The sequence below is a fragment of the Salmo salar genome, chromosome ssa21 (assembly GCF_905237065.1).
Source record: "Salmo salar chromosome ssa21, Ssal_v3.1, whole genome shotgun sequence".
Lineage (NCBI taxonomy): Eukaryota > Metazoa > Chordata > Actinopteri > Salmoniformes > Salmonidae > Salmo > Salmo salar.
Window position 1 is genome coordinate 52,393,522 of NC_059462.1, and position 72,089 is coordinate 52,465,610.

Sequence of the window (72,089 nt, forward strand, 5' to 3'; positions counted from 1 at the left end):
CCAACTTTGCGGCAACAGTTCCTCTGGAGTGTTCAAACTGAGCAAAAAAAGGGAGGCAAACCGCACAGAGTTCACAAAAACTGACTGAAAGACACAAAGTGTGAAAACACCCTAAATTCTCAAATGACCCAGTGGGATCCATTAGGTCTGGTCATAGATCATGAGATGGAAGAGTTGTGTTGAAGGTTGATCAGCTGTAACACAGTGGGCATCATGTGGTGTTAGTGATAGTCCTGGTTATACATTGGTCAGTTGTAGCTTGGATAATAACAAAACAACAAGAGACCAAGATGTCCACGGAACTCCTCCTCTCTCTACCAGACCACACCCCCTCTCTCTACCAGACCACACCCCCTCTCCCTACCAGACCACACCCCCTCTCTCTACCAGACCACACCCCCTCTCCCTACCAGACCAAATCCCCTCTCCCTACCAGACCAAATCCCCTTTCTCTACCAGACCACACCCCCTTTCTCTACCAGACCACACCCCCTTTCTCTACCAGACCACACACCCTTTCTCTACCAGACCACACCCCCTCTCTCTACCAGACCACACCCCCTCTCTCTACCAGACCACACCCACTCTCTCTACCAGACCACACCCCCTCTCCCTACCAGACCACACCCCCTTTCTCTACCTGACCACACACCCTTTCTCTACCAGACCACACCCCCTCTCTCTACCAGACCACACCCCCTTTCTCTACCAGACCACACCCCCTTTCTCTACCAGACCACACCCCCTCTCTTTACCAGACCACACCCCCTCTCTCTACCAGACCACACCCACTCTCTCTACCAGACCACACCCACTCTCTCTACCAGACCACACCCCCTCTCTCTACCAGACCACACCCCCTCTCTCTACCAGACCAATGAGAAGGAGTGGTGAGAGTAAGGGGTGTTTTGATAGTCAATCTCCTTCTTTATTAATTGGACAACTATCGGACGTATTTATAATATTCATCCCAATGGCGACCCAGGCTCTGTCTTTACAGAACAGAAGAACCAAAACAGATCTAGATGAAAGATAAAGGGTGGATGAGGCAGGAAGAGGCAGGAAGAAGCAGGAAGAGGCAGGACCATCACAGAGCCTACAGACTCCAAAGCTAAAGTCTACAACTCTTAGACAAAAGGGTTCCAAAAGGGTTCTTCAGCTGTCCCCCATAGGAGAATCCTTTTTGGTTCCAGGTAGAACCCTTTTTGGTTCCAGGTAGAACCCTTTTTGGTTCCAGGTAGAACCCTTTTGGGCTCCATTTAGAACTCTTTGTGGAAAGGGTTCTACATGGAACCCAAAAGGGTTCTTCAAAGGATTCTCCTATGGGGACAGCCGAAGAACCCCACACATTCTCCAATATCACTGTACTAGTGTACATCATTGGGACCCTTTGTTTAGCGCAATCACGTGACATTACATTTTAACCTTTATTTAAAGCTTTTTCATCAAACTGTCCAATTGCTTTTAAATGTTTGGTGTAATTCTCATTTCATAACAACTTGATAATACAGTATTTTGTATAATTTAATCAGAGTAGGTACGACAGTACCTCGTAGTACCACATGCAGGCGACAAAGACAACCATTTGCTAAATGAACGCGGATGATGACGCAGTGGGGAGCCTGCAAGCCTGTTGCTGCTGGATCAGGAGAATGTTCTGCAGCGGTCCGCGTCTCTTCTCCTCTCTTCTGTTCCCTCTCCTCTGTTCCCTCTCTTCTTTTAACGTCGAAGAAGGGTGTTTAGAGCCGCACTTCAACAAAGGTTTCTGAACAATTGAGAAATAATGCAAAGTAAATATGTCGTTATCCTCTGAGATGGAGAAGAATTCAACAGAAGATGACTGCGTGGATTCAGGAGCAGAGACTGGAGGGTGAGTTTTTGGGGTTTAGTTGGTTGAGGAACTTACTTGTCCACGTCTTGAAAAGCACTTACATCTTTCTCTTAGTTAGCCTACTGTATCAACATGTTATTCCAATGTTTAGTAAGACTTTAATTATGTCACAGACCTGTAGACGAGAGTCAAGTCACTTGATCCAATCGTCAAGTCTCACAAAGCTCATTCATTTGGTTTGACAGATTACAGCAGGAGGAGGAGGAAAGGCAGCAGAATGTTTTGATTGTATGGGGGGCCGGGAAAACTTAATTGAGTTTGGAAAAGTTCCTCAGCTCGTTGTTCACCCATCCATATGCTGCTTGGCGCTAAGCACTAGGACATCTGCCACGGGAGATTTAAAACCCTAATGCTTATGTGGAAAGTAGCTGGCAATGTGGAACTAATGACTATCTTTAATTAAGAACAGATTGTAATGTGTTCCTTTGACACAGATCTGAGAGTTTGATGAATTGTAGCCTAATGATGCTTTCAATGCTATATTAATCCAAACATCAAATATAAATGTGTTGTTCATTGTTTGTTTTCAGCTATTAAGCAAAGATGCTCCCTGGTTTGGTATGTTGCTGATGACTTTGGTGTGTAGGCTAGTGTGTGTGTGTGTGTGTGTGTGTGTGTAGCCTAGTGTCCTTCTTCTTTCCCCAACCTGGGCTTGAACCACAACGATAAAAAAACAGTCCCCCTCGAAGCATCGTTACCTGTCGCTCCACTAAAGCCACGGCTCTTGCAGAGGAAAGGAAACGAGCGTCTCAGAGCGAGTGACGTCACTGTTTTCTTTTTATAACGCTACTGTCGCGCACCGCCAACTAGCTAGCCATTTCACAACGGTTACTAATGTAGGTTAGTGTGTATTAGTGAAGTGTGTGTTTAGCTTAGTGTGTATTAGTGAAGTGTGTGTTTAGGTTAGTGTGTATTAGTGAAGTGTGTGTTTAGGTTAGTGTGTATTAGTGAAGTGTGTGTTTAGGTTAGTGTGTATTAGTGAAGTGTGTGTTTAGGTTAGTGTGTATTAGTGAAGTGTGTGTTTAGGTTAGTGTGTATTAGTGAAGTGTGTGTTTAGGTTAGTGTGTATTAGTGAAGTGTGTGTGTGTGTGTTTAGGTTAGTGTGTATTAGTGAAGTGTGTGTTTAGGTTAGTGTGTATTAGTGAAGTGTGTGTGTGTGTGTGTTTAGGTTAGTGTGTATTAGTGAAGTGTGTGTGTTTAGGTTAGTGTGTATTAGTGCAGTGTGTGTGTGTGTTTAGGTTAGTGTGTATTAGTGAAGTGTGTGTTTAGGTTAGTGTGTATCAGTGAAGTGTGTGTGTTTAGGTTAGTGTGTATTAGTGAAGTGTGTGTGTTTAGGTTAGTGTGTATTAGTGAAGTGTGTGTTTAGGTTAGTGTGTATTAGTGAAGTGTGTGTTTAGGTTAGTGTGTATTAGTGAAGTGTGTGTGTGTGTTTAGGTTAGTGTGTATTAGTGAAGTGTGTGTTTAGGTTAGTGTGTATTAGTGAAGTGTGTGTTTAGGTTAGTGTGTATTAGTGAAGTGTGTGTGTGTGTGTTTAGGTTAGTGTGTATTAGTGAAGTGTGTGTTTAGGTTAGTGTGTATTAGTGAAGTGTGTGTGTGTGTTTAGGTTAGTGTGTATTAGTGAAGGGTGTGTGTTTAGGTTAGTGTGTATTAGTGCAGTGTGTGTGTGTGTGTTTAGGTTAGTGTGTATTAGTGAAGTGTGTGTTTAGGTTAGTGTGTATCAGTGAAGTGTGTGTGTTTAGGTTAGTGTGTATTAGTGAAGTGTGTGTGTTTAGGTTAGTGTGTATTAGTGAAGTGTGTGTTTAGGTTAGTGTGTATTAGTGAAGTGTGTGTTTAGGTTAGTGTGTATTAGTGAAGTGTGTGTGTGTGTTTAGGTTAGTGTGTATTAGTGAAGTGTGTGTTTAGGTTAGTGTGTATTAGTGAAGTGTGTGTTTAGGTTAGTGTGTATCAGTGAAGTGTGTGTGTGTGTGTTTAGGTTAGTGTGTATTAGTGAAGTGTGTGTTTAGGTTAGTGTGTATTAGTGAAGTGTGTGTTTAGGTTAGTGTGTATCAGTGAAGTGTGTGTGTGTGTTTAGGTTAGTGTGTATCAGTGAAGTGTGTGTGTGTGTTTAGGTTAGTGTGTATTAGTGAAGTGTGTGTTTAGGTTAGTGTGTATTAGTGAAGTGTGTGTTTAGGTTAGTGTGTATTAGTGAAGTGTGTGTGTGTGTTTAGGTTAGTGTGTATTAGTGAAGTGTGTGTTTAGGTTAGTGTGTATTAGTGAAGTGTGTGTGTGTGTGTGTGTTTAGGTTAGTGTGTATTAGTGAAGTGTGTGTTTAGGTTAGTGTGTATTAGTGAAGTGTGTGTGTGTGTGTTTAGGTTAGTGTGTATTAGTGAAGTGTGTGTGTTTAGGTTAGTGTGTATTAGTGCAGTGTGTGTGTGTGTTTAGGTTAGTGTGTATTAGTGAAGTGTGTGTTTAGGTTAGTGTGTATCAGTGAAGTGTGTGTGTTTAGGTTAGTGTGTATTAGTGAAGTGTGTGTGTTTAGGTTAGTGTGTATTAGTGAAGTGTGTGTTTAGGTTAGTGTGTATTAGTGAAGTGTGTGTTTAGGTTAGTGTGTATCAGTGAAGTGTGTGTTTAGGTTAGTGTGTATCAGTGAAGTGTGTGTGTTTAGGTTAGTGTGTATTAGTGAAGTGTGTGTTTAGGTTAGTGTGTATTAGTGAAATGTGTGTTTAGGTTAGTGTGTATTAGTGAAGTGTGTGTGTGTGTTTAGGTTAGTGTGTATTAGTGAAGTGTGTGTTTAGGTTAGTGTGTATTAGTGAAGTGTGTGTTTAGGTTAGTGTGTATTAGTGAAGTGTGTGTGTGTGTGTTTAGGTTAGTGTGTATTAGTGAAGTGTGTGTTTAGGTTAGTGTGTATTAGTGAAGTGTGTGTGTGTGTGTTTAGGTTAGTGTGTATTAGTGAAGGGTGTGTGTTTAGGTTAGTGTGTATTAGTGCAGTGTGTGTGTGTGTGTTTAGGTTAGTGTGTATTAGTGAAGTGTGTGTTTAGGTTAGTGTGTATCAGTGAAGTGTGTGTGTTTTAGGTTAGTGTGTATTAGTGAAGTGTGTGTGTTTAGGTTAGTGTGTATTAGTGAAGTGTGTGTTTAGGTTAGTGTGTATTAGTGAAGTGTGTGTTTAGGTTAGTGTGTATTAGTGAAGTGTGTGTGTGTGTTTAGGTTAGTGTGTATTAGTGAAGTGTGTGTTTAGGTTAGTGTGTATTAGTGAAGTGTGTGTTTAGGTTAGTGTGTATCAGTGAAGTGTGTGTGTGTGTTTAGGTTAGTGTGTATTAGTGAAGTGTGTGTTTAGGTTAGTGTGTATTAGTGAAGTGTGTGTTTAGGTTAGTGTGTATCAGTGAAGTGTGTGTGTGTGTTTAGGTTAGTGTGTATCAGTGAAGTGTGTGTGTGTGTTTAGGTTAGTGTGTATTAGTGAAGTGTGTGTTTAGGTTAGTGTGTATTAGTGAAGTGTGTGTTTAGGTTAGTGTGTATTAGTGAAGTGTGTGTGTGTGTTTAGGTTAGTGTGTATTAGTGAAGTGTGTGTTTAGGTTAGTGTGTATTAGTGAAGTGTGTGTTTAGGTTAGTGTGTATCAGTGAAGTGTGTGTTTAGGTTAGTGTGTATTAGTGAAGTGTGTGTTTAGGTTAGTGTGTATTAGTGAAGTGTGTGTGTTTAGGTTAGTGTGTATTAGTGAAGTGTGTGTGTGTGTTTAGGTTAGTGTGTATTAGTGAAGTGTGTGTGTGTGTTTAGGTTAGTGTGTATTAGTGAAGTGTGTGTTTAGGTTAGTGTGTATTAGTGAAGTGTGTGTTTAGGTTAGTGTGTATTAATGAAGTGTGTGTTTAGGTTAGTGTGTATTAGTGAAGTGTGTGTGTGTGTTTAGGTTAGTGTGTATTAGTGAAGTGTGTGTGTGTTTTTAGGTTAGTGTGTATTAGTGAAGTGTGTGTGTTTAGGTTAGTGTGTATCAGTGAAGTGTGTGTATGTGTTTAGGTTAGTGTGTATTAATGAAGTGTGTGTGTGTTTGTGTGTGTGTGTGTGTGTGTATCAGTGAAGTGTGTGTATGTGTTTAGGTTAGTGTGTATCAGTGAAGTGTGTGTGTGTGTGTTTAGGTTAGTGTGTATCAGTGAAGTGTGTGTATGTGTTTAGGTTAGTGTGTATCAGTGAAGTGTGTGTGTGTGTGTGTGTGTTTAGGTTAGTGTGTATCAGTGAAGTGTGTGTGTGTGTGTGTGTGTGGGGGGGTGGGGGATTCAAGCCAGCTACAAGGGGTAGGGGTTGTGTGTGATGCTCTGTCATTGACTTTCACTTCCATCAATGTGAAAGGGGGAAATGCTAAATTATCGACAACATTGTGGCAATTCAGCTGATTCCACCTTGCAGTTGAATTAAACCTTCCTCTGTAGGTTAGTTTGATGTGATCTGGTCCCCCCCCTCCAAACCCAAACCCCACCTCATCAACCCTTCTTTCCAACCTCAGAATCTAGTCCACAAAAACTACAGTCAAAACTGCTGTGAAGTTACTGGATGTCCTTTGGCTGCATTTCATCCCAGAAAGAGCTGTTCTCTCCCATTTTAACCTCCCTAACAATTGAAGACGGTGTCAGGAAAAATGTATTTGAATTGAAATTAAATCTCGACACCTGATCTAAGGTCCGTTTGGCTTCTAAGCTCCCGGTGGTAAAGGTTAGAAACAGGACCGGTGAAGCTGATGTTAAATCAGTGTTCAGCCTGGGATTCACCTGAGGCCTTTGACAGCTAACTTCTCAGATTTTACACTATGAGAACATCTATCTGTCATCATTCAATCTCTATAAATCATCTTGTTTGCGTGTGATAGCCAGTGAGGGTTCGGAAACGGACAAAGGACTGGAAAACGCTGATGTGAACGGAAAAGCACATATTCTCTTATGATAACTTGACACTCGCTCCGGTCTGACTGGGTCATATCCTCTCAGGAATGTTTACTCTGGTCCATATTTCTCCTCTTAACTCATCTTCCCCCTCACCTCTCTCTCTCTCTCTCTCTCTCTCTCTCTGTCTCTCTCTCTCTCTCTCTCTCTCTCTCTCTCTCTCTCTCTGTCTCTCTCTGTCTCTCTGTCTCTCTCTCTCTCTGTCTCTCTCTCTCTGTCTCTCTCTCTGTCTCTCTCTCTCTGTCTATCTCTCTCTGTCTCTCTCTCTCTATTTCTGTCTCTTTCTTTCTCTCAGTCTCTCTCAGAACCCTGTACACTTATTAATCTAACCACAGAGCTATGTCATGCACATAATACCATTATAGATAGGCTATAAACTAAGTGGTCGTTCTCAGGGGAAACTTAGTTGCATACAAAATGGCACCCTATTCCCTAAATAGTAGTGCACTAAATAGGTAATAGTGTTCAATTTGGGGACGTAGGCTTAATATGCATGACTGGCCTTTGTTTATGTAAGGCAGAGTTGTGTTTATTTAGTTTGGCGGTAGATGAAGTGAGATGGTGTGGCCGTCGTGCTCTTTAGCTCTCTAGCCAGACTGGGGAAGAGAGAGTGAGGCCCGCTAACTGGGTCTGAGGCTGCCCTGCCAAAAACCCCAGAGAGCACTCAGTACAAACCCTACTATTCTATACTGTAGGCCTATAAAGCTTCAGCATTACCACTCTGCTCCCCACCCTTCTCTTGTTCCTCCTCCTCTTCCTGTTTTCCTACGTGAATCCCTCTGTCTTCCTTTGTTTTTCTTGGAGGGAGCCTCTGTCTTTTTAATTTTTTTTATATATATACACTGCTCAAAAAAATAAAGGGAACACTTAAACAACACAATGTAACTCCAAGTCAATCACACTTCTGTGAAATCAAACTGTCCACTTAGGAAGCAACACTGATTGACAAAAAATTTCACATGCTGTTGTGCAAATGGAATAGACAACAGGTGGAAATTATAGGCAATTAGCAAGACACCCCCAATAAAGGAGTGGTTCTGCAGGTGGAGACCACAGACCACTTCTCAGTTCCTATGCTTCCTGGCTGATGTTTTGGTCACTTTTGAATGCTGGCGGTGCTTTCACTCTAGTGGTAGCATGAGACGGAGTCTACAACCCACACAATTGGCTCAGGTAGTGCAGCTCATCCAGGATGGCACATCAATGCGAGCTGTGGCAAGAAGGTTTGCTGTGTCTGTCAGCGTAGTGTCCAGAGCATGGAGGCGCTACCAGGAGACAGGCCAGTACATCAGGAGACGTGGAGAAGGCCGTAGGAGGGCAACAACCCAGCAGCAGGACCGCTACCTCCGCCTTTGTGCAAGGAGGAGCAGGAGAAGCACTGCCAGAGCCCTGCAAAATGACCTCCAGCAGGCCACAAATGTGCATGTGTCTGCTCAAACGGTCAGAAACAGACTCCATGAGGGTAGTATGAGGGCCCGACGTCCACAGGTGGGGCTTGTGCTTACAGCCCAACACCGTGCAGGACATTTGGCATTTGCCAGAGAACACCAAGATTGGCAAATTCGCCACTGGCGCCCTGTGCTCTTCACAGATGAAAGCAGGTTCACACTGAGCACGTGACAGACGTGACAGAGTCTGGAGACGCCGTGGAGAACGTTCTGCTGCCTGCATCCTCATGTCTCGCGCCATCCACCAACGCCACATTGCACCACAGACTGTCCAGGAGTGGCGGATGCTTTAGTCCAGGTCTGGGAGGAGATCCCTCAGGAGACCATCCGCCACCTCATCAGGAGCATGCCCAGGCGTTGTAGGGAGGTCATACAGGCATGTGGAGGCCACACACACTACTGAGCCTCATTTTGACTTGTTTTAAGGACATTACATCAAAGTTGGATCAGCCTGTAGTGTGGTTTTCCACTTTAATTTTGAGTGTGACTCCAAATCCAGACCTCCATGGTTTGATAAATTGGATTTCCATTGATTATTTTTGTGTGATTTTGTTGTCAGCACATTCAACTATGTAAAGAAAAAAGTATTTAATAAGATTATTTATTTCATTCAGATCTAGGATGTGTTGTTTAAGTGTTCCCTTTATTTTTTTGAGCAGTGTATATATATATATATATTTAAATTGAACCTTTATTTAACTAGGCAAGTCAGTTAAGAACAAATTCTTATTTACAATGACGGCCTACCCTGGGCCAATTGTACACCGCCCTATGGGACTCGATTCGAACCAGGGACTGTAGTGACACCTCTTGCACTGAGATACAGTGCCTTAGACCGCTGCGCCACTTGGGAGCCCGTTGTCTCTCTCTCTCTCTCTCTCTCTCTCTCTCTCTCTCTCTCTCTCTCTCTCTCTCTCTCTCTCTCTCTCTCTCTCTCTCTCTCTCTCTCTCTCTCTCTCTCTCTCTCTCTCTCTCTCTCTCTCTCTCTCTCTCTCTCTCTCTCTCTCTCTCTCTCTCTCTCTCTCTCTCTCTCTCTCTCTCTCTCTCTCTCTCTCTCTCTCTCTCTCTCTCTCTCTCTCTCTCTCTCTCTCTCTCTCTCTCTGTCTGTCTGTCTGTGTCTCTGTACATTACCAGTGTTCATTAGTGTGATTACCGGTTTGATCTACTTTAGGAAACAGAACCGTCAGTAAACAACTCTTCTGTTGACTTCAGTTCCGATTAAATTAGAGAGCGACAGGGAAGGTCTTTCAGATGTTCTTTACACTCTAATACAGGGCTGCCCAACCCTCTTCCTGGAGATCTGTTGTCCTGTAGGGTTTCAGTCCACACCTGATTCTACTTATTAGCTGCTCAACAAGACCTTAACTAGCTGAATCAGATACGCTAAATTAGAGTTGGACTGATAACCTACAGGACAGTAGATCTCCAGGAAGAGGGTTGGACTGATAACCTACAGGACAGTAGATCTCCAGGAAGAGGGTTGGACTGAAAACCTACAGGACAGTAGATCTCCAGAAAGAGGGTTGGACTGATAACCTACATGACAGTAGATCTCCAGGAAGAGGGTTGGACTGATAACCTACAGGACGGTAGATCTCCAGGAAGAGGGTTGGACTGATAACCTACAGGACGGTAGATCTCCAGGAAGAGGGTTGGACTGATAACCTACAGGACGGTAGATCTCCAGGAAGAGGGTTGGACTGATAACCTACAGGACGGTAGATCTCCAGGAAGAGGGTTGGACTGATAACCTACAGGACGGTAGATCTCCAGGAAGAGGGTTGGACTGATAACCTACAGGACGGTAGATCTCCAGGAAGAGGGTTGGACTGATAACCTACAGGACGGTAGATCTCCAGGAAGAGGGTTGGAGTGATAACCTACAGGACAGTAGATCTCCAGGAAGAGGGTTGGACTGATAACCTACAGGACAGTAGATCTCCAGGAAGAGGGTTGGACTGATAACCTACAGGACAGTAGATCTCCAGGAAGAGGGTTGGACTGAAAACCTACAGGACAGTAGATCTCCAGGAAGAGGGTTGGACTGATAACCTACAGGACGGTAGATCTCCAGGAAGAGGGTTGGACTGATAACCTACAGGACGGTAGATCTCCAGGAAGAGGGTTGGACTGATAACCTACAGGACAGTAGATCTCCAGGAAGAGGGTTGGACTGCTCTGCTCTAATATATACGAGTGTCGTCCGTTAACTCAAAAGACCCAGTGAGGTCATACTTAAAGAGTAGAAGTATGATAAACATCATGCTGATCTTGAGATGTATTAGTGTTAGTCTGGTACATTAGCCTTACAGTAGACATTTGTGGAGTCCCAAATGGCACCCTATTCCCTATGTAGTGCACTACTTTTGACCAGGGACTATATAAGGAACAAGGTGCTATTTGGGATGGTGTTCTAGTCTCTTTCGCCAGACTCAGGGTGCTCCGCACGCTCAGCCACTATGAGAGGAGACTACAATAGACCATACAGAACAGCACAGTGCATTGTGGTTAATACGATGTAGTCCTTGCGTAGCTCCGTCTATGAATTTGAGAGTGGATACATTTCCAGACGCTTTGTTATTGTTTCATCTGACTCTGGAGCAGATTTTCGCTTCACCCTCTCTTAAAGATGGAGAAATTATTCACTTGGTCAATTACATTTTACGTAATCACTTAAGTCAACATTTTCTAAGAACATCTGAAGATAATTTAGGGCTCCTGAGTGCCGCAGCAGTCTAAGGCACTGCATCTCACGGCACAGAGGCGTCACTGCAGTCCCTGGTTCGAATCCAGGCTGCATCACAACCGGCTGTTATTGGGAGTCTCATAGGGTGGCGCACAATTGGCCCAGCGGTTTGGCCGGGGTAGGCCGTCATTGCAAATAAGAATTTGTTCTTAACTGACTTACCTAGTTAAATAAAGGTTCAATAAAGAGATAGTTGTTATACCTATGTTATAGGAAACAGTTAGTTGACTACACACTAACCTCTCCAACAGTAGTATTTGTCCAGATGTACTCCCCAACTTTGAAATATGAGTAACAAACCCTTAAATGACTAAAAGTGCTGGAGAACTGGAACTAATGTCTCTCTCTGTTTTACTGCAGGTCTGATTACAGTCCCATGTCTTCAGCGGGCAGTAAGTAAACCAACGTCAACTTAAAACATCTCAACTTGCACCAGCAGCTATCCAACACACTGAACACACTGCAACATGTTCTACCTCTCCATCACACTGCAACATGTTCTACCTCTCCATCACACAGCAACATGTTCTACCTCTCAACACACCGCAACATGTTCTACCTCTCAACACACTGCAACATGTTCTACCTCTCAACACACTGCAACATGTTCTACCTCTCCACACACTGCAACATGTTCTACCTCTCCATCACACTGCAACATGTTCTACCTCTCATCACACTGCAACATGTTCTACCTCTCATCACACTGCAACATGTTCTACCTCTCAACACACTGTAACATGTTCTACCTCTCAACACACTGCAACATGTTCTACCTCTCCATCACACTGCAACATGTTCTACCTCTCAACACACTGCAACATGTTCTACCTCTCAACACACTGCAACATGTTCTACCTCTCATCACACTGCAACATGTTCTACCTCTCAACACACTGCAACATGTTCTACCTCTCATCACACTGCAACATGTTCTACCTCTCAACACACTGCAACATGTTCTACCTCTCAACACACTGCAACATGTTCTACCTCTCAACACACTGTAACATGTTCTACCTCTCAACACACTGCAACATGTTCTACCTCTCAACACACTGCAACATGTTCTACCTCTCAACACACTGCAACATGTTCTACCTCTCAACACACTGCAACATGTTCTACCTCTCAACACACTGCAACATGTTCTACCTCTCAACACACTGCAACATGTTCTACCTCTCAATACACTGCAACATGTTCTACCTCTCAACACACTGCAACATGTTCTACCTCTCAACACACTGCAACATGTTCTACCTCTCATCACACTGCAACATGTTCTACCTCTCAACACACTGCAACATGTTCTACCTCTCATCACACTGTAACATGTTCTACCTCTCAACACACTGTAACATGTTCTACCTCTCATCACACTGCAACATGTTCTACCTCTCATCACACTGCAACATGTTCTACCTCTCAACACACTGCAACATGTTCTACCTCTCAACACACTGCAACATGTTCTACCTCTCCACACACTGCAACATGTTCTACCTCTCAACACACTGCAACATGTTCTACCTCTCAACACACTGCAACATGTTCTACCTCTCAACACACTGCAACATGTTCTACCTCTCATCACACTGCAACATGTTCTACCTCTCAACACACTGCAACATGTTCTACCTCTCCATCACACTGCAACATATTCTACCTCTCCATCACACAGCAACATGTTCCACCTCTCCATCACACAGCAACATGTTCTACCTCTCCATCACACTGCAACATGTTCCACCTCTCCATCACACTGCAACATGTTCTACCTCTCCATCACACTGCAGCATGTTCTACCTCTTCATCACACTGCAACATGTTCTACCTCTCAACACACTGCAACATGTTCTACCTCTCCATCACACTGCAACATGTTCTACCTCTCAACACACTCCAACATGTTCTACCTCTCCATCACACTGCAACATGTTCTACCTCTCAGCACACTGCAACATGTTCTACCTCTCAACACACTGCAGCATGTTCTACCTCTCAGCACACTGCAACATGTTCTACCTCTCATCACACTGCAACATGTTCTACCTCTCAACACACTGCAACATGTTCTACCTCTCCATCACACTGCAACATGTTCTACCTCTCATCACACTGCAACATGTTCTACCTCTCATCACACTGCAACATGTTCTACCTCTCAACACACTGCAACATGTTCTACCTCTCCATCACACTGCAACATGTTCTACCTCTCATCACACTGCAACATGTTCTACCTCTCATCACACTGCAACATGTTCTACCTCTCAACACACTGCAACATGTTCTACCTCTCAACACACTGCAACATGTTCTACCTCTCAATACACTGCAACATGTTATACCTCTCAACACACTGCAACATGTTCTACCTCTCCATCACACTGCAACATGTTCTACCTCTCAACACACTGCAACATGTTCTACCTCTCAACACACTGCAACATGTTCTACCTCTCATCACACTGCAACATGTTCTACCTCTCAACACACTGCAACATGTTCTACCTCTCATCACACTGCAACATGTTCTACGTCTCCATCACACTGCAACATGTTCTACCTCTCAACACACTGCAACATGTTCTACCTCTCAACACACTGCAACATGTTCTACCTCTCAACACACTGCAACATGTTCTACCTCTCAACACACTGCAACATGTTCTACCTCTCATCACACTGCAACATGTTGTACCTCTCAACACACTGCAACATGTTCTACCTCTCAACACACTGCAACATGTTCTACCTCTCAACACACTGCAACATGTTGTACCTCTCATCACACTGCAACATGTTCAACCTCTCCATCACACTGCAACATGTTCTACCTCTCATCACACTGCAACATGTTCTACCTCTCAACACACTGCAACATGTTCTACCTCTCAACACACTGCAACATGTTCTACCTCTCATCACACTGTAACATGTTCTACCTCTCAACACACTGCAACATGTTCTACCTCTCCATCACACTGCAACATGTTCTACCTCTCATCACACTGCAACATGTTATACCTCTCCATCACACTGCAACATGTTCTACCTCTCATCACACTGCAACATGTTCTACCTCTCAACACACTGCAACATGTTCTACCTCTCAACACACTCCAACATGTTCTACCTCTCATCACACTGCAACATGTTCTACCTCTCATCACACTGCAACATGTTATACCTCTCCATCACACAGCAACATGTTCTACCTCTCAACACACTGCAACATGTTCTACCTCTCAACACACTGCAACATGTTCTACCTCTCAACACACTGTAACATGTTCTACCTCTCATCACACTGTTTGGTGCTAGTAGCAATGAGGCCCAGTGTTGGGTTGAGGACTCCCCAGGGTGATGTTTTAGTACAGGGGTAGATAGTGGAGCTGCTACTCTGCACGGAGGACCTTAGGGTAGACAGGCATCTCAGTGTGTGTTGGGTAAAATACCTTTCACAATGGCAGGATTATGTCCAATATTAGACCATTAATCTGGCCTCAGGAAGCAGCGTTATCACACAGCCTGCCACAGGAAGTGAAGGGCCACACACACACACACACCCACACATACACACACACTGGCTTTCCCCCTGTCTTTCCTGTGTCACCTCTAGCTGCCTCTGCCTACCATTGTCTCTGTCTCTGCAGGGGAACAGGGTGGGAACACAGACAGAGACAGACAGGAGACTTACACACACACACACACACACACACACACACACACACACACACACACACACACACACACACACACACACACATGCACACTCTCTCTGTGTCTCTCTCTTTGTGTCTCTCTGTCTTTGTGTCTCTCTCTCTGTGTGTGTGTCTCTCTCTCTGTGTCTCTCTCTCTCTCTGTGTCTCTCTCTCTCTGTGTCTCTCTCTCTCTCTCTCTCTCTCTCTCTCTCTCTCTCTCTCTCTCTCTCTCTCTCTCTCTCTCTCTCTGTGTCTGAAGGCAGATGTCCTGAACAGACAAAGACAGGAGAGAAAGGGAATGATGAAAGAGAGAGAGTGAAAGCGATTGAGAGGGTTGGAGTGAAAGCAATGTGACTTCCTATTGTTCCAGACACGAGCAGCCTTGTAAAAATCATCAGTTTGCTTGATTGAGTCCTTTCAATGTATATGAAGCTCACCTCTCTCATCACACTGCAACATGTTATGTGTGTTTAGTGAAGTGAGCCGCAGTCAGTGAAAGGAATTCAACTAGCAGAAACAGAATGTAGCTGCCTGAGAAGGAGACAGATTTGAAGGATGTGTTAAACATTTTATACTCATATTTGAGATAAACCAGCCTCACATGCGCTGAATACAGCGGGTGTAGACGAAACTATGAAATGCTTTCTTACGAGCCCTTCCCAACGATGCAGTTAAAAATAGTAACACAAGAGGAATACAATACACAAGAATGGAGATATATACAGGAAGTACCAGATCAATATGGAGCTATATACAGGAAGTACCAGATCAATATGGAGCTATATACAGGAAGTACCAGATCAATATGGAGCTATATACAGGAAGTACCAGTACCAGGTCAATATGGAGCTATATACAGGAAGTACCAGATCAATATGGAGCTATATACAGGAAGTACCAGTACCAGGTCAATATGGAGCTATATACAGGAAGTACCAGATCAATATGGAGCTATATACAGGAAGTACCAGATCAATGTGGAGCTATATACAGGGAGTACCAGTACCAGGTCAATATGGAGCTATATACAGGAAGTACCAGATCAATGTGGAGCAATATACAGGGAGTACCAGTACCAGGTCATTGTGGAGCTATATACAGGGAGTACCAGTACCAGATCAATGTGGAGCTATAGACAGGGAGTACCAGTACCAGGTCATTGTGGAGCTATATACAGGGAGCACCAGTACCAGATCAATATGCAGGGGGTACCAGTACCAGGTCAATGAGGAGCTGTATACAGGGAGCACCAGTACCAGATCAATATGCAGGGGGTACCAGTACCAGGTCAATGTGGAGCTGTATACAGGGAGTACCAGTACCAGATCAATATGCAGGGGGTACGAGGTATTTGAGGTAGATACACTCTATGTATAAAAGTATGAGGACACCCTTTCAAATGAGTGGATTCAGCTATTTCAGCCACATCCGTTGCTGACAGGTGTGTAAAATCGAGCACACAGCCATGCAATCTCCTTAGACAAACATTAGCAAAAGAATAGCCTTACTGAAGAGCTCAGTGACTTTCAATCGTAGATTGCCACCTTTCCAAAACGTCAGTTCGTCAAATTTCTGCCCTGCTAGAGCTGCCCCAGTCAACTGTAAGGGCTGTTGTTGTGAAGTGGAAACGTCTAGGAGCAACACGGGCTCAGCCGCGAAGTATCAGGCCACACAAGCTCACAGAATGGGACTGCCGAGTGCTGAAGCGCGTTTGTCATCGAATGCAACACTCACTGGCGAGTTACAAACTGCCTTTGGAAGCAAAGTCAGCACAACAACTGTTCGTCGGGAGCTTAATGAAATCGGTTTCCATGGCAGAGGAACCCCACAAAAGCCTAAGATCACCATGCGCATTGCCAAGCGTCGGCTGGAGTGGTGTAAAGCTCGCCGCCATTGGACTCTGGAGCAGTGGAAACATTCTCTGGAGTGATGAATCACGCTTCACCATCTGGCAGTCCAACGGATGAATCTGGGTTTGACGGATGCCAGGAGTACACTACCTTTCCTGTTTCAGCATGACATCTTTTATTTTTTTTTATTTTTTATTTCACCTTTATTTAACCAGGTAGGCAAGTTGAGAACAAGTTCTCATTTACAATTGCGACCTGGCCAAGATAAAGCAAAGCAGTTTGACACATACAACAACACAGAGTTACACATGGAGTAAAACAAACATACCGTCAATAATATAGTAGAAAAATAAGTCTATATATGTCACGTCCTGACCAGGTAAAGAGTTCATTTGCCATAGTAGAATGGTCAGGGCGTGGCAGGGGGTTGTTTTGTGTGGGTTTTGGGGTTTTCTGTTTACATGTGGGAGTGTTCTAGTTTTCTATTTCTATGTGTTGTTTTTCCATGTTCGGCCGGGTATGGTTTCCAATCAGAGGCAGGTGTCTTTAGTTGTCTCTGATTGGAAGCCATACTTAGGCAGCCTATTTTCCTTTGGGGTTTGTGGGTAGTTGTTTCCCGTTTTAGTCTAAGTGTACCTGACCGGACTGTTGTTGGTCGTTTTGTTGTTTTTTGTTAAAGTGTCTTCATTAAAGAATCAAGAATGAGCACTATCCACGCTGCGTCTTGGTCTCCATTCCACGACCCCTGTGACAATATACAAAGTGAGCAAATGAGATGAGATAAGGGAGGTAAAGGCAAAAGAGGCCATGCTGGCAAAGTAAATACAATATAGCAAGTAAAACACTGGAATGGTAGATTTGTAGTGGAAGAAAGTACAAAGTAGAAATAGAAATAATGGGGTGCAAAGGAGCAAAATAAATAAATAAATACAGTAGGGGAAGAGGTAGTTGTTTGGGATAAATTATAGATGGGCTATGTACAGGTGCAGGAAACTCTGAACTGCTCTGACAGCTGGTGCTTAAAGCTAGTGAGGGAGATAAGTGTTTCCAGTTTTAGAGATTTTTGTAGTTACCTAGCAGGGTCTTGTAGATGACCTGGAGCCAGTGGGTTTGGCGACGAGTATGAAGCGAGGGCCAGCCAACGAGAGCGTACAGGTCGCAGTGGTGGGTAGTATATGGGGCTTTGGTGGCAAAACGGATGGCACTGTGATAGACTGCATCCAGTTTATTGAGTAGGGTATTGGAGGCTATTTTGTATTTTTGACAATGCCCCCGTGCACAAAGTGAGTTCCATATAGAAATTGTTTGTCGAGATTGATGTGAAAAAACTTGACTGGCCTGCACAGATCCCTGACCTCAACCCCATCAAACACCTTTGGGATGCATTGGAACGCTGACTGCGAGCCAGGCCTAATCACCCAACATCAGTGCCTGACCTCACTAATACTCTTACTGCTGAATGGAAGCAAATCCCCACAGCAATGTTCCAACATCTAGTAGAAAGCCTTCCCAGAGGACTGGGGGCTGTTATAGCAGCAAATGAGGGGACCAACTCCATATTAATACCCATGATTTTGGAGTGAGATGTTCGACGAGCAGGTGTCCACATACTGTTGGTCATGTAGTGTACAGTGGCAAGATAAAGTATGTGAAACCTTTGGAATGACCTGGATTTCTGCATAAATTGGTCATCAAATGTGATCTGATCTTCATCTAAGTCACAACAATAGACAAACAAACAGAAATCCAGGTAATTCTAAAGGGTTAACATACTTTTTCTTCCCACTGTATCTACGTGAAGGTAAAGTATTCAGGCATAATAATAATAATAGTAATAATAAGAGTAGATTGAAGTACAGAGTGGCAGCAGCATATGGTGTGTGTGTGTGTGTGTGTGTGTGTGTGTGTGTGTGTGTGTGTGTGTGTGTGTGTGTGTGTGTGTGTGTGTGTGTGTGTGTGTGTGTGTGTGTGTGTGTGTGTGTGTGTGTGTGTGTGTGTGTGTAACCCGTCATTATCTCTCTCCCTGTCTCTTTATGTCTCTTTCTGTGTATACAAGGCTGACAGAGACTTTTGTTTTCACAGTTGGTTTCAACCCTCAGCCCCTCTATCATAACCTCTGCCCTCTGTCCAAACCAGCCCTAAGCACTGGACACACACACACACACACACACACACACACACACACACACGCGCACACACACACACACACACACACGCATGCACACACGCACACACACACACGCGCACACACGCACACACGCACACACACACACACACACCGGAGAGTCAGAGCGGTAGACATGCCTCTGGAGAGAGGATACACAGGGCTCTCCGTCTCTAATATTACCATTTTTCTAATGATTAAATAATTCTGCTATTTTTTGTGCTTAGTTATGATATTATAGTCACCTTCTCATGAATAAAAATACTCTTATGGCGAAAAAAAATGAGGCCTAGTTAATGAATTTAGACTTTATATTGATACAGCCTAGCTGATAAAACTGTACGATATCGTCTTGCACATCGTCAATGTCATATGGTCGATACTCCATATTAGCATATATCGTCCTAACTCTACCCTACTCTGTAACACACTGACTGTCCTCTACTCTGTAACACACTGACTGTCCTCTACTCTGTAACACACTGACTGTCCTCTACTCTGTAACACACTGACTGTCCTCTACTCTGTAACACACTGACCGTCCTCTACTCTGTAACACACTGACCGTCCTCTACTCTGTAACACACTGCCTGTCCTCTACTCTGTAACACACTGACTGTCCTCTACTCTGTAACACACTGCCTGTCCTCTACTCTGTAACACACTGCCTGTCCTCTACTCTGTAACACACTGCCTGTCCTCTACTCTGTAACACACTGCCTGTCCTCTACTCTGTAACACACTGACTGTCCTCTACTCTGTAACACACTGACTGTCCTCTACTCTGTAACACACTGACTGTCCTCTACTCTGTAACACACTGACTGTCCTCTACTCTGTAACACACTGACTGTCCATGTCCTCTACTCTGTAACACACTGACTGTCCTCTATGCCCTGTAACACACTGACTGTCCTCTACTCTGTAACACACTGACTGTCCTCTACTCTGTAACACACTGACTGTCCTCTACTCTGTAACACACTGACTGTCCTCTACTCTGTAACACACTGACTGTCCTCTACTCTGTAACACACTGCCTGTCCTCTACTCTTTAACACACTGACTGTCCTCTACTCTGTAACACACTGACTGTCCTCTACTCTGTAACACACTGACTGTCCTCTACTCTGTAACACACTGACTGTCCTCTACTCTGTAACACACTGACTGTCCTCTACTCTGTAACACACTGACTGTCCCACATAGAGGTGAACATAAACACACATAAACACACATAAACACACACAACATACTGGCTAACATGCTGACTACACCGGCAACGTGAGTGTTGATTTTGTCCATCCACACCAGACGATTATGACACACAGGTTAAAATATCCCAACCAACTATATTGATTTTGTCCATCCACACCAGACGATCATGACACACAGGTTAAAAATCCCAACCAACTATATTGATTTTGTCCATCCACACCAGACGATCATGACACACAGGTTAAAATATCCCAACCAACTATATTGATTTTGGGGCAGGTTGAAACACACATGAAAGGTTCATGGACATTTAGCCAGCTAGCTGTTGCTAGCTAGTTTGTCCTAGGAGATGAACATTGGGTTGTTAGTATACCTGACATGCATATCGTCCTCTTTTCAGCTGGTTCCATGTAAAATTTTGAGTCATACAAAATCTCTACTCTGATGAATTATCCACAGATAAACGGGAAACCTAGTTAGTTTTTAATTCGTTATCTTTAATGAATCTCTCCTCGTTTGTCTTTCTAGCATCCACGTGGGTTCCTATCTTCCTGGTATCTTCCTGATATCTTCCTGATATCTTCCTGGTACCTTCCTGATATCTTCCTGATATCTTCCTGGTATCTTCCTGATATCTTCCTGGTACCTTCCTGATATCTTCCTGATATCTTCCTGGTATCTTCCTGATATCTTCCTGGTACCTTCCTGATATCTTCCTGATATCTTCCTGGTACCTTCCTGATATCTTCCTGGTATCTTCCTGATATCTTCCTGATATCTTCCTGGTACCTTCCTGATATCTTCCTGGTACCTTCCTGATATCTTCCTGGTACCTTCCTGATATCTTCCTGGTACCTTCCTGATATCTTCCTGGTACCTTCCTGATATCTTCCTGGTACCTTCCTGATATCTTCCTGGTATCTTCCTGATATCTTCCTGGTACCTTCCTGATATCTTCCTGGTACCTTCCTGATATCTTCCTGGTATCTTCCTGGTACCTTCCTGATATCTTCCTGATACCTTCCTGATATCTTCCTGGTACCTTCCTGATATCTTCCTGGTACCTTCCTGATATCTTCCTGGTACCTTCCTGATATCTTCCTGGTACCTTCCTGATATCTTCCTGGTACCTTCCTGATATCTTCCTGGTACCTTCCTGATATCTTCCTGGTACCTTCCTGATATCTTCCTGGTACCTTCCTGATATCTTCCTGGTATCTTCCTGGTACCTTCCTGATATCTTCCTGGTATCTTCCTGGTATCTTCCTGGTACCTTCCTGATATCTTCCTGGTATCTTCCTGGTACCTTCATGGTATCTTCCTGATATTTTCCCATTTTTTTCCTGATATCTTCCTGGTACCTTCCTGATATCAAATCAAAATGTATTTGTTACATGCGCTGAATACAACCAGTGTAGACCTTACTGTGAAATGCTTACTTACAAGCCCTTAACCAACAATATCATTTTAAGAAAATAGAGTTAAGAAAATATTTACTAATTAAACTAAAGTAAAAAAAAAAAAGTTAAATAAAATAAAGTTACACAATAAAAGAACAATAGCGAGGCTATATACAGGGGGTACCGATACCGAGTCAATGTGCGGGGGAACATGTTAGTTGAGGTAATTTGTACATGTAGGTAGGGGTGAAGTGACTATGCATAGATAATAAACAGGGAGCAGCAGCAGTGTACAAAACAAATGGAGGAGGTGGGGGGGTCAATGTAATAGTCCGGTGGCCATTTGATTAGTTGTTCAGCAGTCTTATGGCTTGGGGGGGTAGAAGCTGTTCAGGAGCCTTTTGGACCTAGACTTGGCGCTCCGGTACCGCTTGCCGTGCGGTAGCTGAGAGAACAGTCTGTGACAAGGGTGACTGGATACTTTGAAGATTCTTTGGGTCTTCCTCTTCTATTTTAGCGCTTGGCTATACAGCTATACAGCTATACAGACGCTCGGTCCAGCGGTGTGGGTGATGGTATAACATCTACTGTATGTGTACATTCATTTTGCTCGCGCACACAACGTAGCCGATGAGGTTTGCATGTAATGGCCGTGTGGAACCAGCTGCTCCAGACGCTCAATCACATGACCTTTCTCCAATGCCATTGGTCACGGCAGCTGCATCGCCACTGAGCCTAGCCGACCTTTGACCCTGTCCCCAGTGCGTGTGACCGGAGGCCTGTCAGCGTAATAGATGTCCTCTGACCAAAGAGGGGGGGGCTCAGTGATAAACAGCACAGAGGTCAGAGGTCCATTTGAAACAATACAGACGCCCACCACAGACTTTCCCGCAGACACACACAGACACACACACACAAACTCGCAGACACACACACACACACACACACACACACACACACACACACACACACACACACACACACACACACACACACACACACACACACACACACACACACACACACACACACACACACACACACACACACACACACACACACACACACACACACACACACACACACACACACACACACACACACATAGTAACCATACACAGGCCTATAATTTCCACAGACACAACATAACGTGTAAATGAATGTCATCATGAAGACAAACTGAAATCGCAAACCTTTTCTTCCAGAATGAGGCCTCTTAAAGCGTTGGAATAGATGTTTCATTCAAACCAGGGAGATTGATTGATTGCCATCTAACAGGAGGAATAGGAGTCAGAGAGAGGGTCTTCTTACAACGACAACGGCCAGCCTGTCACTAACAGATGGTGTCTGTCTATGGCTGCGTTTACACAGACAGCCCAGTTCTGATCTTTTGCCACTAATAGGTATTTCGATCAATCAAGATCAGATCGTTTGCCAATTCGGGCAAAATATCAGAATTGGGTTGCCTGTGTAAACGCAAAGAATCTACTGCAGGGGTGCAAACCCCCATTTCTAGAAGGCTGGCAGCATCCTTCCTGGTTTTCATTGCTCCCTGACACATAATTGTGTTGCTCAGTCTGTTTCTTCAACCAGGATAGTGCAGCCCTCAGGGACTGGACTGGTGCAGATGTAGAACCAGGATACTGCAGCCCTCAGGGACTGGTGCAGATTTAGAACCAGGATAGTGCAGCCCACAGGGACTGGACTGGTGCAGATGTAGAACCAGGATACTGCAGCCCTCAGGGACTGGTGCAGATTTAGAACCAGGATAGTGCAGCCCACAGGGACTGGTGCAGATGTAGATCCAGGATACTGCAGCCCTCAGGGACTGGTGCAGATTTAGAACCAGGATAGTGCAGCCCACAGGGACTGGTGCAGATTTAGAACCAGGATACTGCAGCCCTCAAGGACTGGTGAAGATTTAGATCCAGGATAGTGCAACCCACAGGGACTGGACTGATGCAGATGTAGAACCAGGATACTGCAGCCCTCAAGGACTGGTGCAGATGTAGAACCAGGATAGTGCAGCCCACAGGGACTGGTGCAGATGTAGATCCAGGATACTGCAGCCCTCAGGGACTGGTGCAGATTTAGAACCAGGATAGTGCAGCCCACAGGGACTGGTGCAGATTTAGAACCAGGATACTGCAGCCCTCAAGGACTGGTGAAGATTTAGATCCAGGATAGTGCAACCCACAGGGACTGGACTGATGCAGATGTAGAACCAGGATACTGCAGCCCTCAAGGACTGGTGCAGATGTAGAACCAGGATAGTGCAGCCCACAGGGACTGGACTGATGCAGATGTAGATCCAAGATACTGCAGCCCTCAGGGACTGGTGCAGATTTAGAACCAGGATAGTGCAGCCCTCAAGGACTGGTGCAGATTTAGATCCAGGATAGTGCAGCCCTCAGGGACTGGTGCAGATGTGGAACCAGGATTGAGAAAGCACTCATGTTTTCCACTACAGGTATATCATCCGAAGTCACTGGTTTCTCTGTCTTGACATCAGACATATTAGTGGTTCTTGCATTGTGTTGTTATAAGTGGAGATTTATAGGTTGAGTGTTAGATTTACAACTCCCGAGTCACCACACACACACACACACACACACACACACACACACACACACACACACACACACACACACACACACATGCTCACACACACGCACATACACACACACGCACTCACACACACGCACACACACACACACACGTAGGCAGACTTGTTATGGGGAAAGATAGACTGTGAAAGAGTGAGCTGGAGCTCTTTTGGAATTAACGTGAATTGAAATAGTATTTTCAAAGCAGCTGTAATAAGGGCAGGTCTACAGCTGGAATAAGGGCAGGTCTACAGCTGTAATAAGGGCAGGTCTACAGCTGTAATAAGGGCAGGTCTACAGCTGGAATAAGGGCAGGTCTACAGCTGTAATAAGGACAGGTCTACAGCTGTAATAAGGACAGGTCTACAGCTGTAATAAGGGCAGGTCTACAGCTGTAATAAGGGCAGGTCTACAGCTGTAATAAGGACAGGTCTACAGCTGTAATAAGGGCAGGTCTACAGCTGTAATAAGGGCAGGTCTACAGCTGTAATAAGGACAGGTCTACAGCTGTAATACGTGCAGGTCTACAGCTGTAATAAGGACAGGTCTACAGCTGTAATAAGGACATGTCTACAGCTGTAATAAGGGCAGGTCTACAGCTGTAATAAGGACAGGTCTACAGCTGTAATAAGGGCAGGTCTACAGCTGTAATAAGGGCAGGTCTACAGCTGTAATAAGGGCAGGTCTACAGCTGTAATAAGGACAGGTCTACAGCTGTAATAAGGACAGGTCTACAGCTGTAATAAGGGCAGGTCTACAGCTGTAATAAGGACAGGTCTACAGCTGTATACAACTCAGTAACTGAATTACTTGTGAAGTATCATAGCATAATATAGCATGTCAATAGTTAACCTACCACTAATGCTGCTCACCCACCTGTATACTGCCTCTCTTGTCCCAAATTCAATTATATGTTAGAAGTGCATGGGGTCCAAATAGGAAATGCAATGTTCCACTAATAGGGGAGTTAAGGGGAGCATTGATTTCCTTCACTCCTTTGATGAAAGATACTCCCCCTGACCTTGGACCAGAGAGAGACGGAGAGAGAGAGCAAGGGATAGAGAGAGAGACGGAGAGAGAGCAAGGCCTAGAGAGAGAGAGAGAGAGAGAGCAAGGGATAGAGAGTGTTACCAATAGGGACACCATGTTACTTCTCTCATCTCTCAGCCTTCACCTGTTTATCCCTCATAATCCTGGTGTCCTCGTCCAAGTTGAACTGTAGAAGAACAGCTCTAGTAGCCTGGTGCATTCACCCTGCATGTGTTTAGTGGGTACCTGTTCTACCCATTATAGCAGGTTCGCTCACCATGCAGTTATTCCTTAAGGTCGAGAACAGTCATTCTGATTTCCATGTAAAATAGCCTTTTGAGCAACTAAAACATCACCCATAATATGTTTTCCTGATAAAAATGCTCAACATTTGCAATAAATGTATTTTTCTCTCATTTCAAATTGGGCGGGGAGTTAGTATGCTGAGTGGGCAGGGAGCTAGTATGCTGAGTGGGCGGGGAGCTAGTGTACTGAGTGGGCAGGGAGCTAGTGGACTGAGTGGGCGGGGAGCTAGTATGCTGAGTGGGCGGGGAGCTAGTGGACCGAGTGGGCGGGGAGCTAGTATGCTGAGTGGGCGGGGAGCTAGTGGACCGAGTGGGCGGGGAGCTAGTGGACCGAGTGGGCGGGGAGCTAGTGGACCGAGTGGGCGGGGAGCTGGTGGAATGAGTGTGCGGGGAGCTGGTGGAATGAGTGGGCGGGGAGCTAGTATGCTGAGTGGGCGGGGAGCTAGTGGAATGAGTGGGCGGGGAGCTAGTATGGTGAGTGGGCGGGGAGCTAGTGTGCTGAGTGGGCGGGGAGCTAGTGGACTGAGTGGGCGGGGAGCTGGTGGAATGAGTTGGCGGGGAGCTGGTATGCTGAGTGGGCGGGGAGCTAGTGGACTGAGTGGGCGGGGAGCTAGTATGCTGAGTGGGCGGGGAGCTAGTATGCTGAGTGGGCGGGGAGCTATTGGACTGAGTGGGCGGGGAGCTGGTGGAATGAGTTGGCGGGGAGCTAGTATGCTGAGTGGGCGGGGAGCTGGTATGCAAATAAAGTTAGTATACATTTTCCATTTGTCATGTCTCTTGATGTCTTGACAACTGCGTCAGAGTTTTGGGCAACCCCCCCCCCCGGCTGAAGACATGATCATCCCCAGCTTCCTATTGGCTCATTCATCCCCCCCATTCCTTTCCCCTGTAACTGTTCCCCAGGTCGTCGCTGTAAATGAGAATGTGTTCTCAGTCAACTTACCTGGTCAAATAAGGGGTAAATAGATCCATATAAACCTAGCTAGCTAACACCAGACAGATTAAAAGCAGAAACCTGTAACTGTCTTTGTCTTAGATGAATAGGGGAAACCTCAAATGATATTTTTTGACACGCTGCAGTTAGATGTTGACACCAGTGTAGGTTAGCTATCTAGCGATGTCAACCACGCCCGCTCTGCAAAACACACCTTCTGCCACGTTGGTTACAAGGTGGTACTTATTTAAATGAGTTAAGAGAATAAGACGGTACCATTGGTGTAGTAAAAATGTGTCTTTGTTTGTGATGTCACAAAAATTGCACTTCCTGAATCCAAAGTGTTTGACCGGGGTGGGGGGGGGACAGAGGGGGGGAAACTAGTATCTTTATGATCAAACCTTAGTCAATGTAGAAGCAACAGTCATTTCTTTTTCATACGTTGGTACTTCTACTTTGATCTGGTTTCATCTAAATATCATTGAAAACATGATTTTGACTGTTCAGGACCTATTCAACCAGACCGTTAAGATGTAATTTACAGGGCATCAGTTATAGTGACGTATCAATGTTGGAACTCGGGCGTAAAAACAACAAAACATGCTAGAAGGGGGGGCCCCCCCCATCTTGACTTTCCTCTCTCAGTTGTTTTTCCTTCCATCCATTCAGGGCAGCCAGCCGGACAGATCTCCCCTGATGCACCACACACACACACACACACACACACACACACACACACACACACACACACACACACACACACACACACAGGCCCTAGTTTAATTGTGTAAAGCCAAATGTTAACATTATTGTTTTGTCCCACATTATCATCTGTTTGTGTGGAGGCTCTGCAACGCTAATGTCTGCTCACATGTGTTGCTGGTTAAATGTAGAGAAGACGAGACTGTGTGTGTATAGGGGACGGGAGGGGAGGGGGGCCAAGTGTGTAGGCTAAGAGAAAGTGTCTGTGTTTGTGTACATGTGTTTGTGTGTGTTAGTCTCTGTTCAGATACGTTAGCTCTAGTCAGAACGTGAGCACATTTACATTTACATTTAAGTCATTTAGCAGACGCTCTTATCCAGAGCGACTTACAAATTGGTGCATTCACCTTATGATATCCAGTGGAACAACCACTTTACAATAGTGCATCTAAATCTTTTAAGGGGGGGTTAGAAGGATTACTTTAGCACAGTGACAGAGTTACATCTGGTCGGCAGGTAGCCTGACGGTTGATTGTTGGGTCAGTAACCGAAAGGTCACTGGTTCAAATCCCCGAGCCGATTAGGTGAAAAATCCATAGATGTGCCCTTCAGCAAGGCACCCTAATTCCTCCTTTATTTAACTAAGTAAGTCAGTCAAGAACAAATTCTTATTTTCAATGACAGCTTAGGAACAGTGGGTTAACTGCCTTGTTCAGGGGCAGAATGACAGATTTTTACCAAGTCAGCTCAGGGATTCAATCTTGCAACTTTTCAGTTACTAGTCCAACACTCTAACCACTAGGCTCTACCTGCCGCCCCTACACTCTAACCACTAGGCTACACTCTAACCACTAGGCTACCTGCCGCCCCTACACTCTAACCACTAGTCTACCTGCCACCCCTACACTCTAACCACTAGGCTACCTGCCGCCCCCACACTCTAACCACTAGGCTACCTGCCGCCCCTACACTCTAACCACTAGGCTACCTGCCGCCCCTACACTCTAACCACTAGGCTACCTGCCGCCCCTACACTCTAACCACTAGGCTACCTGCCTCCCCTACACTCTAACCACTAGGCTACCTGCCACCCCTACACTCTAACCACTAGGCTACCTGCCGCCCCAATGTATGTGACTCTGGATAAGAGCCTCTGCTAAATGTAATAGTGTTGTGAGCTGTGAGAGCAGATTAAGGGTTTAGTGTCACGCTAGTGACTAGAGAGCTTTATAACACCCTGCTCTTGTCTCCCAACAGGACAGGAGCAGCTCTCCCTCCCTTGGCTTAGTTAAACTGGAATTAATTAGTCTCAAAGCTAAAGAGAGAGGGGGTCAGAGGTTAAAACTCTGAGGCTAATAAGAGCAGCTGAGAGAGAGACAGAGAGAGAGAGAGAGAGAGAGAGAGAGACTAAAACACTGAAGAGATAGAGACTAAAACACTGAAGACCCAAACTTAAGGAAAGCTTTGACTATGTACAGACTCAGTGAGCATAGCCTTGCTATTGAGAAAGGCCGCCAAAGGAAGACCTGGCTCTCAAGAGAAGACAGGCTATGTGCACACTGCCCACAAAATGAGGTGGAACCTGATCTGCACTTCCTAACCTCCTGCTAAATGTATGACCATATTAGAGACACATATTTCCCTCAGATTACACAGATCCACAAAGAATTCGGGAAAAAAAACTGATTTTGATAAACCCCCATGTCTACTGGGTGAAGTACCACAGTGTGCCATCACACCAGCAAGATTTGTGACCTGTTGCCACAAGAAAAGGTCAACCAGTGAAGAACAAACACCATTGTAAATACAACCCATATTTCTGCTTTTTTATTTTCCCTTTTGTACTTGAACTATTTGCACATCGTTACAACACTGTGTATATAGACATAATATGACATTTGTAATGTCTTTATTCCTTTGGAACTTCTGTGAGTGTAATGTTTACTGTTCATTTTTGTGGTTTATTTCACTTTTGTATATTATCTACCTCACTTGCTTTGGCAATGTTAACATATGTTTCCCATGTCTATAAAGCCCTCTGAATTGAGAGGGAGAGAGAGACTGAGGGAGAGAGAAAGGCTAATACGAGCAGTTTGGTGTCAGAGAGAGAGAACGAGAGAGAGAGAGGTTACAGATTGAGGCTAATCAGAGCAGGCAACTGATGGACTGTGTGTTCTTCCCTATATGTGTCTCTGTGCTCTATCCAGCCTGGTGTCTCTGGGCTCTATCCAGCCTGGTGTCTCTGGGTTCTATCCAGCCTGGTGTCTCTGTGCTCTATCCAGCCTGGTGTCTCTGTGCTCTATCCAGCCTGGTGTCTCTAGGCTCTATCCAGCCTGGTGTCTCTGTGCTCTATCCAGCCTGGTGTCTCTGGGCTCTATCCAGCCTGGTGTCTCTGTGCTCTATCCAGCCTGGTGTCTCTGTGCTCTATCCAGCCTGGTGTCTCTGTGCTCTATCCAGCCTGGTGTCTCTGGGCTCTATCCAGCCTGGTGTCTCTGGGCTCTATCCAGCCTGGTGTCTCTGTGCTCTATCCAGCCTGGTGTCTCTGTGCTCTATCCAGCCTGGTGTCTCTGGGCTCTATCCAGCCTGGTGTCTCTGGGCTCTATCCAGCCTCGTGTCTCTGGGTTCTATCCAGCCTGGTGTCTCTGTGCTCTATCCAGCCTGGTGTCTCTGGGCTCTATCCAGCCTGGTGTATCTGGGCTCTATCCAGCCTCGTGTCTCTGGGCTCTATCCAGCCTGGTGTCTCTGTGCTCTATCCAGCCTGGTGTCTCTGTGCTCTATCCAGCCTGGTGTCTCTGGGCTCTATCCAGCCTGGTGTCTCTGGGCTCTATCCAGCCTGGTGTCTCTGGGCTCTATCCAGCCTGGTGTCTCTGTGCTCTATCCAGCCTGGTGTCTCTGGGCTCTATCCAGCCTGGTGTCTCTGGGCTCTATCCAGCCTCGTGTCTCTGGGTTCTATCCAGCCTGGTGTCTATGTGCTCTATCCAGCCTGGTGTCTCTGGGCTCTATCCAGCCTGGTGTATCTGGGCTCTATCCAGCCTCGTGTCTCTAGGCTCTATCCAGCCTGGTGTCTCTGTGCTCTATCCAGCCTGGTGTCTCTGTGCTCTATCCAGCCTGGTGTCTCTGGGCTCTATCCAGCCTGGTGTATCTGGGCTCTATCCAGCCTCGTGTCTCTAGGCTCTATCCAGCCTGGTGTCTCTGTGCTCTATCCAGCCTGGTGTCTCTGGGCTCTATCCAGCCTGGTGTCTCTGGGCTCTATCCAGCCTGGTGTCTCAGGGCTCTATCCAGCCTGGTGTCTCTGGGCTCTATCCAGCCTGGTGTCTCTGGGCTCTATCCAGCCTGGTGTCTCTGGGCTCTATCCAGCCTGGTGTCTCTGGGCTCTATCCAGCCTGGTGTCTCTGGGCTCTATCCAGGCTGGTGTCTCTGGGCTCTATCCAGCCTGGTGTCTCTGGGCTCTATCCAGCCTGGTGTATCTGGGCTCTATCCAGCCTCGTGTCTCTAGGCTCTATCCAGCCTGGTGTCTCTGTGCTCTATCCAGCCTGGTGTCTCTGGGCTCTATCCAGCCTGGTGTCTCTGGGCTCTATCCAGCCTGGTGTCTCAGGGCTCTATCCAGCCTGGTGTCTCTGGGCTCTATCCAGCCTGGTGTCTCTGGGCTCTATCCAGCCTGGTGTCTCTGGGCTCTATCCAGCCTGGTGTATCTGGGCTCTATCCAGCCTCGTGTCTCTGGGCTCTATCCAGCCTGGTGTCTCTGGGCTCTATCCAGCCTGGTGTCTCTGGGCTCTATCCAGCCTGGTGTCTCTGGGCTCTATCCAGCCTGGTGTATCTGGGCTCTATCCAGCCTCGTGTCTCTAGGCTCTATCCAGCCTGGTGTCTCTGTGCTCTATCCAGCCTGGTGTCTCTGGGCTCTATCCAGCCTGGTGTCTCTGGGCTCTATCCAGCCTGGTGTCTCAGGGCTCTATCCAGCCTGGTGTCTCTGGGCTCTATCCAGCCTGGTGTCTCTGGGCTCTATCCAGCCTGGTGTCTCTGGGCTCTATCCAGCCTGGTGTCTCTGGGCTCTATCCAGCCTGGTGTCTCTGGGCTCTATCCAGCCTGGTGTCTCTGGGCTCTATCCAGCCTGGTGTCTCTGTGCTCTATCCAGCCTGGTGACTCAGGGCTCTATCCAGCCTGGTGTCTCTGTGCTCTATCCAGCCTGGTGTCTCTGGGCTCTATCCAGCCTGGTGTCTCTGGGCTCTATCCAGCCTGGTGTCTCTGTGCTCTATCCAGCCTGGTGTCTCTGTGCTCTATCCAGCCTGGTGTCTCTGGGCCCTATCCAGCCTGGTGTCTCTGTGCTCTATCCAGCCTGGTGTCTCTGGGCTCTATCCAGCCTGGTGTCTCTGGGCTCTATCCAGCCTGGTGTCTCTGGGCTCTATCCAGCCTGGTGTCTCTGTGCTCTATCCAGCCTCGTGTCTCTAGGCTCTACCCAGCCTGGTGTCTCTGTGCTCTATCCAGCCTGGTGTCTCTGTGCTCTATCCAGCCTGTTGTCTCTGTGCTCTATCCAGCCTGTTGTCTCTGTGCTCTATCCAGCCTGTTGTCTCTGTGCTTTATCCAGCCTGTTGTCTCTGTGCTCTATCCAGCCTGGTGTCTCTGGGCTCTATCCAGCCTGGTGTCTCTGTGCTCTATCCAGCCTGTTGTCTCTGTGCTCTATCCAGCCTGTTGTCTCTGTGCTCTATCCAGCCTCGTGTCTCTAGGCTCTATCCAGCCTGTTGTCTCTGTGCTTTATCCAGCCTGTTGTCTCTGTGCTCTATCCAGCCTGGTGTCTCTGGGCTCTATCCAGCCTGGTGTCTCTGTGCTCTATCCAGCCTGTTGTCTCTGTGCTTTATCCAGCCTGTTGTCTCTGTGCTCTATCCAGCCTGTTGTCTCTGTGCTCTATCCAGCCTGTTGTCTCTGGGCTCTATCCAGCCTGTTTTCTCTGGGCTCTATCCAGCCTGTTGTCTCTGTGCTCTATCCAGCCTGTTGTCTCTGGGCTCTATCCAGCCTGTTGTCTCTGTGCTCTATCCAGCCTGTTGTCTCTGTGCTCTATCCAGCCTGTTGTCTCTGTGCTCTATCCAGCCTGTTGTCTCTGTGCTCTATCCAGCCTGGTGTGTCTGTCTGTCCTGTCACTTTTATCCCCCTTGATTTGGACTTGACTCCTGTCTTCTACTCAACTTAATGAGACTAATGAAGACACTTTGCTGCTGTCTCTCTGAGATCTGTTAGTGATCTAGGTCATCTATGAACATTTGAACATCTTGGCCATGTTCTGTTATAATCTCCACCCGGCACAGCCAGAAGAGGACTGGCCCCCCCTCATAGCCTGGTTCCTCTCTAGGTTTCTTCCTAGGTTCTGGCCTTTCTAGGGAGTTTTTCCTATCCACCGTGCTTCTACACCTGTATTGCTTGCTGTTTGGTGGTTTTAGGCTGGGTTTCTGTACAGCACTTTGAGATATCAGCTGATGTAAGAAGGGCTTTATAAATACATTTGATTAATAGTGGACACTGTCATTGAGAGAAGCCATCTTGCAGTATTATTGTCTGTGAAAGGCCATGGATCAGCAGTACTTTGTAATGTAATCTGAATGTTGCTGGATGCTTTGTTAGTCATCCGATCAGGAAGTGTACTTTCTGAGAGGGTCTCCTGTCTAGCACTTGCAATGCCCAAACACCTGCATGTGCCAACTTACACACACACACACACACACACACTTTCTTTTTTCCGACATCCGTACACACTCACGCACACAGGCATACACACACACACACACACACACACACACACACACACACACACACACACACACACACACACACACACACACACACACACACACACACACACACAGTCTTCTTGATGTGATAAGGGTAGGGAAAATGCTGTGAGCCGGTTCCCTCGGCCTAATGTGCCCTCAACCTTACCGGACAAATAAACTGGGACGAGCCCCCAGAGGCAGAGAGAGAGATGGAGAGAGAGAGAGAGGAAAAGAGAGAGAGAAGAGAGAGGGAGAGAGAGGAGCTAAACATGACCTCTTTCTTTATAACATTCATTGTCTGAGCATTGAGGGAACCTTTTAAAACATTGAACAGAAACGTTAAACAAAACATTGAACAGGAACGTTAAACAAAACAGTTTTATTTATTTTATTTTTTTATTTCACCTTTATTTAACCAGGTAGGCTAGTTGAGAACAAGTTCTCATTTACAATTGCGACCTGGCCAAGATAAAGCGATGCAGTTTGACACATACAACAACACAGAGTTACACATGGAGTAAAACAAACATACAGTCAATAATACAGTAGAAAAATAAGTCTATATACAATGTGAGCAAATGAGGTGAGATAAAGGAGGTAAAGGCAATAAATAGGCCATGGTGGCAAAGTAAATACAATATAGCAAGTAAAACACTGGAATGGTAGATTTGTAGTGGAAGAAAGTGCAAAGTAGAAATAGAAATAATGGGGTGCAAAGGAGCAAAATAAATAAATAAATAAATACAGTAGGGGAAGAGGTAGTTGTTTGGGCTAAATTATAGATGGGCTATGTACAGGTGCAGTAATGTGTGAGCTGCTCTGACAGCTGGTGCTTAAAGCTAGTGAGGGAGATAAGTGTTTCCAGTTTCAGAGATTTTAGTATTTCGTTCCAGTCATTGGCAGCAGGGAAGGAGGGAGAGGCGGAGAGGCGGCCGAAGGAGGAATTGGCTTTGGGGGTGACCAGAGAGATATACCTGCTGGAGCGTGTGCTACAGGTGGGTGCTGCTATGGTGACCAGCGAGCTGAGATAAGGGGGAACTTTACCTAGCAGGGTCTTGTAGATGACCTGGAGCCAGTGGGTTTGGCGACAAGCATGAAGCAAGGGCCAGCCAACAAGAGTGTACAGGTCACAGTGGTGGGTAGTATATGGGGCTTTGGTGACAAAACGGATGGCACTGTGATAGACTGCATCCAGTTTATTGAGTAGGGTATCGGAGGCTATTTTGTAAATGACATCGCCGAAGTCGAGGATCGGTAGGATGGTCAGTTTTACGAGGGTATGTTTGGCAGCATGAGTGAAGGATGCTTTGTTGCGAAATAGGAAGCCAATTCTAGATTGAACTTTGGATTGGAGATGGTTTATGTGAGTCTGGAAGGAGAGTTTACAGTCTAACCAGACACCTAGGTATTTGTAGTTGTCCACATATTCTAAGTCAGAACCGTCCAGAGTAGTGATGCTAGACGGGCGGGCAGGTGCGGGCAGCGAACGGTTAAAGAGCATGCATTTAGTTGTACTTGTATTTGTATTTAAGAGCAGTTGGAGGCCATGGAAGGAGAGTTGTATGGCATTGAAGCTCGTCTGGAGGGTTGTTAACACAGTGTCCAAAGAGGGGCCAGAAGTATACAGAATGGTGTCGTCTGCGTAGAGGTGGATCAGAGACTCACCAGCAGCAAGAGCGACATCATTGATGTATACAGAGAAGAGAGTTGGCCCAAGAATTGAACCCTGTGGCACCCCCATAGAGACTGCCAGAGGCCCGGACAACAGGCCCTCCGATTTGACACACTGAACTCTATCAAAGAAGTAGTTGGTGAACCAGGCGAGGCAATCATTTGAGAAACCAAGACTGTTGAGTCTGCCGATGAGGATGTGGTGATTGATAGAGTCGAAAGCCTTGGCCAGGTCAATGAATACGGCTGCACAGTATTGTTTCTTATCGATGGCGGTTAAGATATCGTTTGGGACCTTGAGCGTGGCTGAGGTGCACCCATGACCAGCTCTGAAACCAGATTGCATAGCGGAGAAGGTGCGGTGGGATTCGAAATTGTCGGTAATCTGTTTGTTGACTTGGCTTTCGAAGACCTTAGAAAAGGCAGGGTAGGATAGATATAGGTCTGTAGCAGTTTGGGTCAAGAGTGTCCCCCCTTTGAAGAGGGGGATGACCGCAGCTGCTTTCCAATCTTTGGGGATCTCAGACTACATGAAAGAGAGGTTGAACAGGCTAGTAATAGGGGTTGCAACAATTTCAGCAGGTAATTGACATTGAGACATTGAGCGCGAACGTTAAACAATACATTGAACAACATTGAACAGCAACGTTAAACAAAACATTGAACAGCAACGTTAAACAAAACATTGAACAGGAACGTTAAACAAAACATTGAACGTTAAACAAAACATTGAACAGGAACGTTAAACAAAACATTGAACAGGAACGTTAAACAAAACATTGAACGTTAAACAAAACATTGAACAGGAACGTTAAACAAAACATTGAACAGGAACGTTAAACAAAACATTTGTAACGGCTGTCTTCGTGAAGAGAGGACCAAGGCGCAGCGGGTTGCGTGCTCAACATTATAATTTATTAAATGTGAACACCAAAAACAATAAACAAAGAACAGGAAACAGTTTTGCAGGCTACACCAACGCAATGCAAAAACAACTACCCACAATTAACAAACAAAACACATCCCTATATATAGGACTCTCAATCAAAGGCAACTACAAACACCTGCCTCCAATTGAGAGTCCAACACCCAATTACCTAACATAGAAAATACTAAACTAGAAAGAACATAGAAATACAAAAACATAGAACATAACCCAAAACCCGGAAATAATAAATCAAACACCCTTCTAAACAAAACCACCACCCCGAACCACATAAAACAAATACCCTCTGCCACGTCCTGACCAAACTACAATAACAAATAACCCCTATACTGGTCAGGACGCGACAACATTGAACAGAAACGTTAAACCAAACATTGAACAGAAACATTAAACAAGACATTGAACAGAAACGTTAAACAAAACATTGAACAGGAACATTAAACAAGACATTGAACAGAAACGTTAAACAAAACAGACCAGGATATGTCTCTGACCTGTTCACTGGATGTGCTACCTTGTCCCAGCCCTGCTGTTTTTTACCCTCTCTCTCTCTGGCTCTCTCTCACTCTCTACAACACCTGCTGTTTTTTACCCTCTCTCTCTCTCTGGCTCTCTCTCACTCTCTACAACTCCTGCTGTTTTTTACCCACTCTCTCTCTCTGGCTCTCTCTCACTCTCTACAACACCTGCTGTCTCAACCTCTGAATGATCGGCTATGAAAGTCCAACTGACATTTACCCCTGAAGTGCTGACCTGTTGCACCCTCTACAACCACTGTGATTATTACTCTTTGACCCTGCTGGTCATCTATGATGAACATCTTGAAGAACGATCTGGCCTTTATACAATACACATTTCTCTAGTTAAAAGACATCAGATATCACAGGCTACGTACACAGCCTCAGTTCTTCGGGGGCCATGGACTCTACAATGTGTCGAAAAGTGTTCCACAGTGTTCCATGTTTACTCCAATGCTTCCCACTGTTCTGTCAAGTTGGCTGGATGTTCTTTGGGTGGTGAACCATTCTTGATACACACACGGGAAACTGTTGAGAGTGAAAAAACCCAAAGGTCCATTCACCCTCTGAATGGCAGTCAAACACAATCTATGTCTCTATTGTCTGAATGCTTAATAATCCTCCTGTAACCTGTCTTCTGTTCTTCATCTACACTGATTGATGTGGATTTAACAAGTGACATCAGTAAGGGATCATCGCTTTCACCTGGATTCACCTGGTCAGTCTGTGTCATGGAAAGAGCAGGTGTTCTTAATGTTTTGTTCACTCAGTGTACAGTAAGACAGAGGGGACGGTGTTTCACTCGTTAGGTTGCTATCTAGGAAAGTTGGTGTGTGCGCACGGCACTAATCGGATGCTGGAATTATTTTGGATAAACGTGAGAAAGCAACCTACTTTTTATGGGATTTATTTGACAATCAGATGAAAACATCATGACTGGTTGTGTTCATGGCACATTTAAAAGATAATACGTTTTTACAGTTAAATTACGTCTCTATAAAACCCATTTAAACTTACATGGGTGTTCAGACTGGCCTCTGCCTGAGGCCTCCAAATCACTCAGTCCGCCCGTGCCTGTGGGGGTTTGAGTTCTGACTCAGTTGGTCAGGGGGTCAGGATGGGGGCACACCAGGTTTGAGTTTCCTGCCGGTCTCTGGAGCATTCCTCTGTGTGTGTGTGTGTGTGTGTGTGTGTGTGTGTGTGTGTGTGTGTGTGTGTGTGTGTGTGTGTGTGTGTGTGTGTGTGTGTGTGTGTGTGTGTGTGTGTGTGTTTTTCTGGGCCTCACTAACGAGCTGCTAATGAGACAACAGAACCCTGCTCTGCATGGGCCTATTAGGGAGGGAGGGAGGGAGGGAGGGAGGGAGGGAGGGAGGGAGGGAGGGAGGGAGGGAGGGAGGGAGGAGGGAGGAGACGAGGGTGAGAGAGAAAGAGGGGAGGGAGAGAAGTTTTTTGGTAAATAAATGTTTTCAGATTCACAATATAATTTCTAATGGCTTCTTCTTCTTCTGTTTCTTGTTCTCTCTTCCTCCTCCTCTTCCTCATCCTCCTCATCCTCTTGTCTCTCTGTCTGTGTTGGAGGTGAGTTATCCATGGTGGAGCTGCAGGATCCCTTCCTGGTCAGTGTTCACCTCATTACGGACCCGGGCAAGGCCAAGTCCCTGCAGCATGCTGCCGACACTGTCCTGGCCTGGGTCCACCCTGAACTGCAGCTCTTCCGCGTCTCCGAGAGAGCCGCCTGGCAACAGAAGCCCAAGCGCCAATCATGTCAGGCTGCGGCATCTTTTTCAGCCAATCACGGCCCTCCGCAGTGCCAGCCGGCGCTGGCCGTCATCCTCTTCCTGCAGGAGCAGTACGGGGGCGAGGAGCAGATCGTGACCTTACACCGTGCTCTCCAGCGACCCCCCTGGCACTTCCACCACACCGAGAGGGTCAACAACGGCCGTAGGATGCTCCCGCTGACTCCCTGCAGCCAAGACTTCTTCACCCTGGCCCCGGGGACTCCTCTGTGGGCGGTTCGCCAGGTTCACTACGGTAAAGAGATTGTACGCTTCACAGTCTACTGCCGTTACGAGAGCTTCCGGGACATGGTGCGCATGTACCGGATGATCCTCCAGAGGAAGCTGGCCCAGAAGAAAGAAGACTTTTGTTTTTTTGTGGTGTACTCCAACCCGGATACCGAGATCCAACTGTCATTCAAGCGGTTGCCGAGGGGCCAGAGCCCCGCTCCTACGGAGTCGGCGGTGATAGAGATGAGGGTGAGGGACGTTGGGGCGTTGGTGCCCCTCCTGCCGTACCCTTGTACCCCCATCAGTGAGGTACGCTGGCAGACTGAAGACTACGACGGGAATAAGATACTGCTGCAGGTGAGATACTGCTGTGTGTGTCTGTCTCTGTCTCTGTGTGTCTGTGTGTCTGTGTCTCTGTCTCTCTGTCTCTGTGTCTGTGTGTCTCTGTGTGTGTGTGTGTGTGTGTGTGTGTGTGTGTGTGTGTGTGTGTGTGTGTGTGTGTGTGTGTGTGTGTGTGTGTGTGTGTGTGTGTGTGTGTGTGTTGTACACGTTTGTGTTGCCAAGGCCGTAGATGAACAACATGCACAGTATATTTCCCAGCAGCAGTCAGACTATGAACTAAGAACAACCCTTAAATGATGACGACAGGCAGACCAGACCACAGACATGAGCTCTGGCACTCACTGGAGGTAGAGTGTGTTGTTGCTAAGCAACAGTAGAAGTGAAATGTGTGTGTGTGTGTGTGTGTGTGTGTGTGTGTGTGTGTGTGTGTGTGTGTGTGTGTGTGTGTGTGTGTGTGTGTGTGTGTGTGTGTGTGTGTGTGATGTTCCAGGTGGGCTTCATACAGTCTTCCTTCAGACGTGTAGTTAGGGTGACACCACATCCACACTCTCTCTTACTGGAGATTAGGTTCACACTGTGTGTAGTCATCAGGGAAACAGAGAGAGAGAGAGGGAGGGAGGGACAGAGGGGGGGACAGAGAGAGAGAGGGGAGGGAGAGAGGGAGGGGGGGACAGAGAGGAGAGAGAGGGGAGGACAGAGAGGAAGAGGGGGGGACAGAGAGGAGAGAGAGGGAGGGAGGGAGAGAGGGGGGGACAGAGAGGAGAGAGAGGGAGGGAGGGAGAGAGGGGGGGCAGAGAGAGAGAGGGGAGGGAGAGAGGGAGGGGGGGAGGGACAGAGAGGGGGGACAGAGAGAGAGAGGGAGGGGGGACAGAGAGGAGAGAGAGGGGAGGACAGAGAGGGAGAGGGGGGGACAGAGAGGAGAGAGAGGGAGGGAGGGAGAGAGGGGGGGACAGAGAGGGAGAGAGAGGGGGGGACAGAGAGGGAGAGAGAGAGGCAGTCAGGGAGAGAGGGGGGGACAGAGAGGGGAGAGGGGGAGAGAGAGAGGGGGAGAGAGAGAGGGGAGAGAGAGAGAGGGGGAGAGAGAGGGAGAGAGAGCAGGGGGAAAGAGAGGGGAGAGGAGAGAGAGAGGGGAGAGAGAGAGAGAGAGAGGAAGAGAGAGAGAGAGAGAGAGAGAGAGAGAGAGAGAGAGACAGAGAGAGACAGAGAGAGAGAGAGACAGAGAGAGAGAGAGACAGAGAGAGAGAGACAGAGAGAGAGAGAGAGGGAGAGAGAGAGAGACGGGGAGAGAGGGAGAGGGAGAGAGAGAGAGGGACAGAGAGAGAGAGAGGGAGAGAGAGAGAGACAGAGAGAGAGAGACAGAGAGACGGACAGAAAGAGAGAGAGAGAGAGACAGAGAGAGAGAGAGAGAGAGAGAGAGAGAGAGAGAAGGCTCCACCGTACAGACCATACAGACTACAGGTTCTAAGTGGGAACGGGACTGCAGCCAAAAACAACAGTCCCACTCAGCAGACAAAGGAACATTGAGCCTTTCCAATTTGCACTCCTCCTCCACCCCTCATCCCTCATCCCTCCATCCCAACACAGGCTGGGATAGGTGTACAAGTCCTACTGCTACGACCACCCTGAAGGAGATTCACAGATTTCACACACACACACACACACACACACACACACACACACACACACACACACACACACACACACACACACACACACACACACACGTTCACTCTGGGGGACTAACATAATTAACTAGACCTTACCTAGGGTTGCAAAGCTACCAGTAATTTACCAAAGTTACCGGAATCTTCTGTAATTTTGGTCATTAACAGATAATCTATGGTAACTTCTTTTATTTATACTTGAATAACTTTTTTTTTTATACGTATGCGTATGAGTTTCTAGTGGATAGACCATAAGGTTCAAGAGAAAATAGTGATCGCTGAATGAAAACGACATACATTCAATTGACAATGGTATTATTTTTCATTTAACTCTTCATCTTGTCCAACTATTGACGTTTTTTCACAAATGCCACCAATTTGTTACCATAACATTTACAACAAAGACATAGTCAAATGACTGTGTGTAAAAATATATATAAAGGATATTTCATGCTGAAACCGTATAAAGATGGCGTCTTACGGGCTCCTGACCAATGCTGCCATTTTGTGTGTTTTCTACGCTGATCTTAACTTTTTTTTGTACATAATATCACCACAATCACCACAATCATTTCCTATGACCAAAAAACAGCTTCTGGACATCAGAACAGTGATCACTAACCTCAATTTTGGATGACGATTTCTACTTCAACGAGCCGGCAGCTGTGGATGTACTGCTCATTCCGGACCTGGCCCTGGACTCGAGAGGAAGAGACGGCGCAAGAGACGCACACGAGCGGGCTCCCTGACGAGACTATGAGTAAATAAAACTGCCTTTACCGTCCGTTCTATTGGCAGACGTACAAATCACTAGAGAATAAACTGGATGAGCGCTGTTTGAGACTATCCTATAAACGGGATCTGAAGAACTGTAATATCCTATGTTTTTTTCAGAGTCGTGGCTGAACAAAAACATGGATAATATACATCTAGCTGGTTTTACTATGCATCGTCAACACCGAACGGCAGCTTCGGGTAAGGTTAAGGGGAAAAGTATCACGTTTCAGGAGAAGACCCAGATGCAGACAGTGTCGAAGTAAAAAAAAAAGTTTATTACTAGAACAGGGGGCAGGCAAAACGACAGGCCAAGGGCAGGCAGAGGTCAATAATCCAGGGTGGTGTGACAATGGTACAGAACGGCAGGCAGGCTTCGGGGTCAGGGCAGGCAGAATGGTCAAAACCGGGAAAACTATAAAACAGGAACAAGAGAAAGACAGGAGCAAGGGGAAATCCGCTGGTATGCTTGACGAACAAAACGAACTGGCAACAGACAAACAGAGAACACAGGTATAAATACACAGGGGATAATGGGGAAGATGGGCGACAACTGGAGGGGGGGTGGAGACGAGCACAAAGACAGGTGAAACAGATCAGGGTGTGACACCAATAAGAGACATTCTGGATTGTAACTTCTCAATAAAGAGAAAGAGGGTGTGACAATGTGTGTGTCTACAGCAATCAGGCTTGCGATCTCTAACGTTCAGGAAGTTTAGAGGTTTTACTCGTCTGAGTTAGAATATCTCATGATAAGCTGTAGACCATACTATTTACCCAGATAATGTTCATCTATATTTTTCGTAGCTGTCTATTTACCACCACAAACCGATGCTGGCGCTAGGACCGCACTCAACGAGCTGAATAAGGCCAAAATACTCTTCTAGAGACAGCACTCCTAGTGGCCAGTAATTTTAATGCAGGGAAACCTAATTTCTACCAGCATGCCACCTGGGGAAAAAACTCTAGATCAACGTTACTCCACACACAGAGATGTATACAAAGATCTTCCTTCGGCAAAACTGACCACAACTCTATCATCCTGGTTCCTGCTTACAAGCAAAAACTCAAACAGGAAGTACCAGTGACACGCTCAATACTGAAGTGGTCCGATGAAGCGGATGCTAAGCTACAGGACTGTTACGCTATCACAGACTGGAATATATTACGGGATTCATCCAATAACATTGAGGAGTTTACCACATCAGTCAACGGCTTCATTAATTAGTGCATCATTAATCCGCACTGAGCTAAAGACTAGAGCTGCTACGTTCAAGGAGCGGTACACTATGCTGATTGTGGACTACAGGAAACGTTAACATGCCTGTAGTGGAGCCGGTCGAGAGATTCATGTTCCTCAGTGTCCACATCGCTAAGGGATTATCATGGTCCACACACACCAACACAGTCATGACAATGTCTCTTCCCCCTCAGGAGGCTGAAAAGCTTTGGCATGGGCCCTCAGATCCTTACAAGGTTCTACTGCTGCACCATTGAGAGCATCTTGGCTGGCTGCATCACCTGTTTGTATGTTTGTATGGCACCTGCTTGGCATCCGACCACAAGGTTCAACAGAGGGTAGTGCGTGCGGCCCAGTACATCACTAGGGCCAAGCTTCCTGCCATGCAGGGCCTCTATACCAGGTGGTGTCAGAGGAAGACCCTAAAAATTGTCAAAGACTCCAGCAACCCTAGTCATAGACTGTTCTCTCTGATATCTCACGGCAAGCAGTACCAACAGGACCCTGAACAGCTTCTACCCACAACCATAAGACTGCTAAATAGTTAGTCTGGGTAGCTATTAATTAACTATTTAACTATCTGCATTGACCCTTTTTGCTCTTTTGACTCATCACATACGCTGCTGCTACATTTTATTATCTATCTTGTTGCCTAGTTACTTTATCCCTACCTATATGTTCATACACTACATGACCAACAGTTTGTGGACACCTGCTCGTTGAACATCTCATTCCAAAATCATGGGTATTAATATGGAGTTGGTCCCCCCCCTTTTCCTTATAACATACCTTAATTTATAAGTATTCAGATGCTTTGCTATGAGACTCAAAATTGAGCTCAGGTGCATCCTTTTTCCATTGATCATCCTTGAGATGTTTCTACAACTTGATTGGAGTCCACCTGTGGTAAATTAATTTGATTGGACATGATTTGGAAACGCACACACCTGTCTATATAAGGTCCCACAGTTGATAGTGCATTTAAGAGCAAAAACCAAGCCATGAGGTCAAAGGAATTGTCTGTAGAGCTCCGAGACAGGATTGTGTTGAGGCACAGATCTGGGGAAGGGTACTAAAAAATGTCTGCAGCATTAAAGGTCCCCAACAACACAATGCCCTCCATCATTCTTAAGTGGAAGAAGTTTGGAACCACCAAGACTCTTCCTAGAGCTGACGGCCTGGCCAAACTGAGCAAATGGGGGAGAATGGCCTTGGTCAGGGAGGTTACCAAGAATCCGATGGTCACTCTGACGAGCTACCGAGCTCCTCTGTGGAAATGGGATGGGAGAAACTTCTAGAAGTACAACCATCTCTGCAGCAGTCAGGCCTTTATGGTGGAGTGGCCAGACGGAAGCCACTCCTCAGTAAAAAGTATGACAGCCCACTTGGAGTTTGCCAAAAAAGCACCTAAAGGACTCGTAGACCATGACAAACAATATTCTCTGGTCTGATAAAACCAATATTGAACTCTTTGGCCTGAATGCCAAGCGTCACGTCTGGAGGAAACCTGGCACTATCCTTACGGTGAAGCATGGTGGTGGCAACATCATGCTGTGGGGATGTTTTTCAGCGGCAGGGACTGGGAGACTAGTCAGGATCGAGGGAAAGATGAACGAAGCAGAGTACAGAGAGATCCTTGATAAAAACCTGCTCCAGAGTGCCCAGCACCTCAGACTGGGGCGAAGGTTCACCTTCCAACAGGACAACAACCCTAAGCACACAGCCAAGACCACGCAGTGGCTTCGGGACAAGTCTCTGAATGTCCTTGAGTGGCCCAGAGCCTGGACTTGAACCCGATCTACCATCCCTGGAGAGACAGGTGTGCCAATCTTGTAGTGCCATACCCAAGAAGATGTGAGGCTGTAATCATTGCCAAAGGTGCTTCAACAAAGCACTGAGTAAAGGCTCTGAATACTTATGTAAATGTGACATTTCATTTTATTTTTTTACAAACATTTTTTGTTGTTGCTTTGTCGTAATGGGGTATTATGTGTAGATTGATGAAGGGGAAAAAATTATTTAATCCATTTTTAGAATAAGACAGTAATGTAACAACATGTGGAAACAGTCAAGGGGTCTGAATACTTTCCTAATGCACTGTACAGTGTAGCTGCGACAGACCAAAGCAGAATACTCTAAAGAGGCATAGTCAGTTTATGAGTCGCACCAGCAGCTGGAGAAGTCATCTGTCTGTCTGTGTCCAGGGGGACAGCAGATCTGTACCACAGCCTTTAGCTATACAGCCTAACCCCTAGTCTGGTCCCAACCCTGTCATCACAGAGAGGAAACATCCCCTAACACCAGTCTACCACCAAGGCACTCCGTGTACACAAAATTGTTCCGTGTTGAATCAACACTTATAGTATTACATTTAACACTGGGGCAGTGTGTACTGTATATGGGTCCATACTTTTCAGTGTTATGTTAACACTGTGCTTAGTACTGATGCTTTTACACTTTGTCAGTGTTAGGGAATTAACACTTTTAGTGTTATGCAATAACACCTCATATAGCATTTTTAACCATTACGTCAAGAGGTCCGTATCCCTCACTGTTGGGTTAAGGACACCACAATATTATTTACCACTCTTTATTGTCACATACTCTTATGTAAGAAATTACAAAGACTTCAGAACTGGCAGCAGACATGCTCAAACTTTAATTAAGATAACCATAGACCACTTAAAGTGGTATAGCTCTTCCACTCACAGGTGGCCAAAAAGAACTAACTGAAAGCCACATCTCCAATATAATTTCATAGTGTGCTTTCTTGAGTGAATTGTAGAATTACCACACATGGCTGTATTTATTTGTGACAGAGACATGTTTGTTGAATTCATTCATTTTCAGTCCTGTGACCTTTTAATGACAATACATTACATATCTCATAAGGCCTTATTTTAAGCCCCAGCTTTGCGCTAATACAGAGGCCTGAAACTCATTGTTTACAGGCCACATCAGGCATGCAAGTCACATTATGATAGCTGGCCAAATTATGTGTAATTCCTATTGGAATCCAGACAGAGTTAGTACTACAACTATTAGTACTACACCTATTAGTACTACAACTATTCATACTACATCTATTCATACTACAGCTATTAGTACTACACCTATTAGTACTACAACTATTAGTACTACAACTATTCATACTACATCTATTCATACTACAGCTATTAGTACTACAACTATTAGTACTACAGCTATTAGTACTACAACTATTAGTACTACAACTATCAGTACTACAACTATCAGTACTACAACTATTAGTACTACAACTATTAGTACTACAACTATTAGTACTACAACTATTAGAGTTAGTCGCTCCAACAGTTGGCATTTTTTCATTCAGTGTTGTGAACTTTGTTAAAATGTAACAACTATTTCAGTAATGGGTGCAATAAATCTAACTAACTGATCGGATTAGTTTAGAAAGTTATTTATCTTTGTGTAGCGTAAGATTAACCAATCAATCAATGTATATGCAAAAAAACACAGATTATAAAATAAATCTACCTGCAGTAGAGCATGCTGGGAAATATGATAATGATGGGTGTGGTTTTTTTTATGGGAACATTTTACTCTCCACAAAGTAAAACTGATACAATCAAACTCACCTCTGGTTATTAACCCTGGGGTTCTTTTACACCAAGGAGTGTAAAATCAACACTAGAAATGCTACACTGAAACAAGTTAACACTGGCGAATTTGCTGTGTGGCCTCATTCATACAGGCAGTCACATTCTGATCCTTTGCCACTAATTCGTCATTTGACAATCAGATCTTTTGCCGATAGTGGGGGCAAAAGATTAAAATCAATCGTCTACACATGTAAACAACAGGTTTGTAGACTAATAGTGAAATGCTTACTTATGGGTCCTTTTCCAACAATGCAGAGTTAAAGATAAAGATTTTAAAAAAATATATATATATATAAAAACTGTGACATGAGGAATAAATACACAGTGAATAACGAATAAAAATAACGAGTAAAGTAACATGACTACATACAGGGACTACCAGTACTAAGTCGATATGCAGGGGTACCAGGTAAGTGAGGTACAGTAGCTATGCACATATAGGTAGGGGTAAAGTGACTAGACAACAGGATAGATAATAGACAGTAACAGCAGTTAACTGTAGGTAGGGGTAAAGGATAGATAATAGACAGTAACAGCAGTATACTGTAGGTAGGGGTAAAGGATAGATAATAGACTAACAGCAGTATACTGTAGGTAGGGGTAAAGGATAGATAATAGACAGTAACAGCAGTATACTGTAGGTAGGGGTAAAGGATAGATAATAGACTAACAGCAGTATACTGTAGGTAGGGGTAAAGGATAGATAATAGACAGTAGCAGCAGTATACTGTAGGTAGGGGTAAAGTGACTAGACAACAGGATAGATAATAGACAGTAACAGCAGCGTATGTGGTGAGGGTGTGTGTGTGTGTGTGTGTGTGTGTGTGTGTGTGTGTGTGTGTGTGTGTGTGTGTGTGTGTGTGTGTGTGTGTGTGTGTGTGTGTGTGTGTGTGTGTGTGTGTGTGTGTGTGTGTGTGTGTGTGTGGGTAGAGTTAGAAAGTTAGTGCAGGTACTCTAGGTAGCCATTTGATTAGCTGTTTAGCAGTATTGTTTAACCGTCTTGTTTAACCGTCTTGTTTAACCGTCTTGTTTAACCGTCTTGTTTAACCGTCTTGTTTAACAGTCTTGTTTAACAGTCTTGTTTAACCGTCTTGTTTAACCGTCTTGTTTAACAGTCTTGTTTAGCGGTCTCATGGCTTGGGGGTAGAATCTGTTCAGGGTCCTGTTGGTTCCAGACTTAGGACACTAGTACCGCTTGCCATGCGGTAGCAGAGTGAACAATTTAAGACTTGGGTGGCTGGAGTCTTTGACAATTTTTAGGGCCTTCCTCTGACACCGCCTGGTATAGAGGTCCTGGATAGCAGGCGGCTCAGCCCCAGTGATGTAGCGCCTTGAGGTCGGATGCCTTGCAGTTGCAGTACCAAGCAGTGATGCAGCCAGTCAAGATGCTCTCAGTGGTGCAGGTGTAGAACTTACTGAGCATTTGAGGGCCCATGCCAAATCTTTTAAGCCTCCTGAGTGGGAAGAGGCTCTGACGTACCCCCTTCCACAACTGTGTGGGTGTGATGTGGACTCCCAAGAACTTGAAGCTCTCGCCTCTCCGTTTCCTGTTGTCCACAATCGGCTCTTTGGTCTTGCTGACGTTGAGGGAGAGGTTGTTGTCCTGGCACATCACTGCCAGCTCTCTGACCTCCTCCCTATAGGCTGCCTCATCATCGTCGTTGTCCAAATCGAGGTTAGTGATAGGCTGTTCTGATGTCCAATAGCTGTTTTCGATCGTAGGAAACGATGGTGGAAACATTACGGACAAAAAGAGTTACGATCAACGCAAAAACACCACACAAAATGGCAGAACTGGTGTAAACTCCACTTAACGTCAGAAAATGGGCTGCCTGTGTAAACTCCACTTTAACGTCAGAAAATGGACTGCCTGTGTAAACTCCACTTTAACGTCAGAAAATGGACTGCCTGTGTAAACTCCACTTTAACGTCAGAAAATGGGCTGCTTGCTTAACGTCAGAAATGTAAACTGAGCCCATACAGTAGATACAGTAGATCTGTAAAGGATTGGAAATATATCAACAAAATAGACATATCAATAGTATGGTAGTATCTAGTTCCACTTTTTCCACCTCCATCTATCCAATCCAAATCTACGATATCTCCAGGACTACAGTTTATTTCTGGATGGAGTGAGTGGTATGATTGACAGCATGGAACTCTAGCCTCCCTACTGTAATTCTTCTGAAATCTGACTGACAGACTGTATCCAATCCCCACTGCTCTTCCACCTTCCCCCACACACACATCTCCGCCTCTCTTGTCTGATGGCCTCTCCATGTTGCTTTTCTCATGCCATTCCATCCCATTCCGTCCCATCCCATCCTGCTTTCCAGCCAAACAACCCAGGCAGGGAACGAAGTAGCGTGGACTTTTTCCACAGGCATGTCCTGCGTCTGAAATGGCACCCTATTCACTATGCAGTGCACTGCTTTTGACCAGGGGCCTTATAGAGAATAGGGTGCACTATATAGGGAATAGGGTGCCATTTCAGATGCTGCCACAGTTTTCCATGAGACCACCATGGGATATCTGGACGGAGCAGCATGACACTTGATCATTTTCCAAAAGTTAATTTTCACAGATAATCATGATTCAAATGTAAAACGTTGCTTCTGTCTATTGTCATGACTTTTCTTTGTGATAATCAGGGTTTAGAGTTTACTGTAACAGCCAATTAAAAAGCATGCCTCGTTAAGCAAATGGCTTGTTAAGAGGATGCTTTGTTGTAATGAGTGGCTTGGTAAAGTTCCTGTGCAGCCGTTTTGATCTCAATATCACATTTTTTTTTCTGGGTAACAGTTAAGTACCTTACTGTGATTGTCTTCAATTCAAATGGTAAAACATGTTTTTTTTTTTAACTGCTTCTTAGCAAACGGCAATTTCTCAAGCAACATTTTTTTGCTAGCACTGTCTGGGAGTGGTCTGAATGGGGAGGGATAAAATGGAAAAGTAGCTGTTATTGGCAGAGAGGATGAGAACTCTATTATTGGTCTATTAACTCATTTACCACCTAGTGATGTCACCAGGCAGGCCAAAACTCTAAAACAGGTTGTAATTTCAGGCGGTCTTTTCAAATAGCTCTTACACTAAAAGGGAATTATCATTATTTTCTAAATGTCACAGTATTATTCCAACCTCATAGTGTAAAAATCACGTTTTTGGCTGCACTGGGCCTTTAAGCGGATGCCTCGTTAAGCTAGCTGCCCATACAGTACCGTGTTGCCTGTTTCCTCTCCTTGTGATATCGCCTGGAACTAGCTGTGTATGTGTGTGTATATATGTGTGTATGCGTGGAGTGAGTGAGTGAGTGAGTGAGTGAGTGAGTGAGTGAGTGAGTGAGTGAGTGAGTGAGTGAGTGAGTGAGTGAGTGAGTGAGTGAGTGAGTGAGTGAGTGTGACAAAGCCCCAGTGTTTCCTCCCTCCACACCTCACTGAACACCTCTCTCTCTCTCTCCCTCTCTCTCTCTCTGTTTCTCTCTCTGTTTCTCTCTCTCTCTCTCTCACACTCTCTCTCTCTCTCTGTTTCTCTCTCGCTCTGTTTCTCTTTCTCTCTCTCTCTCTCTCTCTCTCTCTCTCTCTCATCCTTCTGTGTACAGTGCCTCTCATCCTCTTACTCTCCTGTCATCCCTTCAACTCTTCGTCCTCTCTGTTTCTCTCTCTATCCTTTGTCTCTCATTCCATCGCTCTTCCTCTCTCTCTGTTTCTCTCTCTATCCTTTGTCTCTCATTCCATCGCTCTTCCTCTCTCTCTGTTTCTCTCTCTATCCTTTGTCTCTCATTCCATCGCTCTTCCTCTCTCTGTTTCTCTCTCTCTCTCTCTGTCTGTCTGTTTCTCCCTTTCCCCTCCTCTCTCGCTCTCTCCTTCTCTCTCTCCTGATTGAGTAGCAGAGAGCCATATTTCTAGTCATCTCTCCCACACATGAAACAGAAGCAGAGACGCAGAGGTACTAAGTAACATTGTCTACTGTGGAGGATGTGATTTACTGTGTAATGATACTTGAGGGGAACCAGAGGAAGAGACAGGGCTGTGTGTGTGCGTGCGTGCGTGCGTGCGTGCGTGTGTGTGTGTTGTGTCCCTGAGTGTGTTTGTGAACTTTTACGAGTGAGTGTGTGTGTCTTGCAAAGGGTTGCGAGTGAACACACAAGTCACGTGACCCAAAGAGCGCTTAACTTTCTGAGTGGACGGCCACAGCAGGGGGTGCTGGATAATGAGGCTGTTGTCGTGGAGATGATCAGAGCCTCTCTCTCGCTGTCTGATTTGATCTGGGCTAATCCGGGTCACACACAACTGACCCTGTGTGTGTGTGTGTGTGTGTGTGTGTGTGTGTGTGTGTGTGTGTGTGTGTTGCGTGCGTGCGTGCGTGCGTGCGTGCGTGCGTGCGTGCGTGTTGCACACTTGATGCCGAAAGTGATGCTGTGTACATGCGAACACGCACACACAATCACTGCACAAATGTAGCCTCTCATTACTGCCATAAACGGTGAGACATTTTTCTAACGCAAGATACAGAAAGAGACTCTTTTACACCTGCATTTTGAGCTGAGTGTTATTCATGTTAGCAGTCAATATCAACTAGGGATATCATGTCACTTCTCTGGAGTTTTCAGAGCGAGCAGGATCATAACGGCCTACCTGTATGCACCAGGATCATATGGCCTACCTGTATGCGGCAGGGTCATACGGCCTACCTGTATGCAGCACAGGTTTCAGGATCGGATGGAAAGCATGATCTGTCTGTATCCTTTTTCTTCCTCACAAATATCCGAATTCATTCGCCAGAATATGTTACAGATGTAGGATCTTAATTTGATCCAGTTTGCTACAGCAGGGAAATGATCCTGCAGCAAAAGGAAATGTGAATTGTTATGTGGATTATAATTAATGTACATGTTTTGTAGGGGTTGATACATTTTTCGTTAGGACAAATCAAGATTTACATTTTAAAGCGGAAATTACAAACTTTAGAAGCCTTTTTAAACCTCGTATACACTACAAGTTTGCATTTCCTGCTGTACAGGAACATTTTCAGCAAAAAAGGAGTGATCAAATTAAGATTCTACATCTGTACATCTTTGTCCCATAATGTATTGAAGGCAGTACAATGTTACAGCTATCTTTAGACATATAGGCAGTAGGCTTACCCACCACTGAGGTATGTCATTAATCCACCCAAACTGGGCCTATCTGATACATGAACACGATCAATGAAATCACCAGTTAGCCTATTGTTCTGGCAAAGATGCGCTCATCCGCAGCAGATTGTTAAACTATATTTTATATGGATAATATGAACGTGAGAGCGTAGGCTACTCAGTTTTCGCGAGGGCAAAACAGAAGAAAAATTTAAACAAGTCCTTTCTGGTTACTAATCTGGATATGTTCACATGCCTTTGCATGCCAGTGCAATATTCTGGGTTCTGAAGTGCAGATGAGATGTTTTTGAGACAAGAGTTTTGTGTAATGGCGTAGGCCTAAGTTATTGACCAGATCAATGGTATAACTATGAAAAACAAATGGCAGGCTATGTGTAGCCTATTAAAATATGTATGAAGAAAATATATACAGAATGTTGGGGAAGTATTCTGAGCCCTTCTCTTTCACCACATTTTGTTGCGTTACAGCCTTATTCTAAAATGGATTAAATACATTTTCCTCATCAATCTACACACAACACCCCATAATGATAAAGCGAAAAAAGGTTTTTAAATTTTTTTGCAAATGTATTAAAAATTAAAAACAGAAATACCTTATTTACATTAGTATTCAGACCCTTTGCTATGCAATAAGACTCAAAATTGAGCTCAGGTCCACCCTGTTTCCATTGATCGTCCTTCAGATGTTTCTACAACTTGATTGGAGTCCACCTGTAGTAAATTCAATTGATTGGACATGATTTGGAAAGGCACACACCTGTCTATATAAGGTCCCACAGTTGACAGTAAATGTCACACCAAAAACCAAACCATGAGGTCGAAGGAAGTTTGGAACTACCAAGACTCTTCCTAGAGCTGGCCGCCCAGCCAAACTGAACAATCGGGAGAGAAGGGCCTTGGTCAGGGAGGTGACCAAGAACCTGATGGTCACTCTGACAGAGCTCCAGAGTTCCTCTGTGGAGATGGGAGAACCTTCCAGAAGGACAACCATCTCTGCAGCACTCCACTAATCAGGCCTTTAAGGTAGAGTGACCAGACGGAAGCCACTTCTCAGTAAAAGGTACCAAAAGACTCTCAGATCATGAGACACAAGATTCTCTGGTTTAATGAAACCAAGATTGAACTCTTTGGCCTGAATGCAAAGCGTCACATCTGGAGGAAACCTGGCGCCATCCCTACGGTGAAGCATGGTGGTTGCAAGATCATGCTGTGGGGATTTATTTCAGCGGCAGGGACTGGGAGACTAGTCAGGATCGAGGGAAAGATGAATGGAGCAGAGTACAGAGAGATCCTTTGACAAAAACCTGCTCCAGAGCACTCAGGACCTCAGACTGGGGCGAAGGTTCACCTTCCAACAGGACAACAACCCTAAGCACACAGCCAAGACAACGCAGGAGTGGCTTCAGGACAAGTCTCTGAAAGTCTATGAGTGGCCCAGCCAGAGCCCGGACTTGAACCCGATCAAACATCTCTGGAGAGACCTGAAAATAGCTTTTGCAGCGACGCTCCCCATCCAACCTGACAGAGCTTGAGAGGATCTGCAGAGAAGAATGGGAGAAACTCCCCAAATACAGGTGTGCCATACCCAAGAATACTCAAGTCTGTAATCGCTGCCAAAGTACTGAGGAAAGGTTCTGAATACTTACTTAAATTTGATATTTCAGTTTTTGTATTTTTTATACATTTGCAAAAATTTCAAAAAACCTGCATTTTGCTTTGTCATTATGTGGTGTTGTGTGTAGATTGTGACCCCCACTTTGAGAACTACTGCCATAGATGAACAACAGGTTACTGCTCACACATTAACCACGCTATCTGACCTGACCACTAGCAGACACTTCCTACTGCAGAGCTGGCTGTATATTGTGGTATATTGCTGTATATTGCTGTATATTGTGGTATATTGCTGTATATTGTGGTATATTGCTGTATATTGCTGTATATTGCTGTATATTGTGGTATATTGCTGTATATTGTGGTATATTGTGGTATATTGCTGTATATTGCTGCATATTGCTGTATATTGTGGTATATTGCTGTATATTGCGGTATATTGCGGTATATTGCTGTATATTGCTGTATATTGCGGTATATTGCTGTATATTGCAGTATATTGTGGTATATTGTGGTATATTGCTGTATATTGTGGTATATTGCTGTATATTGCTGTATATTGCTTGCTGTTTGGGGTTTTAGGCTGGGTTTCTGTACAGCACTTTGAGATATCAGCTGATGTAAGAAGGGCTATATAAATATATTTCATTTGAAATTTGATTTGATATTGTGGTATATTGCTGTATATTGCTGTATATTGCTGTATATTGTGGTATATTGCTGTATATTGCTTTATATTGCTGTATATTGTGGTATATTGTGGTATATTGCTGTATATTGCTGTATATTGCGGTATATTGTGGTATATTGCTGTATATTGCTGTATCTATATTGCTGTATATTGTGGTATATTGCTGTATTTTGTGGTATATTGTGGTATATTGCTGTATATTGCTGTATATTGGCACGAAACTGAAGAAACAGACTGAAGAGCTACTACAAAGGTTCCACCTGTCCTGAACATGACCAATGAGAAACGCTTGTTTTTCGTAGCTAAACCTTTTATGCCCTAATGAACACAACCCTGGTCTGAACACTACTGAATTGATAAACTACCAAGTTACAACACAGCCACTACCATTGATTAATAAGTGGATTAACAAATCTGCTGTGCACCTCAACAATATATATTTGATATGTATACCTCCCTACAGCTGGGGATTATTGAGGGCAGACCTGGGTCAAACAGATGTCTTAAATCTTACCGGCTGAGACTTTAATACGTTTTATCATTAATGAGTATGTGAGTGTGTTTAGTGATTGTCATGTTCAGTTAACTCCTTCCTGGCCATGCCTTTCTGAGTGGATAGGAGCACACACTCACACACACACACACACACACACACACACACACACAGTGGATGAGAGCCCATGGGTCTCAGTAATGGGACAATGTTAATCCGCCTGTTGAGTTTCAGCAGCACTTATCTAATACCCCGTCTGACAGAAATCCCTTCCAAAAACGGATACCCCAGAACAAGGAGGGCACTGTAAGAGAACGTGTGAGAACATGTGTGTGTGCGTGTGTGTGTTAGCAAGAGAGAAAGAGAGAGACTTGTGTATGTGTGTGTGTGTGTGTGTGTGTGTGTGTGTGTGTGTGTGTGTGTGTGTGTGTGTGTGTGTGTGTGTGTGTGTGTGTGTGTGTGTGTGTGTGTGTGTGTGTGTGTGTGTGTGTAAAGGTAAGGCAAAGTGAGGACGTTTTTCTTTTTTCCGAAGGCACAATCACAGGTGCACATTCACACACACTGATACACATACTGTACATCACAAACTTAGGTGAGGTTTGGCTTGGAAAGGGAGGGTATGTTACTGCAAAGGGAGGGTATGCTACTGCAAAGGGAGGGTATACTACTGCAAAGGGAGGGTATACTACTGCAAAGGGAGGGTATACTACTGCAAAGGGAGGGTATACTACTGCAAAGGGAGGGTATACTACTGCAAAGGGAGGGTATACTACTGCAAAGGGAGGGTATACTACTGCAAAGGGAGGGTATACTACTGCAAAGGGAGGGTATACTACTGCAAAGGGAGGGTATACTACTGCAAAGGGAGGGTATACTACTGTAAAGGGAGGGTATACTACTGTAAAGGGAGGGTATACTACTGCAAAGGGAGGGTATACTACTGCAAAGGGAGGGTATACTACTGTAAAGGGAGGGTATACTACTGCAAAGGGAGGGTATACTACTGCAAAGGGAGGGTATACTACTGCAAAGGGAGGGTATACTACTGCAAAGGGAGGGTATACTACTGCAAAGGGAGGGTATACTACTGCAAAGGGAGGGTATACTACTGCAAAGGGAGGGTATACTACTGCAAAGGGAGGGTATACTACTGTAAAGGGAGGGTATACTACTGCAAAGGGAGGGTATACTACTGCAAAGGGAGGGTATACTACTGCAAAGGGAGGGTATACTACTGTAAAGGGAGGGTATACTACTGCAAAGGGAGGGTATACTACTGCAAAGGGAGGGTATACTACTGTAAAGGGAGGGTATACTACTGCAAAGGGAGGGTATACTACTGCAAAGGGAGGGTATACTACTGCAAAGGGAGGGTATACTACTGCAAAGGGAGGGTATACTACTGCAAAGGGAGGGTATACTACTGCTAAGGGAGGGTATACTACTGCAAAGGGAGGGTATACTACTGCAAAGGGAGGTTATACTACTGCAAAGGGAGGGTATACTACTGTAAAGGGAGGGTATACTACTGTAAAGGGAGGGTATACTACTGTAAAGGGAGGGTATACTACTGCAAATGGAGGGTATACTACTGAAAAGGGAGGGTATACTACTGTAAAGGGAGGGTATACTACTGCAAAGGGAGGGTATACTACTGTAAAGGGAGGGTATACTACTGCAAAGGGAGGGTATACTACTGTAAAGGGAGGGTATACTACTGCAAAGGGAGGGTATACTACTGCAAAGGGAGGGTATACTACTGTAAAGGGAGGGTATACTACTGCAAATGGAGGGTATACTACTGCTAAGGGAGGGTATACTACTGCAAAGGGCGGGTATATTACTGGATATTTTCTAAGTACCAGATAACTACCAGAATCTTTTCAGGAATTTTATCAGATGACATCTACTGGCCTTTTTGAGTACTTTCAGATTATCACAGGTGTCTAATGATCTCTGGCCTTATCACATTGGAAATATATCAAATAAAGAAATACAATTATATATTTTTTTTTAACTAACAAAGGTGTAAAACATTATCGTAAGTATAAAACATCAACTTAGTGAATACCATTGGTGTTTAGTATGAGGGATTCAAATCAACAACGCAGAGAGAAATAAAGAGAAATAATAGAAACCTAATGGTACGAGGAATAAACGATAACTGACATACTGCGCCTTCGGAAAGTATTGAGACCCCTTCACTTTTTCCACATTTTGTTTTGTTACAGCCTTATTCTAAAATTAATTAAATCATTTTTTTTTCATTCATCAATCTACAAACAATACCCCATAATGACAAAACAAAAACCGTTTTTTATACATTTTTTCAAATGTATTAAAAATGTAAAACTGAAATATCACATTTACATAAGTATTCAGACCCTTTACTCAGTACTTTGTTGAAGCACCTTTGGCAGCGATTACAGCCTCAAGTCTTCTTGGGTATGACACTACAAGCTTGGCACACCTGTTTCTCCCATTCTTCTCTGCAGATCCTCTCAAGCTCTGTCAGGTTGGATGGGGAGCGTCGCTGCACAGCTATTTTCAGGTCTCTCCAGAGATGTTCGATCGGGTTCAAGTCTGGGCTCTGGGTGGGCCACTCAAGGAAATTCAGAAGCTTGTCTCGAATCTACTCCTGCGTTGTCCTGGCTGTGTGCTTAGGGTCGTTGTCCTGTTGGAAGGTGAACCTTCGCCCCAGTCTGAGGTCCTGAGCGCTCTGGAGCAGGTTTTCATGAAGAATCTCTCTGTACTTTGCTCCGTTCATCTTTCCCTCGATCCTGACTAGTCTCCCAGTCCCTGCCGCAGAAAACATCCCCACAGCATGATGTTGCCACCACCATGCTTGGGATGGTGCCAGGTTTCCTCCAGAAGTGACGCTTGGCATTCAGGCCAAAGAGTTCAATCTTGGTTTCATCAGACCAGAGAACCTTATTTCTCATGTTCTGAGAGTCCTTTAGGTGCCTTTTGGCCAACTCCAAGCGTGCTGTCATGTGCCTTTTACTGAGGATTGGCTTTAATCTGGTTGGTGGAGTGCTGCAGAGATGGTTGTCCTTCTGGAAGTTTTTCCCATCTCCACAGAGGAACTCTGGAGCTCTCTCAGAGTGACCATCGGGTTCTTAGTCACCTCCCTGACCAATGCCTTTCTCCCCCGAGTGCTCAGTTTAGCCGGGCGGCCACCTCTAGGAAGTGTCTTGGGGATTCCAAACTTCTTCCATTTAAGAATGATGGAGGCCACTGTGTTCTTGGGGACCTTCAGCACTGCAGACATATTTTGGTACCCTTCCCCAGATCTGTACCTCGACACAATTCTGTCTTGGAGCTTCATGACTTGGTTTTTGCTTTGACATGCACCGTCAACTGTAGGACCTTTATATAGACAGATGTGTGCCTTTCCAAATCATGTGCAATCAATTGAATTGACCACAGGTGGACTCCAATCCAGTTGTAGAAACATCTCAAGTATAATCAATAGAAACAGGATGCACCTGAGCTCAATTTCGAGTCTCATAGCAAAGGGTCTGAATACTTATAAATTAAGGAGATGGAGGGATGGGATGGGATGGGGCGGCTGGGGGTAAGGCAATAGTTTCAAAAATAGTTTCCTCCATCCTTTGTTTCCCCTTTTGACTTCTTATTTCATGACTTTTACGATCTACACAGAGTAGTAGGGGGTTAACGGTGAAGCATCTCCTGTTCTTCCTGTTCTGTTGGGAATGTAGCCAGGCTACAGCTTGGGTTGTAACTCTGTGCTTTACTGGAGCTACAAACATACATCAACGTTCTGAGGTCTCAACACAACCTTTTGTTGGTTTTTTTCAAATAGGCTTCAATGTATGCAAATGTACAAATTATTTTCGAGAGCTGTTGTTTTTTTGTTGTTGTTTTTTTATAAACATTGAAAAGTTCTAACAGAAGTATCAGGATATTATTGCAATAGATATTTAAATATGAATATTATATATTCATATTTATTATAATAAATGCATATTTCAACATCTGACCAACTTGTGTTATAGTGTGGAGTGTGTAACACTACTGTCTTCACTGTTATGCTCTCTCTCTCTCTCTCTCTCTCTCTCTCTCTCTCTCTCTCTCTCTCTCTCTCTCTCTCTCTCTCTCTCCTCTCTCTCTCTCTCTCCTGCAGGTCCTGTGTGCACGCTACAAGCGTAGACATACTATCGACCAGCCAGGAGACTCCTCCCCTGCCCCCTCGCCCCTGCCCACTGACCCAGCAATGACTCTGCCCTCAGCGGGGACATATGGCCGGGGGCCTGCCTCCTACAGGAACCGGCGCTGCCACCGTAACGCGTCCCGGACCCGGACCCTGCCACAGAACCAGAACCAGACCCAAAGCAGGTCCAGCCAGGCCTCACAAACCTCCCTTTCCCTGGCCTGTGAAGAGGAGGAAATGGAGATGGGGGCTCGCTCTAAATCCTGGAGGACTGGTCGAACCCGCTCTCTGTTCTCCCTGCCCAGCCTGGCAGGGTTCACTGGCTCTCGCTCCCGCTCTGCCGGCTCCTCCCCCGGAACCTCACCCAGCCCTGCCCACCACAGAAGCCACTCCCACTCCCTCGGCTCCTCCCTGGTCCCGCCCTTCCGCCTCAACGTGGATGCTCTGATTGGTGCGGAGGAGACGGATGTGGACACAGGGATAAAGGTGGATGCGGGCAGCATTGTTGACCTGTCGGTAGTGTCTGCATACTCTAGGAGCCGCAGACCCACGCCACCACGCCCTCTCTCTGCACCTCCGCGGGACCCAATCCCCTCCCCATCCCGCGCCAACGTCAAGCCCAAGGCGTCAACGCTAGGCCGCCCTCCTGTTCCCATGAGAACCAGCAGCCTGGCCTCCTCCAATAGCATAACTTCCACCCTGCAGCGGCCACGCCCCAACAGCGCTTTCTTGCCCCTGAGTGGCCAGCCGTCCCTGAGGGATCCCATCACGCGCAGCCAATTGGACAGCTCTAACAGCATTATTGGGGTGGTGTCTCAGAACAGGTCTGGCAAGGAGGTCGGGGTGGAGGACGACGACCAGGAGTTCTATATCTGACCAGTTAGTGGCGCTAGAGAGACACGCCGGCCAGCAGGAAGGGACAGGGACACTGAGTGACAACACAGCTCTGTTCTGCTCTGCCACCTGGGGGCTGGTTTAAGTCAGTGCAGAGGACAGTACAGTGACGGTAGACAGACGCTTCACTCAACTTCTTCATGAAATCTTTCTCACTTTGTGTTTCTATATACTTTCTAACTAGATGTTTGTGCTATTTGTTATTTAATCAAGTTGTGGTATAAATGCATAACGCTTACTGAGATGGCTTAAAAACACATTGCAGACTACTCAAATATCTCATAGTAGAATATTTAAAACAGAGATGTTATGATACCAGACCTGTTGGACATAAATTAGATTTAAAACAGAGATGTTATGAAAGCAGACCTATTGGACATAGTTCTAACCGTATGTATCCACTTCCCACTACTCATGTTATCACTCAGGCAGCTATAAGATAGTGGAGTTGCTGGCTCTATCTCAATTCATCTATCCTTGATTCCTCTCTCCTCACCTCCTTCTCAACGGTATTGGAGGAGAAGGTCCAAGGTCACTCCCCTTTGACCATCTTCTCCAATCCGTTTTGCGAAAAGGAAGTTGAGGAGAGAGGATGCAAGGAATCGAGGAAAGACCAAAGGAGAAAAGAACCCCTGATTCTGACACTTTTGGTGCAGTGGGTCCCTCTGCTGGTGATTTTGTAATTGACGGCTAAACAGAATCTAGTTTAAAGTTGTAGTCGGTAATATGGAATGCTTTTGATTTTAACTGATTATTTCTATGTTCACCAAACTTTTTTAATATTGATTAAAACATCAGATTATGTATGAATTAATAAAAATAAAAAAATGTTTTAAATGAATGATTGAATGTGAACAGGGTCCCTTTAAGGTGATATAACACACACCTAGCCTGTACTGTATTAAGGGAAGGAGTCGTTTTAACACGCACTCAGTATGACTTAAAGACAAAGGCTTGTTTTAGCTGAAATTACACTGCAACATGTTGGCTCTCAGTGTTGGCTGTTCTCTGTATGGCTCTCGGTCTTCCCTGTGAGGACTTTACCAGGTGTGAGTCTCCTTAAGCGGCCGATGAGCCTGAACAGAGGAAATCCCACATTGCCTTTCTTCATGTGGACGTCATGGCAAGGTCTCCGTGAGCTCTGCAGAGGTGATGTCATCACTGGCCAATCAGAAAAGAGAATTGTGTAATCCATTGTTCCACGGTTCAGGTTATACATTGTCTCAGGTTTTGTTGTGTGTGTTATTTTTGTGTGTGTGGTTCTGTGTGTCTCTGTGTGTGTGTGTGTGTGTGTGTGTGTGTGTGTGTGTGTGTGTGTGTGTGTGTGTGTGTGTGTGTGTGTGTGTGTTTGTCTCTGTGTGTGTGTGTGTGTGGTTCTGTGTGTGTGTGGTTCTGTGTGTCTGTGTTTGTCTGTGTGTGTGTGTGTGTGTGTGTGTGTGTGTGTGTGTGGTTCTGTGTGTCTCTGTTTGTGTGTGTGTGTGTGTGTGTGGTTCTGTTTGTCTGTGTGTGTGTGTGTGTGTGTGGTGTGTTTGTCTCTGTGTGTGTGTGTGTGTGGTTCTGTGTGTGTGTGGTTCTGTGTGTCTGTGTTTGTCTGTATGTGTTTGTGTGTGTGTGTGTGTGTGTGTGTGTGTGTGTGGTTCTGTTTGTCTCTTGTGTGTGTGTGTGTGTGTGTGTGTGGTCTGTTTGTCTGTGTGTGTGTGTGTGTGTGTGTGTGTGTGTGTGTGTGTGTGTGTGTGTGTGTGTGTGTGTGTGTGTGGTTCTGTGTGTCTCTGTTTGTCTCTGTTTGTGTGGTTCTGTGTGTGTTTGTTTCTTTCTGTGTGTGTGTTTAATTTTTTTAATTGTGTGTTTGTATATCTGTGTGTGTGTGTGTGTGTGTGTGTGTGTGTGTGTGTGTGTGTGTGTGTGTGTGTGTGTGTGTGTGTGTCAAATCACATCACATACACATGGTTAGCAGATGTTATTGTGAGTGTAGTGAAATGCTTATGCTTCTAGATCCAACAGTGCAGCAGTATCTAACAGGTAATATCTAACACAATCCACAACTAAACCTAATACACACAATCTAGTAAAGGAATGAGATGAGAACATATAAGTATAAAATATATGGATGAGCAGTGACAGAGCGGCTAAGATGCAGTAGATAGTAAAGAATAGATAGTGTAGGATACAGTATACATTATATACATATGAGATGAGTAATGCGAGATATGTAAACATTATTAAAGTGACTAGTGATCCATTTATTAAAGTGGCCAATGACTTCAAGTCTGTATTTTTGGCAGCAGCCTCTCTGTGTTAGTGATAACTGTTTAACAGTCTGATGGCCTTGAGATAGAAGCTGTTTTTCAATCTCTCGGTCCCAGCTCTGATGCACCTGTACTGACCTCGCCTTCTGGATGATAGCGGGGTGAACAGGCAGTGGCTCGTGTGGTTGTTGTCCTTGATGATCTTTTTGGCCTTCCTGTGACATCGGGTGGTGTAGGTGTCCTGGAGTCCAGGTAGTTTGCCCCCGGTGATGCGTTGTGCAGACCTCACCACCCTCTGGAGAGCCTTGCAGTTGAGGGCGGTGCAGTTGCCGTACCAGGCGGTGATACAGCCCAACAGGATGCTCTCGATTGTGCATCTGTAAAAGTTTGTGAGTGTTTTCGGTGACAAGCTCAGTTTTCGGGAACAAGCCTCCTGAGGTTGAAGAGGCGCTGTTGTGCCTTCTTCACCACACTGTCTGTGTGGGTGGACCATTTCAGTTTGTCGGTGATATGTACACCGAAGAACTTAACTTTCCACCTTCTCAACTACTGTCCCGTCAATGTGGATAGGGGGGTGCTCCCTGTGCTGTTTCCTGAAGTCCACGATCATCTCCTTTGTTTTGTTGACGTTGAGTGTGAGGTTATTTTCCTGACACCACACTCCGAGTGACCTCACCTCCTCCCTGTAGGCTGTTTCATCGTTGTTGGTAATCAAGCCCACTACTGTTGTGTCGTCTGCAAACTTGATGAATGAGTTGGAGGCGTGCATGGCCACGCAGTCATTGGTGAACAGGCAGTACAGGAGAGGGCTGAGAACGCACCCTTGTGGGGCCCCAATGTTGAGGATCAGCGGGGTGGAGATGTTGTTTCCTACACTCACCACCTGGGGGCGGCCCGTCAGAAAGTCCAGGACCCAGTTGCACAGGGCGGGGTCGAGACTCAGGGTCTCAAGCTTAGTGATGAACTTGGAGGGTACTATGGTGTTGAAGGCTGAGCTATAGTCAATGAACAGCATTCTTACATAGGTATTCCTCTTGTCCAGATGGGTTAGGGCAGTGTGCAGTGTGATGGCGATTGTGTCGTCTGTGGACCTATTGGGTCGATAAGCAAATTGGAGTGGGTCTAGGGTGTCAGGTAGGATGGAGGTGATATGATCCTTGACTAGTCTCTCAAAGCACTTCATAATGACAGAAGTGAGTGCTACAGGGCGATAGTCATTTAGTTCAGTTACCTTTAGCTTTCTTGGGAACAGGAACAATGGTGGCCATCTTGAAGCATGTGGGGACAGCAGACTGGAATAGGGATTGATTGAATATGTCACACACCAACCAGCTTGTCTGCGCATTTTCTGAGGACGCGGGATGCCGTCTTGGCCGTTAGCCCTGCGAGGGTTAACACGTTCAAATGTTTTACTCACGCCGGTCACAGAGAAGGAAAGCCCACAGTGTTTGGCAGCGGGCCGTGGCACTGTATTGTCCTCAAAGCGCGCAAAGAAGGGGCGGTGTTTCTCTCTCTGTGTGGGTGCGTTTCTATGTGTGTGTGTGCGTGTGTCCGCAAGCCATTATAATCATAATCATCACCTGTGGCTGTTTTAATCAAGACTGATTCAAGTAGGGAAAAAAATGCTTCTGATGATGAACACTTGAATCGTCAATCAATTCAATCAGCCACTGAGTTCAGCCCACCAGCCACTGAATTCAGCCCACCAGCCACTGAGTTCAGCCCACCAGCCCAACTCACGTAGACCACAGGACTTGATTAAGATAGATAAAACAATCAGTCACCAAGCATTTCAACTCTTCCAAGCCTGTCCTGCTCTACCTGCAGTATTGCAGATTGTCTAGCCCTGAAGATATACTTTAAAAAATAATTTTCCTTCCTTCCTTCCTTCCTTCCTTCTTCCTTCCTTCCTTCCTTCCTTCCTTCCTTCCTTCCTTCCTTCCTTCCTTCCTTCCTTCCTTCCTTCCTTCCTTCCTTCCTTCCTTCCTTCCTTCCTTCCTTCCTTCCTTGATACATGGCTGAGGACAGGAACAAGTACAAGAAGACCCGCTACGACCTCCGCAGAGTCATCAATCAAGCAAAGGGACAATATAGGAACAAGGTTGAATCCTATTACACAGGCTCTGACACCCGCCACATGTGGCAGGGGTCTACAGTCCATTACGGATTAGAAAGGAAGACCCAGCTGTGACCTGCCCAACGATGCCTCTCTACCAGACGAACTCAATGCATTTTATGCATGTTTCAACAAAAAACAACACAGAGCCGTGCATGAGGGCCCCTGCTGACCCAGAGGACTTGGTGATCTTGCTCTCCGAGACCGACCTGAGAAAGGTTTTTAATCAGGTCAACACTCGTAAAAGCCTCATGGCCAGACGGTATTTCAGGGCGTGTTTTCAGAGCATGCTCAGAACAGCTGGCAGATATATACACAGTCATTTCCAACCTCTCCTTGTCCCAGTCCCACCATCATTCCTGTTCCTAAGAACTCTGAGGCTTTATGCCACAATGACTACCACCCTGTATCATTCACTTCTGTAATCATGAAGTGCTTTGAGAGGCTGGTTATGGCACACATTAACTCCATCATCCCAGACACCCTTGAGACCCACTCTAATTTGAATACTGCACCAACAGATCCATAGATGATGCACTCTCAACTGCACTCCACACTGCCCTCACCCACCTAGATAAGAGGAATGCCTATGTGAGAATGCTGTTCATCGACTACAGCTCAGCATTCAACACCATAGTGCCCTCAAAGTTCATCATCAAGCTCAGGACCCTTGGACTGAACACCTCCCTCTGCAACTGGATCCTGGACTTTCTGACGGGCTGACCCCAGGTGGTAAGGGTAGACAATGTCACGCTGACCCTCAACACAAGGCCCCACGACTGTGTGGTTACACACAATTCCAACATCAAGTTTGCTGACGACACGGCGGTGGTAAGCCTGATCACCGGGACGATGAGACAGCCTATAGGGAGGAGGTCAGAGACCTCCCTCAAGTGGAGAAGTTGTTGTAAGACCAAGGAGCTGATTGTGGACTACAGGAAATGTGGGGGTGAGTACGCCACATCGACGGGGCTGCAATGAAGCGGGTCGAGAGCTTCAAGTTCCTCTGTGTCCAAATCATTAAGGAAATGAACTGATCCACACACACACAAACAGTCGTGAAGATGGCGCGACAGCACCTCTACCCCCTCAGAAGGTTGAACATCTCATCCCAAAATCATGGGCATTAATATGGAGTTGGTCCCCCCCTTTTGCTGCTATAACAGCCTCCACTCTTCTGGGAAGGCTTTCCACTAGATGTTGGAACATTGCTGCGGGGACTTGCTTCCATTCAGCCACAACCGCATTAGTGAGGTCGAACACTGATGTTGGGCGATTAGGCCTGGGGTTGAGGTCAGGGCTCTGTGCAGGCCAGTCAAGTTCTTCCACACCAATCTTGACAAACCATTTCTGTATTATCTTCGCTTTGTGCATGGGGCATTGTCATGCTGAAACAAGAAAAGGCCTTTTCCAAACAGTTGCCATACAGTTGGAAGCACAGAATTGTCTGGAATGTCATTGTATGCTGTAGCGTTAAGATAACACTTCACTAGAACTAAGAGGCCTAAGCCGAACCATGAAAAACAGCCCCAGAACATTATTCCTCCTCCACCAAACTTTACAGTTGGCACTATGCATTGGGGAAGGTAGCGTTCTCCTGGCATCCGCCAAACCCAGATTCATCCATCGGACTGCCAGATGGTGAAGCGTAATTCATCACTACAGAGAACGCGTTTCCACTGCTCCAGAGTCCAATGGCGGTGAGCTTTACACCACTCCAGTCGATTCTTGGCATTGCACATGGTGATCTTAGGCTTGTGTGTGGCTGCTTGGCCATGGAAACTCATTTCATGAAGCTCACGAGGAACAGTTCTTGTGCTGTCCTTCCTCCCAGAGGCAGTTTGTAACTCGATAGTGAGTGTTGCAACCGAGGACAGACATTTTTTATGTGTTACACGCTTCAGCCTACCACTTTGCAGCTGAGCCGTTGTTGCTCCTAGACATTTCCACTTTACAATAACAGCACTTACAATTGACCAGGGCAGCTCTAGTGGGGCAGAAATTTGACAAACTGACTTGTTGGAAAGGTGGAATCCTATGATGGTGTCACATTGAACGTCACTGAGCTCTTCAGTAAAGCCATTTAACTGCCAATGTTTGTCTATGGAGATTGCATGGCTGTGTGCTAGATTTATGTCATCTACGGGTTTGGCTGAAATAGCCGAATCCACTCATTTGAAGGGGTGTCCACATACTTTTGTATATATAGTTTAGCTATTCTGTATCCGGTCAAAGTCTATTACATAGACATATCTAGATGTGGGATGCCCTCTTACCTCACTGGCCTGTGTCCCTTCCTGTGTCAGGGCTCGGCTGACCGGGTATGTGGGATGCGTCCCCCTCACGTCCCCCCTCTCTCAGTGCCAGCGCCTCTGGGCTCTAATCTCGCCGGCGTGCCTGGCAGATCACTACGGCGACACCGGCTCACAGCGCTGCCGCGCTCCGGGCCCACCATGCAGCTAATCCGGCCCACAGGCCCCTGAAGCCCTGGAAATAAGCCCCAGGAGGTGAGGCTCGGTGAGCTGTTCTCCTCTTCACCTTCAGGGTTTTGTCTTCACGCTGTGTACATGATGTACGTTTTGTTTGGTAACATGTGTAGCTTTTCTGTCTTTGGTTTGTTTTTATATAAGTGTGTTTATTTGAAACGTTGTAGATTCATCTTCATTGCAATGGCACATAGCAGGTAGCCTAGTGGTTAGAGTGTAGGGGCGGCAGGTAGCCTAGTGGTTAGAGTGTAGGCGCGGCAGGTAGCCTAGTGGTTAGAGTGTAGGGGCGGCAGGTAGCCTAGTGGTTAGAGTGTAGAGGCGGAAGGTAGCCTAGTGGTTAGAGTGTAGGGGCGGCAGGTAGCCTAGTGGTTAGAGTGTAGAGGGGCGGCAGGTAGCCTAGTGGTTAGAGTGTAGGGGCGGCAGGTAGCCTAGTGGTTAGAGTGTAGGGGCGGCAGGTAGCCTAGTGGTTAGAGTGCAGGGGCGGCAGGTAGCCTAGTGGTTAGAGTGTAGAGGCGGCAGGTAGCCTAGTGGTTAGAGTGTAGAGGCGGCAGGTAGCCTAGTGGTTAGAGTGTAGGGGCGGCAGGTAGCCTAGTGGTTAGAGTGTAGGGGTGGCAGGTAGTCTAGTGGTTAGAGTGTAGGGGCGGAAGGTAGCCTAGTGGTTAGAGCATTGGGCCAGTAACTGAAAGGTTGTTGGATCAAACCCCTGAGCTGACAAGTTAAAAAAAATCTGTCGTTCTGCTGCTGAGCAAGGCAGTTAACCCACTGTTCCCCGGGTGCTGAAGACATGGATGTTGATTATTGCAGCCCCCAGCACCTCACTGGTTCAGAGGGGTTGGGTTAAATGCGGACAGATGCATTCAGTTGTACAACTGACTAGGTATCCCCCCTAGGTAGCCCATGACTGTTGAATGCATTCAGTCATAGATGTGTTGCTGTTACTACTCTCTCTGTCTGTCTTACCTCACAGGGAATTACAATGAATCATTTTACCAGATGTCCTTTCTGGAGAGTGGCCGAGAGCCACTCAGGAAGAGAGAGAGAGAGAGAGGAACACAGGCGTGAAACACCAAGGAGAGGAAATCACATGTAGTCTTGTGGTTTCTCGCTGGTGGGAACCATCCTTCTCCTCTTCCTCTTTTTTCCTCCTCCTCCTCCTCTTCCTCCTCTTTCCCTGTCGCCCATTGGCTCAATGAGGCTAGGGGCAGGGGTGGGCGGAGGGGTGGGCAGAGGGTGGTGGGCGGAGGGTGGTGGGCGGAGGTCTGAATGGAGACTGTGGGGACTGATCCCGCTAGTAGGGATTAAATTACTCAGAGGTGGGGAGAGGAGGAGACACACACACTGTTTACGGACTCTAACCTCATTCCTAACAACACACACACACACAAACACACGTAACCAAGGGCCTTAGAGTAGAGAGTGAGGTGAAAGGTTACCGGCTGTAGCCTCAGATACACTCTGTTGTTGTGTGGACTGTTACTACCCAGCTAACAACAAAACATTCCCACAACTTTAGAAAATCGTTCCCTTAAGAGTCTCATTTGGTCATTAACTAACGGTTTTCATAGGATTGTTCCCGTGATGTGCAAGGAATATTCTCAAGAGCTCATTCTATTAATGTCAAATATACTGCTCTAAAAAATAAAGGGAACACTTAAACAACACATCCTAGATCTGAATGAAATAAATAATCTTATTAAATACTTTTTTCTTTACATAGTTGAATGTGCTGACAACAAAATCACACAAAAATAATCAATGGAAATCCAATTTATCAACCCATGGAGGTCTGGATTTGGAGTCACACTCAAAATTAAAGTGGAAAACCACACTACAGGCTGATCCAACTTTGATGTAATGTCCTTAAAACAAGTCAAAATGAGGCTCAGTAGTGTGTGTGGCCTCCACGTGCCTGTATGACCTCCCTACAACGCCTGGGCATGCTCCTGATGAGGTGGCGGATGGTCTCCTGAGGGATCTCCTCCCAGACCTGGACTAAAGCATCCGCCAACTCCTGGACAGTCTGTGGTGCAACGTGGCGTTGGTGGATGGAGCGAGACATGATGTCCCAGATGTGCTCAATTGGATTCAGGTCTGGGGAACGGGCGGGCCAGTCCATACCATCAATGCCTTCCTCTTGCAGGAACTGCTGACACACTCCAGCCACATGAGGTCTAGCATTGTCTTGCATTAGGAGGAAACCAGGGCCAACCGCACCAGCATATGGTCTCACAAGGGGTCTGAGGATCTCATCTCGGTACCTAATGGCAGTCAGGCTACCTCTGGCGAGCACATGGAGGGCTGTGCGGAGGGCCCTCCAAAGAAATGCCACCCCACACCATGACTGACCCACCGCCAAACCGGTCATGCTGGAGGATGTTGCAGGCAGCAGAACGTTCTCCACGGCGTCTCCAGACTCTGTCACGTCTGTCACGTGCTCAGTGTGAACCCTGCTTTCATCTGTGAACAGCACAGGGCGCCAGTGGCAAATTTGCCAATCTTGGTGTTCTCTGGCAAATGCCAAACGTCCTGCACGGTGTTGGGCTGTAAGCACAACCCCCACCTGTGGACGTCGGGCCCTCATACCACCCTCATGGAGTCTGTTTCTGACCGTTTGAGCAGACACATGCACATTTGTGGCCTGCTGGAGGTCATTTTGCAGGGCTCTGGCAGTGCTTCTCCTGCTCCTCCTTGCACAAAGGTGGAGGTAGCGGTCCTGCTGCTGGGTTGTTGCCCTCCTACAGCCTCCTCCATGTCTCCTGATGTACTGGCCTGTTTCCTGGTAGCGCCTCCATGCTCTGGACAATACGCTGACAGACACAGCAAACCTTCTTGCCACAGCTCGCATTGATGTGCCATCCTGGATGAGCTGCACTACCTGAGCCACTTGTGTGGGTTGTAGACTCCGTCTCATGCTACCACTAGAGTGAAAGCACCGCCTGCATTCAAAGGTGACCAAAACATCAGCCAGGAAGCATAGGAACTGAGAAGTGGTCTGTGGTCCCCACCTGGAGAACCACTCCTTTATTGGGGGTGTCTTGCTAATTGCCTATAATTTCCACCTGTTGTCTATTCCATTTGCACAACAGCATGTGAAATTTATTGTCAATCAGTGTTGCTTCCTAAGTGGACAGTTTGATTTCACAGAAGTGTGATTGACTTGGAGTTACATTGTGTTGTTTAAGTGTTCCCTTTATTTTTTGAGCAGTGTATAACTTACCCAGAACTTGGTTGCCATGTTCTCAGACCTTAAGATATTTAATGTTCTAGACATGTTTCATGGGAACGTTACAAGAACATTCATGTGTCCAGTTTTCTGTGGTTTAGGAGAATATTCCATCAACGTCCCACCAAACATACACGGGTTAAAGGGATAGTTTGAGATTTTAGGAATGAAGCCCTTTATCTACTTCCACAGAGTCAGTTGAACTCGTAGATACTATTTCTTATGTCTATCACAGGAGGCTGGTGGCACCTTAATTGGGGAGGACTGGCTCGTGGTAATGACAGGATCGGAATCAGTGGAATGTTATCAAACACATGGTTTCCATAGTTTCTGTGTGTTTGGTGACATTTCATTTGATCCTTTCTGGCCGTTATTATGAGCCATTCTCCCCTCAGCGACCTCCACTGATGTCTCTGTGTCCAGTATGAAGGAAGTTAGAGGTAGTTTGGCGACTCCAATGCTAACTAGCATTAGCGCGATGACTAGCTAGAACAATTATTGTTTCTGTTGCCAAGCCCATCAAGGCCCTGATTGGTCCACCACTGATCCATTCAGAGCTATTTTGTCTGTTGGCAAGGTTACTCACACAGTGCTTTTTAAAATAGGGGTTTTTGAACTTACATATGATAACATTGTGGAAGTTCAATTAAAACAGTTATTATTATTATTCAACATGTCCTCACCAAGATTCACAGTACTCCGATCTTCCCTCTGGAGCAATCATGTTGTTGTCAGGTATCAGTTCATCAGATTCATCGCTGGGCTTTATTTACTTAATTCAGCAATGTAAAGGGTTTTCTGTATAGTTGTATAATGTCGATGGAGCATGTTAACCTGTTTTAATTATACTCCTGAATCGCTAGGATCAATAAAGGTTTGTCTTGAGCGTACTTTTAACAGAGCTGAGATTTACTTCAAAGTGCTGTAAATAATACGGTAAACCCCAATCTCTGGGTCCCAGGTGATTCTGTTGCAATTTGTCTGTTTTTTTTCCACATTAAAACTTGGATATGAAACTCTGTGTTGTGTATTGTTTTGGTATTACTGCATCATAATTGCTTAGATGGCAAACGTGAGAAAGGACAGAAAATGCTACTGTAAATATACACAATGTCTGATAGTTTGAGAATATGGCCTGGTCCTGTATGGAGAGCTACTATGGTCTGCTAGTTGGCATGGTCCTGTATGGAGAGTTACTATGGTCTGCTAGTTGGCATGGTCCTGTATGGAGAGTTACTATGGCCTGCTAGTTGGCATGGTCCTGTATGGAGAGCTACTATGGTCTGCTAGTTGGCATGGTCCTGTATGGAGAGTTACTATGGTCTGCTAGTTGGCATGGTCCTGTATGGAGAGTTACTATGGTCTGCTAGTTGGCATGGTCCTGTATGGAGAGTTACTATGGTCTGCTAGTTGGCATGGTCCTGTATGGAGAGTTACTATGGCCTGCTAGTTGGCATGGTCCTGTATGGAGAGTTACTATGGTCTGCTAGTTGGCATGGTCCTGTATGGAGCGTTACTATGGTCTGCTAGTTGGCATGGTCCTGTATGGAGAGTTACTATGGTCTGCTAGTTGGCATGGTCCTGTATGGAGAGTTACTATGGTCTGCTAGTTGGCATGGTCCTGTATGGAGAGTTACTATGGCCTGCTAGTTGGCATGGTCCTGTATGGAGAGTTACTATGGCCTGCTAGTTGGCATGGTCCTGTATGGAGAGTTACTATGGCCTGCTAGTTGGCATGGTCCTGTATGGAGAGTTACTATGGTCTGCTAGTTGGCATGGTCCTGTATGGAGAGTTACTGTGGTCTCCTAGTTGGCATGGTCTGTCTGTCTGTCTGTCTGTCTGTCTGTCTGTCTGTCTGTCTGTCTGTCTGTCTGTCTGTCTGTCTGTCTGTCTGTCTGTCTGTCTGTCTGTCTGTCTGTCTGTCTGTCTGTCTGTCTGTCTGTCTGTCTGTCTGTCTGTCTGTCTGTCTGTCTGTGTCTCTCTCTCTCTCTCTCTCTCTCTGCGTGTCTCATTCTCTCTCTTTCTCTGTATCTTTCTGTCTCTAACTCACTCTCTCTGTCTCTGTTTATGCTTGTTTGTCTTTTTCTCTCTCTCTGTGTATGTCTGTCTCTCTCACTCTGTCTCTCTCGCTCTCTCTCTCTCTTTGTCTCTCTCTGTCTCTCTCTCTCGGAAAGTATAGGTGCATATAGGCTTCAGTGTCTAGGGCCCCAAGCTGGGCCCTATGTCTGTACGTGCGTGGGTGTTTCTCTCATTCCATCAAGAGAAAGCCTCCCTCCACTCCTTCCCTATCAGTCCGGTCTGGGCTTGTTTTTTTAATTGGACCAGGAATCACAAATTGAGAGCACAAATCATTATCTTCCAATCCACAAATTGGGTTTTCTTTCTTTAGGCCGAAGTCACACAGTTTTACACCAGCCATCAAAATGAAAGCTGTTGTTTACTTTGGTGGCAGTTCAAACGATTGTATTTGAGCAATTACCATGACATTTCATCCCGTGCTGAAACCTGAGTCCATAAAATTCTAAATTCCTACCGTCGGCGAAGTTGTAACATTGGTATTAAAGAATGTGGTGTCTCCATTGACGACAGCCAAGCTTGCTGGACTCATTAGTACAGCTAATGTAAATGGGAGGAATCCCAAGGCAGCAATGAAGCCAGATACCTGATGGTTAGGCCTACCAATCACGCCCTGTCCCTCCTTTCTTCCGTTCACCATGGGAAAATGTGTCTTCACATCTTTTGTTTCAAGGCCCATTAGCCCGTCATGGGGACACCAATTAAACGTTTATTTGATTCATTCATGTTCGTAGTCAACAACAGGCTACTGAATATATTATACACAGTTACATTTAGAAAATACATTCAATTACATTTCAGTCATTTAGCAGACGCTCTTATCCAGAGCGACTTACAGTAGTGAATGCATACATTTCAATTCACACATTTTTTTTTTTTGTACTAGCCCCCCGGTGGGAATCAAACCCACAACCCTGGTGTTGCAAACACCATGCTCTACCAACTGAGCCACAGGGAAGACGGTGGGTCCTAGCTTACAATAAATTACAAGAAGTCCCATTTTGTTGGCTCTGAGGAGGGATGTTCACCTCGTCATGTCCCGTGCAGACCAGGTCAGAGTGACTGGAGGTTATTGATCCGCCTCTCTTCTCTCTTACATAACCATTATCTTTTTTAATTCTAAATCAAATCACATTTTATTGGTCACATGAGCCAAATACAACAGGTGTAGACTTTATCGTGAAATGCTTACTTATGAGCCCATTCCCAACAATGTAGAGTTAAAAAGTAAGAGAAAATATTTGCTAAATAAAAAAGGAAATAGTAACACAATAAAATAACAATAACGAGACTATACTGTATATACTGAACAAAAATATAAACGTAAAATGCAACATTTTCAAAGAAAGGAAATCAGGCAATGTAAATTAATTCATTAGGCTCTAATCTATGGATTTCACATGACTGGGAATACAGATATGCATCTGTTGGTCACAGATACCTTACAAAAAGGT

At 45.6% G+C, this 72,089-nt stretch overlaps 1 protein-coding gene across 1 annotated transcript; it reads left to right on the plus strand.

Moving 5' to 3' along the window:
* The first annotated feature begins 1,621 nt into the window (after positions 1 to 1,621).
* On the plus strand, positions 1,622 to 59,328 carry fam124a (family with sequence similarity 124 member A). The gene is made up of 4 exons (XM_014165668.2): positions 1,622 to 1,870; positions 11,348 to 11,379; positions 37,378 to 38,162; positions 57,567 to 59,328. The coding sequence occupies exons 1-4, from the start codon at positions 1,797 to 1,799 to the stop codon at positions 58,467 to 58,469; spliced, it is 1,794 nt and encodes a 597-aa protein (XP_014021143.1). The 5' UTR covers positions 1,622 to 1,796; the 3' UTR covers positions 58,470 to 59,328.
* The last annotated feature ends 12,761 nt before the right edge of the window (positions 59,329 to 72,089 follow it).

Bases quoted from the DNA above. Each gene is read 5' to 3' on its own strand.
- fam124a (XM_014165668.2), top strand. From the start codon at position 1,797: ATGTCGTTATCCTCTGAGATGGAGAAGAATTCAACAGAAGATGACTGC. The intron at 11,380-37,377 runs GTAAGTAAACCA...TCTGTGTTGGAG, and splicing joins TCCCATGTCTTCAGCGGGCA to GTGAGTTATCCATGGTGGAG. The intron at 38,163-57,566 runs GTGAGATACTGC...TCTCTCCTGCAG, and splicing joins GGAATAAGATACTGCTGCAG to GTCCTGTGTGCACGCTACAA.